Source organism: Xenopus laevis, chromosome 6L, assembly GCF_017654675.1.
Source record: "Xenopus laevis strain J_2021 chromosome 6L, Xenopus_laevis_v10.1, whole genome shotgun sequence".
Classification (NCBI taxonomy): Eukaryota; Metazoa; Chordata; class Amphibia; order Anura; family Pipidae; genus Xenopus; species Xenopus laevis.
In genome coordinates, this window is record NC_054381.1 from 163787976 (window position 1) to 163844043 (window position 56068).

The 56068-nt window shown below is 46.8% G+C and overlaps 2 protein-coding genes across 7 annotated transcripts; one reads left to right on the top strand and one right to left on the bottom strand.

Moving 5' to 3' along the window:
* Positions 1-1005: 1005 nt before the first annotated feature.
* Positions 1006-20255, top strand: adck5.L (aarF domain containing kinase 5 L homeolog). 5 transcript variants are annotated; one of them, XM_018268379.2, is made up of 15 exons: positions 1006-1543; positions 1904-2007; positions 8687-8833; positions 9226-9301; positions 9388-9588; positions 11481-11621; positions 11741-11854; positions 12440-12571; positions 13840-13923; positions 14019-14100; positions 14799-14877; positions 15123-15214; positions 15820-16069; positions 19446-19547; positions 20005-20255. In XM_018268379.2, exons 1-15 carry the CDS (start codon positions 1541-1543, stop codon positions 20108-20110), a joined length of 1713 nt encoding a protein of 570 aa, XP_018123868.1. In that variant the 5' UTR covers positions 1006-1540; the 3' UTR covers positions 20111-20255. The 5 variants fall into 5 exon arrangements, with proteins under 5 accessions (XP_018123868.1, XP_018123869.1, XP_018123870.1 ...); XM_018268378.2 differs by lacking the exon at positions 1006-1543 and adding an exon at positions 1571-1819; XM_018268380.2 differs by lacking the exons at positions 1006-1543; positions 9388-9588 and adding an exon at positions 1569-1819 and having other exon boundaries at positions 9226-9352.
* Positions 20256-24788: 4533 nt separating this feature from the next.
* Positions 24789-54440, bottom strand: cpsf1.L (cleavage and polyadenylation specific factor 1 L homeolog). 2 transcript variants are annotated; one of them, XM_041566766.1, is made up of 36 exons: positions 53752-54440; positions 53586-53613; positions 53226-53359; positions 52642-52722; positions 52001-52152; positions 48435-48581; positions 48103-48242; positions 47101-47211; positions 46814-46907; positions 46406-46493; positions 46104-46226; positions 45895-45946; positions 45680-45774; positions 45177-45251; positions 44607-44687; positions 44089-44178; positions 43893-43988; positions 39803-39944; positions 39315-39493; positions 39071-39207; positions 38454-38628; positions 31978-32184; positions 31710-31790; positions 31176-31313; positions 30937-31089; positions 30743-30859; positions 30530-30620; positions 29620-29704; positions 27808-27949; positions 27455-27607; positions 26943-27119; positions 26463-26529; positions 26336-26383; positions 25925-26207; positions 25029-25167; positions 24789-24938 (listed from the first exon to the last, which is right to left on the bottom strand). In XM_041566766.1, exons 1-36 carry the CDS (start codon positions 53893-53895, stop codon positions 24891-24893), a joined length of 4293 nt encoding a protein of 1430 aa, XP_041422700.1. In that variant the 5' UTR covers positions 53896-54440; the 3' UTR covers positions 24789-24890. The 2 variants fall into 2 exon arrangements, with proteins under 2 accessions (XP_041422700.1, XP_041422699.1); XM_041566765.1 differs by having other exon boundaries at positions 43893-43991.
* Positions 54441-56068: the final 1628 nt, after the last annotated feature.

Here is a 56068-nt window from a genome sequence, read left to right on the forward strand (position 1 = left end):
TTGGACAGCACTGCATTAGATAGTTACAAGGAAGGGTCGGATGCTTTATTCACCAGTAGCTCCTCCCAGCAGACAGGAGGGAGCCAATGAGATTAGAGGAAGGAAAGGGGTGTTACAGGGAGAGCTGGGAAGTGAATCAGGGGTACAGGCTGATACATTACATAGGTACAAGGAAGGGTCGGATGCTTTATTCACCAGTAGCTCCTCCCAGCAGACAGGAGGGAGCCAATGAGATTAGAGGAGGGAAAGGGGTGTTACAGGGAGAGCTGGGAAGTGAATCAGGGGTACAGGCTGATACATTAGATAGGTATAAGGAAGGGTCGGATGCTTTATTCACCACTAGCTCCTCCCAGCAGACAGGAGGGAGCCAATGAGATTAGAGGAGGGAAAGGGGTGTTACAGGGAGAGCTGGGAAGTGAATCAGGGGTACAGGCTGATACATTAGATAGGTACAAGGAAGGGTCGGATGCTTTATTCACCAGTAGCTCCTCCCAGCAGACAGGAGGGAGCCAATGAGATTAGAGGAGGGAAAGGGGTGTTACAGGGAGAGCTGGGAAGTGAATCAGTGGTACAGGCTGATACATTAGATAGGTACAAGGAAGGGTCGGATGCTTTATTCACCAGTAACTCCTCCCAGCAGACAGGAGGGAGCCAATGAGATTAGAGGAGGGAAAGGGGTGTTACAGGGAGAGCTGGGAAGTGAATCAGTGGTACAGGCTGATACATTAGATAGGTATAAGGAAGGGTCGGATGCTTTATTCACCAGTAGCTCCTCCCAGCAGACAGGAGGGAGCCAATGAGATTAGAGGAGGGAAAGGGGTGTTACAGGGAGAGCTGGGAAGTGAATCAGTGGTACAGGCTGATACATTAGATAGGTACAAGGAAGGGTCGGATGCTTGATTCACCAGTAGCTCCTCCCAGCAGACAGGAGGGAGCCAATGAGATTAGAGGAGGGAAAGGGGTGTTACAGGGAGAGCTGGGAAGTGAATCAGGGGTACAGGCTGATACATTAGATAGCTATAAGGAAGGGTCGGATGGTGTTTAGCAAATGAGGGAAGCCAATGAGATTACAGGAGGGAAATACACTATTACTCCTCCCATGTGACGTTACCGGTTCCCAGGAGGGAGGGGCGGGGCAGTAACCAGCGATAGTTCAGGAATCAGTGATATTTTTCCAGTGCCAGTCCCAGGGCAGCAGCAGCAGCAGGAAGACGTACAAATATCGCACAGTCAGAGAGACACCGGCCGTACAAGGACAGTCACGGTTGGGACATAATTACAGGAGACTCTGGCCTGGAGGCTACAACTTCCCACTCTGTCGTAAAGATCCTTAGAGATGCAGAGTGCAGGAATTCCAGGAAGTAAGATGGCGCCGAGTGGAGGATACCCATCAGCCCGCGCGCTCGGCCATGAGGAGGGGCTCTACTGGTTTATGGAGAGTAGCCAATAGGAGAGAAGGGGCGTGTGTTGTGTCAGTCGGAGTGCCGGAGAGCAGTGTGACGCGAGGAGAGTCTGTCAGAGAAACATTGAGCCGAGTGCAATGGTGAGAGAGGCTGTGGGAACTGGGCGGGAGCGGGAAACTCTCTCAGAGGGTCTTTCAGTTTATGGACACGGGGTCGGATAGAGTCAGAGTGGGACAGTGTGAGGGACACTAAGTGACTTGTACAGGCTGAACATAATGTGACACGTGACTATGAGCCTCACTGTGGGACTGAGAGAGTGAGAGGGGCAGCTGGAATGTACCACTGGCGGGGGAGGAGCATAAGGCGGAAGTGTTGTGCTTGGGGGACAGTCTGACATGAGACGCCCTGTGCTACAGGTAGGAAGGAGAATTAGGGGTACGGATGTGTATAAAGGGGTGTCTGTGTAACACTTGTACCTGTGCATTGTATCCCCTGTCCAGGCTCTGCTCTGTCGATATCACATTTTCCAGTTGTTTCAATGTCGTAAAGGAGAGAAGATCCTGATGGGACGTCCCCTGAGGGGCTTTTGCTCTCCTGCACCAGGGTAAGATCCACTGTCACCTGTAAATCACCTGTAATTCACCTGTAAGTCACCTGTAAGTCACCTGTACGTCACCTGTAAATCACCTGTAATTCACCTGTACGTCACCTGTAATTCACCTGTACGTCACCTGTAAGTCACCTGTACGTCACCTGTAAGTCAACGTCACCTGTACGTCATGTAACAACATCTTCCCAATAAAGGGACTTTGTACTTACCGGAATATCCTTTTGTACTAACTGCAGACGTATGACTTATGTCCAGGTTCACCTCTGGAGGCGGGACAGAAGAATTGGTCTCTTGGCCCCTCCCCCTGGATATATAGGCTCCACCTCTGTTCCCCAGTTCTGTTGCAAAGCTCAGTGAGGTGATTAGGAGACAGCAAGTAGAAGACAACAGTATGGAAGATAACATATATAGAGAAATAGAGAGTCTTCTCATCCATACTAAAATCAGCCTGGTGGGACTTACTGCACTGACAGTTTGTGCCTACTAGAAAAGCATTTTCCGTTAAGTACAAAACCCTCTTTTCTCTAGTCGGCCCTCCTGTCAGTGCAGACATATGGGGGTGTTCAAAAGCTGTGCCGTCACAGGATGGGAAGACTGACCCTCCGATCTATCCGTCATTAATTTATTCAACTACAGCTTGTAAAACTTTAGCAAACAAAAGCGTGTTACTGATAAATCTTTTTGAAGGTGTTGGGAGACGCCCATGTGGCTGCTTTACAGATCTGCTCCAGAGTAGCCAGGTTCTGAAGTGCCCAACAGCTACTTTGTGCCCTTGTAGAGTGAGCTGCCACTCGGAAAGGTCCGTGTTTGTTACTGAGAACATATGCCTGATTAATAGTCTCTACTAGCCATCTGGCTATGGTTCTCTTGGCCACAGCTAGACCCTTGTGCGCTGGAGAGTAGGAGACTAAAAGTGAGTCTGATTGTCGGAAGGTAGCTGTCCATTGTTTTTAGATCTTGATAGCTCTTACCACGTCAAGCTTGTGTATTTGTCTTTCTTTATCGTTAGTCAGATTTGGGCAGAATGACGGTAGAATGATCTCTTAGTTGATGTGGAACCCTGATACAACTTTTGGTAGAAACCCGGGTTCTGTTCGGAGGACTACCTTGTCATTGTGGACCACAAGCCATAGTATGTGACAATGCAGCCATCTCAGACACTCTTTTAGCTGAAGTAAGTCCCAATGTTAAGTCCCATGGGGTGTCTGGTTCCTAAAGGGGGGTCTGATTCTCAGAGTCCCTTGTGAAACTGTTGGATGTCTGCCTGTTCAGCCCATCTGACGTGGAATAGTACGGATAAGGCGGACACCTGAGGTTTTAGAGTATTAGGTGTTAATCCTTTTTGAAACACATTGGCCAGGAATTTGGTCATGATTTTTGGGTAGCTGTCCTCCCAGGTCAGCCTAGGAAGGTTCACCAGACTTTGTAGTAGGTTTGGAAAAGCCCCTGGGTCTCAAATGTAAGGCCATTTAACAGAGCATGTCCAGCTTGGGGTGTCGAGCTGGACCCTGTAGAAGGAGTCTGGAGATGGACATGTTTACAAAATCTGGCTACCAGAGTCTGTTGGGTCAATCTGGGGCAATAAGTATTGTCGTTACCCTTTCTTGTTAGATCTTGGCGATGACTCTGGGTAGTATTGCCAGTGTCGGAAAGGCGTAAACCTTCTGGAAGGTCCAAGGAATGACTAAAGTGTGTATGAAGGCAGCCCCTGGGTTTTTGGTGCTGGAACAGTAGCATGGGACCTTGAAGTGGTGCCCGGACACTTAGATATCTATGTCCAGCACCCCCCCCCCCACTTGGTGGTTATTTGAGAGAAAATATTGTGATGTAGACTCCATTCGCCCTGGTCGATTGTTTGCCTGCTGAGAAAGTTGGCTTCCCAGTTAAGTACCCCAGGAATAAACACAGCAGATATGGTTGGTACATAGTGTTTGGCCCATATGAGTATCTTTGTGACCTCATTCATGACCAACTTGCTGCGAGTTCCCCCTTGCACTGCTGTGACATTGTCTGATTGAATCCTGACTGGTTTCCCCACGAAGTAGCTTGGACCAGTCTTGAAGGGTGAAAACTATAGCCCTCCTGTTTAAGGTCCATTCCCTTTTAATGTGTGAGATCGGCATACCGCTTCCCATCCAAATGTACTGGTGTCGGTTGTTACTGCTTCCCATGTGATCGAAGCCCATTTCCTGGCAGAGCTCAGGTATGCCCGAATTATCCACCAGGAGAGATTGTGCCTGGTCTCTGGGAATATCGGAATGGTTTGCTGAAGATCTTGGTGATCTTTGTTCCAGCACTGTAAGAAATTGTGTTGCAGAGGTCGCAAATGAAACCTGGTGTATGGAATGGCCCCCAGTGCTGCCACCATGAACCATAGATGTTGAAGGCAGTCGCCCGCTGTAACTGACATCTTGAGTTGAATAGTAGACCAAAGAAGCGTATTGTCTGTGAAGGTAGTAGTGCACCTTTTTGGTGGTTTATTAACCAACCTTGTTGTGTCAGGACTTGTAGAGCTATTGTTGTGTCCTTGTTTGCCTGACTTTGTGACGTTGCTTTGAGTAGTAGGTCATCCTGATATGGCAGGACGTGGATCCCCATTGTTCTCAAGTGAGCTGTCATTTGTGCTAGTACTTTTGTGAAGACTCGCAGAGCCCAAAGGGGAGAGCCACAAATCGGAAGTGTTGATCTCTGACTGCAAACCGGAGGAAGATTTGGGAACTTGGATGCAGGGGGATAAGGAGGTATGCTTCCTGGAGATCGATTGATGTCATGAAGCATCCAGGTTCCATGAATGCTATTTCTGACCTGATCAACTCCATCTTGAATTTTTGGTAGTGAAAAACCTGGTTAATTGTTTTAGATTTAGAACTGGTCAAAATGTCCCATCTGTTTTTGGTACCAGAAAGAGGTCGGAATGGAACCCTTTGAATTTTTGACGTTCTGGCACCTGAATGATGACTCCTGCCTGCAGCAGGGATTATATTGTTTGGTGGAAGGCAAGTTGTTTTTGCCGTGCACCATTGAGGGAACAACCCGTTTTGGCAGTAGTGTGGTGAAGTGTATTCTGTAGCCATTGCGAATGATTTGGAGAGCCCAGCTGTCTGTAAATGTGTGACTCCCAGTAGGAGAAGAATGTGGACAGTCAGCCCCTACCTTGGACACTGGGATCTGTAGTGTACCATCAGACCGAGGTGGGTTTTGTGGTGGCAGATTTTTGCTGTCTGCCTTGTATTTTGATCTGTACTGGTGTTATAAAAGGTAGGTGAGGGAAAGGAGCGAAAATTGCGGGTTAGATGTGGACCGCATTCTCCTCGTGGTCGATTGTTAGGTTGCTCCATACACCCCTTTTTTCCTGGTGGAGCATTTTCATCCCATAACATCTGTGATAATTTGCTTGAGATCTGGTCTAAACAAGGATTCTCTTGTATATGGTAGTCCCAAGAGTTTCTTTTTTGAGGTTGTATCCTCCAACCAGTGGTGTAGCCAGAGTGCTCACCTGGCTGCTACTGAATTGACTGTAGATTTTGCCGCTAGGCGGACGACTTCCAATGCTGAGTCTACTAGGAAAGAAATAGTAGTGTTAAGTCTATTTATGTCTCCCACTAATTCCTGAGCTGAGGTGGGCGGGTTGTGGACCATTTCCCGTGCCCAGTGTTTTGATCTTCCTCCTAAAATATACATTCTAGAGGATATATATTCTCAAAAGGAAGATTTACAAGATATTCTGAATTGAGAAAGCCAGTTGGATGACTGGTGAAACGTCTTCAAGGAAAAAACAAAACACAGCAAGTCCAGTTGATTTGACTTATTTCTATTCCTATCCATGGGATCTCTGAACTCTGCCTCTTTGGTCAGAGAGGTAGTTTGTTTGGAAAGGTTAGAAATGGTGTAGTCTACTCTAGGAGGTTCATCCCATACCTTGCGCTGTTCCTCTGGAACGGGTAAGTATCATAAAATCTTTTGGATATTGTGAATCACCAATCCGGCTGTAACCATTCTGTGTTAATTGCTTTGGTGATTGTGTAGAATATGGGAAAGGAATGTGTTTTCTTTTGATGGATTTCTAACACTCACTATCAGAAATGTCAGGTGGAGGCTTCTGAGCCTTATGCTTGTTGGACTGTTGTTGAGGTGTGGAAGGCTGGAATATGGTGAGGTGACAGTCTCTGGAGGGGAAGGCCAATTAAAAGAGAGTTACAGTAGTGTAGACGTGATATGATGAGAGAGTGAATAAGAATTTTGGCAGCATCTTGGGTGATAAATGATGGTATTTTGGATATGTTCCTTAGGTGGAAGTGACATGATTTAATAAGTGACTGGATATGAGGAGTGAATGACAGGGCAGAATCTAGGATAACCCCAAGGCACCGGGCCTGGGGAGAGGGGGTGATAGTGGAATTGTTAGCTATGATGGATACTTTGGGGATGTTACTGGTGTTAGTTGGAGGAAAGAGAACCATTTCAGTTTTAGAGAGGTTTAATTTAAGGTAGCGTTGCGACATCCAGGTAGAGATAGTGGACAGGCAGGAGGAGACGCGAGTTAGGAGTTCTGGGTTGAGATCAGGAGATGAGAGATAGATCTGAGTATCGTCAGCATAGAGGTGGTAGTGGAAACCATACAAGTTGATTAATTTGCTGAGGGAGGAAGTATAGAGGGAGAATAGTAATGGTCCCAGGACAGAGCCTTGAGGAACCCCAACAGAAAGAGGTAGGGGAGAAGATGATACTCCATTGTAGGAGACACTGAAGGAAGGATTAGTGAGGTAAGAAGAGAACCAGGACAGGGCTGTGTCACAAAGGCCAAGTGACTGGAGGGACTGGAGGAGGAGAGGGTGATCTACAGTGTCAAATGCAGCTGAGAGATCAAGCAGTATTAGTAGTGAGAAATGATTGTTGGCTTTAATGGTTAAAAGGTCATTAGTTAGTCGAGTCAGGGCAGCTTCAGTGGAGTGTTGTGGCTTAAAACCAGATTGTAGGGGGTTCAGCAGGTTATTGTCAGAGAGGAATGAGGTAAGTCGGTTGTAGACTAGGCGCTCAAGTAGTTTAGAGATGAAAGGTAGCAGAGAGATAGGTCGGAGGTTGTCAAGATTGGAGGGATCAAGAGAGGGTTTTTTAGAATGGGGGTGACAAGAGCATGTTTTAGTCTAAAAGGAAAGATTCCAGTTGAGAATGAGAGATTAAATAGTTAAGGCTTTGATTAGACAGGGATTGGTATTGCGGAGAAGTTTTGAAGGAATAGCGTAGCCCTCCCTTTATTTCTTTGCTGTGCTGTACTCTGTGTATTTAAGTGTATGTATTAGTGGGTATGAAATCTGTATGTATGTGCCTGACCTGTGTGTGTGTATTAGTGTGTATGTGACCTGTGTGTATCTGCAGGTTTGTATACACACACACAGACACACACATAGGCTGATGGGGTCACAATCCTGATGGCACTATAAATTGATAGAGTAGATATAAATATGGGTGCCATTTAATGCATGGGTTGGTAGGGTCACAGAGGTTATGGTATGTGCTGGGGGCAGACATCTTTACTTTAGGAACCAACACCATAGCCCTTGTGCCTCCTCCTTGGTTTTTGTCATGTGGCCCCTCACCCTGATGACATCAGCTGCAGGCCCCTCCCTCTCCAAGTTGTCACCAGTGGGTTAAGGTGGCAGGTAGAGGACAGAGTTTAAAGGGCCGGTACTATGGGCTAGCCCAGCCTGCTTTGGCACATCAGGAGTGGGGCTCAGCTGATTGGGGTCACCCGTATGCTGGAGTGTCACAAGCTGAATGGGCAGAAGTTCCAGCAGTGTGCTTGGCTATAGCCATGTCCTGGGTGAAGGGTTAAGGCCCTGTGTGTCTCTATGCCATATATTTATTTATTGCTGGGAGCAGTTCTCTTGCTAATCTCTGAAGGACAGATAAGGGGAGATTAGCCCACTGGTGTCGGACGTAGGGAAAGGGGAATGTGTGCGTGTGTAACAGATACAACAGCTTTGATGCCCCCCCTCTGCATTATTATTATTACTTCTCTGTGTCCCCTTTGAGCACTGGAGCCCAAAACAGCACAACATATTCTAGATGGGACCTTCCCAGTGTGCTGTGTAAAGGGGAAGTATGACCCTCTCCTTCCATCTATGTCTAATACAGGACACTTCTTTCTTGCCCCTTCCTACTGATGACTGTTAATTGCTTGTCACAGCCAATCAACTCCTGCGTCTCCCAGTGCAGTCTAATTAACAGTGCTGCATTGCCTCATGGGAAATATCCATTTGCTTTACATGAATAGGACTCATACTTATCATTAAAGGAACAGTATCCCCCCTCGTGCATCATCATTATTTATATAGCGCCGACAAGATACGCAGTGCTTTACCTTAATTATAACAAACAGGAAATAAATGGTGGATAACAAACAAGGGTTACACAAATTAGAGTTTACAAAGTAAAGATTAGGGGACAATTGAGACATTAGGATTTTAGAAACAATTTTGTGATTTTTGATACAACAATGATTGATTAATTAAGGTACAGTGAATAAGTTTCTTTAAACAGATGGGTCTTTAAGGAGTTTTTGGAAAGAAGGAGAAAGAGTGAGAGCTGGAGGCAGAGAGCAGTAATGCCCCACAACTGGATCCTGGCCTGACTGTCACTTATGTCTCTGATTTATATAAACCTTTCCTTACAGGCCGCCCCCCCGCAGGGTGCTCCCCAGGATATTTCTGGGCTCAGCCTTAGCTGTACCACCACTTGGGACTCTGGTGTATTATTGGTCAGAACCACAGGAGCGACGGAGAATGAGAATCCTTCTGCAGGGGATTGGTCGATTCTGGAGGTCAGGAACTGCTGCGTGTGAGGTTTCCATAGAAACTGCACCTGTTTGTGTTACAAGGGTTGATTTACTAACATAGGTGCTAAATTGCACAAGTGCAGTTACTATTAGCAACCAATGTTAGAGAATGAATCCTACATTGTGTATGTGCTTGTGTCTGTTTGTCCCTAATACACTGCTGCCGGCCTTTGGCATGTGTTGCCTGCTGTGCCACAGACATATAACATTGTAATGATATCATGAAATTGGTGGGCTGGGGGGCACAGATATGAATTTTCGGGCCACACGTAGCCAGTGGGCCCCCAGTTACGCAGCTCTGCACTTTCAAGACTGGGGCCTGTCCATTCCTGCACGTTCCTGCCTTCAGTAACTGTCAATCTTCCCATATATCCCAGGTCTCTGATGATTGGTTCTCACATCTCACTGGATTACTGGTGGACAAGTCATGTGACCCTACACGGGGAAGACGAGGTGCGTATGGGGGGCTGTTTATTACTGGTTGCCCCGCTGAGAAGCTTCATGGTGAGTCAGTTGTCTGTGTTTTCTCTCTGCGGTAGAACAGTCCTCGGTACGAAGCCGTGATGTCTCGCTGCCACCAACGAGCTGCTGACCAATTAGTAGAGGGGGCAGTACAGAATGGGGGTCTATATGTGAAACTGGGCCAAGGTCTCTGTGCCTTTAACCACCTCCTGCCACCTGAATACACGAAAACTCTGCGTGTTCTAGAGGATCGGGCTCTTCCTCGCCACCCCAATGAGGTGAGCAGAGAGTTTGTACGAGTGGGCGGGCTCTTTATAAAGAGTGGGAGGAGCAGACATTGAGATGGAGGACATTGTGAGAAGGAGGGGTTTATACTGATGAACACACGGGGAGGCCCTCATTGTACTGCATGGCACAGATCTCGGATCAGAACTAGATGTTTTTCTTACAGAGCATGTTGGGGCTATTTCTGCTTACTTGCCCTTGTCCCTGGCTGTAATGTGGGGGCTAAAGGGAAGGGTCATGGGCATGTTATATAATGTAGAAAAGCCATTGTGCAATAATAAGTGAATGTTGGGGTGCAGGACATATGTCTCAGTGAAAGGTACAGTACCAGACACAGAATGGCTCCGTCAGATATGGCTGCCACACTCGCCCCTCCCCATATACAAGAACCCGCTGGGCCAGCTGTCACTCACTGCTCATTCTGCTGCCAGGGGAAATACTACAGGATTTAAAGGAGAAGTAAAGATATAATCACTGGGGCTGCAAGTGATAATAATGACTTCCCTGATACACTGGGCAGCAGGTCCGGACTGAGAATTAAAATAGGCCCTGGCACAGAGGCCCAATCAGCCCCACCAGCCCACTAAATACTGACTTTCTATGGCACCTTATAGCAGCCCCTCTGGCATTTGCCAGAACCCACAGATTGCCAGTCCGGGCCTGCTGGGCAGGTGCAGTTTTCTGCTGACAGGAGCACCTCACTGGGGTATCAGGTAAGCAATTATATTAAATGGGGGGTGCCACTCCACAGTTATTAGTTCTCCTTTAACAAAGAAGTAGGGTAGAAATAATGCACATTATGTTTTGGTTTTCTGTACCAGCTCAAGCCCCCCCCCCAGTAACTCCCCATCTTGTTTTTGGCTCATATTCCCTACACAATCTCTGGGCTATTATTACCTGAGCTATATATAGAATATACACAATGATACCCTCACAATACAAGGCTGACTAGTAATGAATTCAGTCAAATTACATGGCAGTGTAGAAACCAGTGCAGTCTGCATGGGAATAAGCAGCCAGTGAGTATTATTCCTGTTTGATGATTTGTGACTGCCCCTAAGATCAGCCTCTCAGCAGCAGCAGCCCAGAGCCCACTGACTCTAACTAGATCCAAGATGGGGGGAGCTCCAGGGCACAACCTTGTAAGATATACTCCTGCTGAACCTCTAGGCTGGTGCAGTAAGTTCTGTACAGGTATGGGACCTGTTATCCAGAATACTTGGCACATGGGGTTCTCCGGATAACGGATCTTTCTGTAACTTGGATCTTCATACCTTAAGTCTACTAGAAAATCATATAAACATGAAATAAACCCAATAAACTGGGTTTGCTCCCAATAAGAATTAATTATATCTTAGTTGGGATCAAGTACAAGTTACTGTTTTATTATTACACAGAAAAAGGAAATCATTTGGATAAAATGGAGTCTATAGGAGACAGTCTTTCTGTAATTCTGAGCTTTCTGGATAACTGATCCCATACCTGTATATATTATGCAGCATTTCTATCCATATTTGTTTTCAGGCTTTAGGTCTCCTTTAAGGGGCAAGTAAAGCACTGGGTGTTGGTTATTACCCCCATACATTCCCACCCCTGGTGCTGATACTAAGGATTCCATAGGCCCATCCTGCTCAGCACATGTCTCTGCTGGGCCACCGTAGCATGTTAGCTCATGTATGTGCCTCTGTCTGCAGCAGGAGGGCATCAAATGAGCCATAATCAAGGGGCACACCCTACAGAGTCCATCAGTGCAGGAGGGTATGAATTATTGCACAGTCCCTAGTGCCCCCCACAAGCATCTGCGTCTGTGCTATAAATGATCAAGGTGACTTCTCACTAGTTGGGTAGTTAATAAGGTGAGCCTGACATGATTACTGCTTTGCAGGTGAATGAGCTTTTCCTGGAAGATTTCGGCGCTCCGGCAGAACGGCTCTTCCTGAACTTCGACCAAAAACCTATAGCGGCCGCCAGCCTGGCACAAGTGCACCGGGCAACACTGCACAATGGCACCGACGTGGCTGTAAAGGTGAGCCCATGCTTAGTGCCCCCTGCTGGTGAGACTGGGCAAGTACTAGTGGATCCCTCTGTACCTCTCTGTGGATTCTCTGGCTCTTCACTTGCGGTTTGTGCTCTTTCTACCCCCAGGTGCAGTACATTGACCTCCGGGATCGATTTGATGGCGATATAAAAACCCTGGAATTATTACTCCGGCTGATTGAGTTCATGCACCCGACATTCGGATTCAGCTGGGTGCTGAAGGTGGGACCTGTACTGTCTGTTTCTTGCTGAGCTGGATTGCTGAACTTCAGCTCCCAGCAGCCTCTATGGCCTGACCTGGAAAGAGATAAGACATCACATCTTTAGCCCAATGTATCGCTCTGCCCTGTCTCTTGGTGCCATAATTGGGAGTAGGAGGCAGAGGGTACAGCCATTTTGAGAATGACGGGGGGGGTGGAGGGAGCAATTAACGTTGCAGATATAGTGTACAAATCCAGCAAACTACCAGTAACAGCTCCTGCTTTCTGCTCTTCCTGTATAAGTTGCTCTGTGTCTGGTACTGTGTGTGCCAGAGGCAAGAAATGGAGCGGTGGCATCCCAGGGGCAGGGCTGGCAATCTGTGGATTCTGGCAAATGCCAGAGACTGGGCTGCTGTGCCATAGACACTCACTATTTATTGGGCTGCTGAGGGGTCATTTGGGCATCTGTGTACCAGAAATAGCAAGGCCTAATTTGAGTCGCAGTCCAGAACTGCCCTGGGCTAAGGGGGCACACAGATTTCTACCTTCACCTTATGTGCTAAAGGGCTTATGGGCCACTCTTGTCTCCTCTGGTTCTTCTCATCAGGACCTGAAGGGAACCCTCTCTCAGGAGTTGGACTTTGAGAACGAAGGGAGAAACTCTGAGCGCTGTGCCAGGGACCTGCAGTCTCTTCCGTATGTAACCATTCCCCGAGTACACTGGGACAGAACCAGTAAGGTGAGAAATGCAGGGTCACATCTGCTGCTGGTTCCTATACTATGTCTGCCCATGGCAATTAGATACAGAGTGGGCACAGGGGGTCAGGGTCTCTGGTGGGCTCTAGGGGTCCCAGTTGGACACTGGAGAGGTGTGCTTCCTCACCCAGGGAAGTACACCTTCCAAAAACGTTTTCAGTTCAGTTGTTTTCAGATTGTTATAAAGACTTTTTTCAATTACGTTCCTTTTTTTTTTTTTTTTTTTTTTTTTTTTTACTGTTTTTCCATAATCTAAGAGTAAAGTTGGATGTTTGTGTCTCTGGTGTTTGAGTCTGACAGCTCAGTAATTAAGGTGCAGGTTCTGAACTGTTACAATTTTACAACATTTAGTTGTTACAATTAGTTTATACAATCAGTTGTTACATTTAGTTGTTACATTTAGTTGATACAATTAGTTGTTACATTTAGTTGATCCATTTCTCAGCAGCATCTCTGGAGTATCAGTAACTATTGTATCAAGTCTAACAGCTGCCTGTAATGAAATTCAGGGATTCTGTTCAGCATTGACAAAGATAACAAATGTATCAACTAAATGTATCCATTTAGAACAGTTTACAGGGTCAGCGACCCCCCCCCCCTCCCAGAGCTGCTTTAGAAGGTGAAAAATGACACTTTACACTTCAATATTAGAAAAACAGTTCCACATAGAAAATAGAAAGTAATTGAAAAAATGACTTTTATTTCTGGTGAACTATCTGAAACCAACGGAACTACCCCTTTAACATCTTTGTTTTCTCGTTTTATGGAAAGTCCCACCCCTTCTAACCCTTTTACATGAATATGTGGCTCTACTGAAAGTATTGGCACATAGACTCAGTGGGCAGATTAAAACATGGAGCAGATTAAACAGGTCTTCAGTTATATAGCGTGTAAATACCAAACCGAATCCTAATTTGCATAAGCAAGTTAGGGGTGGAGAGGGGGAAAACATTTTTTACTTCCTTGTTTTGTGACAAAAAGTCACATGATTTCCCTCCCAGTCCCTAATTTGCATATGCAATTTCTTGTTCAGCTGAGCAGAAGGATTTGGCCGAATCCAGATCCCGCTGAAAAAGGCACAATCCCGAACTGAATCCTGGATTTGGTGCATCCCTAATTAAAAATCTAAAATATTTACTCAATGTCATATTAAAAAGGTACATCCTGACCCCATATAGCCCCAAGTAGTGACCTATTTAGGCCAGTATAGAGCGAGCGGAAGTGAGTCTGACCCTCCCTGTGTCTTTGTAGCGAGTACTCACTGCCGATTACTGTGAAGGCTGCAAAGTGAGCAGTGTGGAGGGGATCACGAAGCAGGGCCTGGATGTGAGAGATGTGAGTATCAAACCCTGAGAGGGACACCGTTATTATTGCTGCAATGGGGAATCTCCGGGGATCCACTTACACTGAAGTGTCTCCTCTTTCTTCAGGCGGCCGAGAAGCTCATTCAGGTGTTTGCCGAGCAGATATTTTACACCGGATTCATCCACGCTGACCCGCACCCTGGCAACGGTAACTGCCCATTTTAACTCCGCTTTCTATAAGGTGAATTTCAGTGTAACTCCCTGCTCATATCTGTCCTGCACCCACCAAAGGTTAATGGCAGCGGCACTAATGGACTTGTCACTGGCATGGAAGGAGTCTAATGGCAGATGCTTCTAGTTAATAGTACAGTGTAATAGTACAGTGTAATAGTACAGTGTAATAGTACAGTGTAATAGTACAGTATAATGGTACAGTGTAATGGTACAGTGTAATGGTACAGTGTAATGGTACAGTGTAATGGTACAGTGTAATGGTACAGTATATTCGTACAGTGTAATAGTACAGTGTAATAGTACAGTATATTGGTACAGTGTAATGGTACAGTGTAATGGTACAGTATATTGGTACAGTATATTCGTACAGTGTAATAGTACAGTGTAATAGTACAGTACATTGGTACAGTGTAATAGTACAGTATATTGGTACAGTATAATAGTACAGTATAATAGTACAGTATATTGGTACAGTGTAATAGTACAGTATAATAGTACAGTATATTGGTACAGTGTAATAGTACAGTATAATAGTACAGTATATTGGTACAGTGTAATAGTACAGTATAATAGTACACTAATAAGCCTTACTGCCCCCCCCCCCTGCACCTGCAGAGTCTGCTCCCTCTAGTTGCCCCCCCTGGTGTCACATGAGTTTTTGTTTTTTTTCAGTCCTGGTGACCAAAGGGTCGGACGGAAAGGCTCAGCTGGTTTTGTTGGACCATGGGCTGTATGAGTATCTGAGTGAGAGGTAAGGCCAGACATTTCCATTCATCTTAATCTGTATTAATACTCATGCGGGAACCAGGCAAATAAAGGTGCCACACTATCCATCACAATGTCAGCACTGTCACAATAACTAAATACACCGATAAACTCATCTGAAATAACTGAAATCTCATACTTACCTCTGTACTGTGGCCTCGAACTGTGACATAAAGATACACATTGTGTGTGATACTCTCATTGTGTGTCTGACAGTGTGTTTGTCACTAGGGATCGCACCTCTTTGTGCAAATTATGGAGATCCGTTGTACTGAGGAACCTGCAGGATATGGAGACGCACTCGGCTGAGCTTGGGGTAAAAGGTCTGTATCTTGTTCATATGGTGTCCGATTTGCCTTGTGCCCTTATATGGCACCGAACAACCTCTCAGTGACTTCTAATATCCTTATCATTTACAGTAGGGGGTACATTATCCCTTATAATACATGAGTGATACTCAGAGTTCCCTGTATAACTCAGCCTGCAGCCTTGTGCCTTTATATGGTCACAGAACAACCCCTCAGTGACTTCTAATATCCTTATCATTTACAGTAGGGGGTACATTATCCCTTATAATACATGAGTGATACTCAGAGTTCCCTGTATAACTCAGCCTGCAGCCTTGTGCCTTTATATGGTCACAGAACAACCTCTCAGTGACTTCTGATATCCTTATCATTTACAGTAGGGGGTACATTATCCTTTATAATACATGAGTGATACTCAGAGTTCCCTGTATAACTCAGCCTGCAGCCTTGTGTCTTTATATGGTCACAGAACAACCCCTCAGTGACTTCTAATATCCTTATCATTTACAGTAGGGGGTACATTATCTCTTATAATACATGAGTGATACTCAGAGCTTTTATATGATTCCTTCTCTTTTCCTATTACTTCTGCACCACTGAGCTCTCATGTCTTTCCCTAGATTACTTCCTGTTCTGTGAGATCCTCCTCCAACGCCCCCTTCGTGTTCCTGGCGCAATGGGGAATGCTTTAACACGGGAGGAGACTCGCTATATGCAGGATATGGCGCGGGAACACTTTGATGACATCATGCGTGTGCTGCGCTCCCTCCCTAAGCAAATGCTGCTTGTTTTCAGAAACCTCAACACTGTCAGATGTTTACACCTGAGTTTGGGGGCCCCGGCTGACAGGCACATCCTCATGGCACGGAGGTGAGAAGAAACTGCATACTCAAGCGCTACATACTCAAGCGCTACATACTCAAGCGCTACATACTCAAGCGCTACATACTCAAGCGCTACATACTCAAGCGCTACATACTGTGTGTGTGAATGGGGGCGTGTGTGCTACTCAATACAATGACATGTGGAGTAGGGTTACCAGATCACTTGAAAATCCAGGGACATGTCTAGAAAATCTAGCTAGAAGGGCTGCATTGATTGTAATTACATTTAAATGCAATCAGCCTTGCAAGAAGCATTTATTAAATGTGTCCCTGAATTTCTAGTGAGTTGGTAACCCTAATGTGGAGGAGTGAGGAGAGACTGAAGGAAATATACATAAAGCTTTTATTAGAAGGAAAAATTAATTAACTCTTACAATGATAAATAAGTACTCAGACTCTACAGTCACACAAGGTATCAGTTAATTGTAATGAAAAAGAAAAAGAACCTTGTTTTGTAACTGTATCAACTACTACACCTCTGTAGTTCAACCACTTCTCTCCAAATATAGTTTCAATTCGTTGTATAATTTAGAAAGGGAAACCCTTAATTGTTACAGTAGTCTGAATTGAATCTATGTTGGTAATCTATAAAATGAACTGATAACACCAGATTAACAAATTACAATGTTGTTTATTGTTAAAGTCTAGTGAATCTGACTCCTCTACTGGATATGACAAGTCATGTGCAACATTCACCTTCAAACACCTTTTATTAATGATTCTAATAAAGAAAAAAACCTTTACAATTGGTATCATTTGTTATTTTATTCCAGTTTAACCCACACGGTCGATAACCAATTGAACTAAAGATTAGGAGTTAGTTACTCCCTATTCAATCACTTATAATTTAAGGTGCCGTTTATCTTATAAGGATTCCAGTTCGTTCAAAAAAATTCACTCTCAATATTCTTAATCAATTTAACCAATAAAGGGTTTACTATTGTAATTCATTAATATAAAGTGACCTGTGCAATTGATTCAAAGTTGAATAGTTCTAAAGTGCTCTAATTAATAAAGTGCCATGTGCAATCAATTAGTGACAATCTTAGGAGCAACTCCACCCTCTATACAATTTCACTTTTCTCAATCTTTAATCAAGAGGTCGATAACCAGGAGGTTTTTTAATTGTGACCATAGCGATTAACTCCTAGATTTTAATTAATTTATGCACAAGTCACTAAATGGAATGGTGAACTAATTGATTGCACATGGCACTTTATTAATTAGAGCACTTTAGAACTATTCAACTTTGAATCAATTGCACAGGTCACTTTATATTAATGAATTACAATAGTAAACCCTTTATTGGTTAAATTGATTAAGAATATTGAGAGTGAATTTAATGAATTTTTTTGAATGAACTGGAATCCTTATAAGATAAACGGCACCTTAAATTATAAGTGATTGAATAGGGAGTAACTAACTCCTAATCTTTAGTTCAATTGGTTATCGACCGTGTGGGTTAAACTGGAATAAAATAACAAATGATACCAATTGTAAAGGTTTTTTTCTTTATTAGAATCATTAATAAAAGGTGTTTGAAGGTGAATGTTGCACATGACTTGTCATATCCAGTAGAGGAGTCAGATTCACTAGACTTTAACAATAAACAACATTGTAATTTGTTAATCTGGTGTTATCAGTTCATTTTATAGATTACCAACATAGATTCAATTCAGACTACTGTAACAATTAAGGGTTTCCCTTTCTAAATTATACAACGAATTGAAACTATATTTGGAGAGAAGTGGTTGAACTACAGAGGTGTAGTAGTTGATACAGTTACAAAACAAGGTTCTTTTTCATATACATAAAGCTTGTGATGATACAGAGCAGGACTTGTGGGCTAGAAGTTCTGGACTAGTGTCTGCATGGACCTTAGTCAAAGGCTGGTGCCAGAACCATGTGATCCATTAACCACTCCCTTTTTCACCTGGTCTCGACCATCGTGGATCCCGATCAATATCTGCTCTGTTCCTACAGGTTGTATTTACCACAGGGGGGTGGCTTCTCAGGCTCATTTGTGGCACATTGTCTCTGTGTTTCATTTGGAAACGAGTTTAATTCCAATATTCACATGAAGTTCTGTATTTTTGCTCTTCTGACTTGGGGTTGCTGGGATACAGGGGGTGCTGTTGTACCGGGCCTAAAGGGGGGCCCTGCTGTGCTGCACTTTTTGAAAAGACCTCGCACCCCCATTTGCGGATGGCGGGCAGGTCCAGGTTCAGCTATCCCCGTCCACCACCTTATACTGCCGACTTCCTTTTTTATAGACGCGCGCCTGCTCACCCACTTCTTTTGTGACGTCATCGGCAGGGCAGGTCGCGTGGGTCTATAAATTTAAGCCAAAAGTCTATATCTATGAAGAAGGGGATAGAGGCTGGAGAAGGCTAGGGATGGTGGGGTATCTATGAAGGAAGGGATGGTGGGGTATCTATGAAGGAGGGGATAGAGGTTGGAGAAGGCTAGGGATGGTGGGATATATATAAAGAAGGGGATACAGGCTGGTAAAAGCTGGAGATGGCAGGATATCTATGGAGAAGGATAGGGATGGCAGGATATCTATGAATAAGGGGATAGAGGCTGGAGAAGGCTAAGGATGATGGGATATCTATAAAGAAGGGGATAGAGGCTGGAGAAGGCTAGGGATGGCAAGATATCTATGAAGGAGGAGATAGGCTGGAGAAGGCTAGGGATGGCGGGAAATTATAAAGAAGGGGATAGAGGGTGGAGAAGGCTAGGGATGGCGGGATATCTGTGAAGGAGAAGATATCTATAAAGAAGGGGATATTGGCTGGAGAAGGCTAGGGACGGCAGGATATATATAAAGGGGATAGAGGCTGGAGAAGGCATAGGATGGTGGGATATCTATGAAGGAGTGAATACAGGCTGGAGAATACTAGGGATGACAGGATATCTATAAAGGAGGAGATAGGCTGGAGAAGGCATAGGATGGTGGGATATCTATGATGAAGGGGAGAGAGGCTGGAGAAGGCTAGGGAGGGCAGGATATCTATAAAGATAGAGGCTGGAATGATACTATGATATGTTTATGGTTCCAGCACTGGATTTGGTTTTTAAGAGGTGTTTTTCTTCTGCTGGTCCTGTTATTGGGGAGGAGATGCTGTGTTTACCCAAGCCTTCAGTTACAGGTATATGGAGCACACCTTAGCACTGCAGATGATGGAAGTGGTCATGTTGAAAGCAGCCAATCACATAATGGTGCATAGAACTTCCTGCTGAGTCCTGGCCCCATTAAGCCATTGCCCATAATGTCTGTATTGCTATTAAGTCTCTTGTAACATTCCAGTTTTCTCTCTTTCCTGTGTAATGTTCCCCCATCTCTTCCCTCCCCCCAATAGTGCTGTAAAAGGTTGGAGGCGACTTGCAGGGCAGAATTCCTTGGGAGTCACTCGATGGATATCGGTCACATGGGAAAGCTTCAAGTTTGAGTTGGCCTTAAGGTAAAGTCATACAACAACAGCATATCCGCTGACCCCTCCTTATCCTCTCCTGACCCGTTGGCACCTTCTCTGAGTTACTGATGGAAGGCTGAATTATTAGCAATGGCTTCTGACCCTTAGTCTCGGGGCATTAGGGCTGGGGTCCATGAGAAGTTCTCTGGGAGATCATTGGCTTGTAGGCTTTGCCATGAAACCTCTTATTCCTAATCCAGTAAGTCTGATCCAGTAAGTTCAGAACCCACCTACATGTGGAATGAGACATGAGAATAAGGCTGAGGGGCATCACAGGGTGGCACTGGGTTGGGTTAAGGGATCACCGGTGGTTAGAAGGTTTAGTTGGGATCATTGACTGGGGTTTCAATTGGATCAGTGATATCAGGTGGTGCTCATGTGGCACGTGGCTGGTTCCTCTTATGTATATGGGGCAGATCTAAGGGTAAGTCTGTGTTTCCTGCAGGTGGGACAGCCTGATGCTCCGTGTGACCTCCTACCTCATCCAGCTGCTCATTCGCTTGGAATTCATTGAGCACAATGAGCAGATCCAGCAGTTCCTGCAGTCCTAATGATGACTGTCTGCACACGGGGCCCTACATTCCTCTCTCAAATGGACACCAGTATCCGTGGCACAGTCTCCTCGTGATGTTCCTGACTCACAGGGAAGCTGACTAACTTGGAACTCTGGGACTTAATAAAATGTTTTCATATGAATGATTGGCAGAATGATCTCAGAGGGAGACAAGAAGGGGATCTAGAACCATCTAGAACCCTGACATGACAGACTGGAATTGCCATTACACGCTGGGAGAGAAGGAGAAATATGTATATTGTATATAATGCCAGCACTGCACCAGCCTAGAGATCCAGTATAACTGTAACAATCCGGTTCTACACAGGAAATGTGCCCCATCTTGGATCTAGTCAGGAGAGTCGGTGGCACTGCACATGCTCAGTGGGCTCTGGGCTGAGAATCTGCGCTTAGGGCTTGTCACAAATCATCAAACAGAAATAAGATTCACTAAGAAGCTGATGCTACAGGGCTGGTTATTTAATTCTGATGCCGATTTTGGACTCACCGGAAAATCATTTTGTCGTAGGCCCTCCTGTCAGTGCAGACGTCTGGGGTTTGTCTTCATTCACCTCTGGAGGCAGGACAGAAAAATTGCTCATATCCGCTGCCTCCACCTTCCTTCCTCAGTTCTGTAGCAAAGCTTAGTTGGTGGAGACAGTATAGAAAAGCAGAGAGTCCTAGAGATGGAAGGTGGAAGAATGGCAGGAGAAGTGAGTCCCTTTTGCCCGTACTAAATCAGCCTGGGTGGGACTTACTGTATAAAATGCCTTTTTCTCTAGCGGCCCTCCGGTCAGTGCAGACGTATGGGGACGTTCCAAAGAGCCCAGGAGCTACTGTGTGCGCAGGGTGAGTGAGCTGTCATGGAAAATGGCCTTCCCTTTAAATGAAGAATAAGAAACTAGGAGGCCATGCGAGGCTCTATAGGTCGCTGATCTTTTCAGGTATATTCTGAGGGCTCACACAACGTCTAGCATGTGTAATGCTTTCTCCATGTCATTGGAAGGGAAGGTAGTACGATATCTTGGTTGATATGAAAGTCCTTAGGTAAGAACTCCGGTATGGTTCTGAGGACTGCCTTGTCCTGGTGTAGGGTCAGCCACGGTTCCTAACATGAGAAGGATGCCAGTTCTGAGACTAGTTTGCTGAAGTGATTATAATGAGAACAACAATCTTGGGGGAAGTACTGAGTGGTTCAAAAGTAGATCGTTGCAGTGCTGTCAACACTAGTGGTTGGTCCCATGGGGCGTGGGTGCCAGAACCGGAGGACAAGTTCTAGCTACTTATCTGAGGAATTGTTGGACAGTAGTTTCATCCTCCCATTTATTGTGAGTCAGTGCTGACAAAGCTGAAATTTGGGTTTTAAGAGTGCGGAGAGCTAATCCTTTATTGGAAGCTTCTGTGAGGAATTCTATCACTAATACTGCAGTACTGTCCATCCAGTCCCGATTATGTTGCCGACACCAGGAAAGTAAAATGTTCCACACTCAATGGTAACCCTAATTGTGGATTGTTTGTGAGCTTTTAGCAGGATATCTATGGCATCCTGGGAGAGTCCTTGTTGTGTCTATCAGATGGTTTAAAGAGCCACGCCATTAAGCAGAGCATGGTGATATTGGGGTGGTTGATGGGGTCTTTGGTTAGCAGTCGGGCCTGAGAGGTAGACACCACGGGCTTGCAATAGACAGTAGGACTAGGTCTGTGTACCACACCCAATTGGCTAGTCTGGAGCAATCAGGATGGTGGTGCTGTTGCTGTATTTAATCCTCCTGATGATACTGGGTCGAATTGCTAATGGTGGGAAGGCTTTCTTGGAATTGCAGCTGTTTTGTTGCAACGCTGGTCTACTGCGTCTGGTAGTATGTCCCGTCGGGGAGGCCCTGAAGTTGGTACAAAAGGAACGATTTGTTGTGGTCTGTGAGTTCCAGCTTCTCCTTGTTGAGTACCATATGGGCTAGGCCTGCGGAAGCTGCCGCTGGATGCAGAATTGCTGCTGCTTGAGTGTAAGATCTCTTCAATACTGACTCCATGCGGCGATTGAGTGGATCCTTAAACACTTACTCTGTTGGTATCGCTGTTTGTCGGGATAGGTGGGCAACCGCTGAGTCCACCCAGGGGGCTCTGCCCCACTATTTTTGCTGTTCCTCAGGGACTGGGTAGGTTTTTTAAAAACTTTGGTTGAGGGCGATACGTCTCTTGGGTTGTGCCCACTCAACCTCAATTGCTTGTGTAATAGTGTTAAAGATTGGAAAGGTTAACTTAGACTTCTTCTCTACACCTGGTAGCTTGTCAGCCATAGAAAGGGCTACTGGTTCATCCTTTATTTCTAGGGTTCTCAGCATTTCTTCTTAGTAACTTCTTAGATGTCTCAGAGTTTGCTGTAGATGGTTTTTTCTCATCAGATTCTGAGAGGGAATGTGACTGTTCACACAGGTTGTCCTCTGAGTCTGACGCTAAACCTTCTTCAGAGTCTGATAGAGAAGTAACTGGTGCTTTGCGCTTTTTATTTCTGGAGTGGTTCGTCAATCTGAGCAATAGTTTCTCTCGGGTTTTCTTGAATGTCTTTCTAGAATGTCTGCACGTTTTGCATTTGGCCAGCTTGTCTGGCTTTTCAGACTTTTTGGCTGTTTGACTAAGTGAATCAGTTTCTGCCACCATTGAAGGTATTCACTGTGCCACACTGGTATAGGCTGTTGTATTCTGGAGACATTTCAGAGGGAAAGCCAATGCTTGTGAGCCCTGGAGTGGCCCCTGATCAACTGCACCCGTGTAGATGTATCCGATATCGTTGTCCGGGAGTCGGCGCATGTCTGATGACGTCAACGCGACCTCTCTCTTTAGGCAAATCGGCGTGCTGTCTGCGCTCGCACAATCGGATTGCATAGCAACACCTACTGGGCATATTCGTCCGGTAATTGTTACCTCTGGAGGCGGTGTGCTCAGTCTAAAACTCCCCAATCTTGGCCCCTTACTGCCTGTGTGTCATGGCATCCTGGCCCAAGTAATCTGTATAGTGTTCCCTATGAGGGGTCTGTGTAAGCCATTGTAGAGCCAACTTTCCATACATCCTCCTGCCTCTGAAAATGTGGCAGCTCTGAGTGCCTTACTAGTTACCCCCTGTATGAGCAGCTCTGTGCACCCTAGGGGTTTTTCCTGTAGTAGACCACTATGTGAGTAGCTCTGTGTATTCTAGTAGGCCTTTCATAGGCGGATTTTCATTAAGGCTTGGAGAGGCTGAGCCTCCCCAAACCTGTTTGTGCTGGAGATGGGACCAAGAGACAAAGTAGCTGCTGGTCTGTGCAACTTACATCTCAACTCTTGGATAAGTGGTTTTGGAAGGAGTTGTTCCAAGGGGTTACAGGCACAAAACATAATGATCACTGGTAGTTCCATTGAACTCTTCAGGTATCGGCTGAAACTATGAAGGTGATAATAAATGTGTAACCCCATCTCACGTTTTACCAACTTCATGTCCTTTGCCAAGTGAAAGGATACTGGGAATTACCTGTCATGGCAGTGCCTCCACCTAATGGGATCCGGGAATACACCCATGGGTGGCTCCATTAGGAAACATTTAAACAACACACAGTTTGTAGTACAACAAATAAACTTTATACTAGTAGAAAGTGCAGATGAAATATCCATTCACATATTTGCAGTCCTATCCTGACACCTCCCTGCCAGGCAAAGTCCCACACTCCACTCCTGATGGACAAAGAGTCTCCGTCCCTTTACCCCAAGAGCTTTACTTTCCCCAGGTAGCGTTACTTGCCCAAATACTTCTCTGGCTGGACAAAGGTAATTTGCTCCCACGTGGCAGGCACAGTAACAAGCCTGTGTCACAAACACGAGACACGCTGGATCCTTTCTCTACCCTCCCTCAGGCAACTCACCTGGGGGCTCACAAAGAGCTGGAACCACAGCCATGAAATCCTCAGAGGCTCCGAGCTCTCCTAGTCACACACACAACTTGCTGTAGGACATGACTCCCAACACCATTCAGTGTGAACACAACAAAGCCCATACAACTGGCCTCCATCGCCAGGAATCTCTCATCCTAGGCAACATCTCTCACAAATATCAGGGTCCCATTATCCCGGAGCCCACACAGGTCATCGCCAACCATGTGGTGTCTCTCCATAGTCCCTGGGTCTGGGGCACAGCCTCCTGGTAAGGAACCAAGTCACAGCTCCATTCTCTTTGGAAGTGAAAGCAGCAATGGCTGTGTGATCACATGGCTCTGTATATCAAATAGTTGTGCAGCAGCGACACCTTGTGGCACCCTCCTGTATCTGCCAGACACACGGACAAGTCTCCTGCCCTACTAACACTCTACGTTCAACCTGTAGCTGCAGGGGGGAGTTACAAGGAGGAGCGTATGGAGCAGGGGAGGAGTTACAGGGAGGGGCATATGAAGCAAGGGAGGAGTTACAAGGAGGGCATATGAAGCAGGGGAGGGGTTTCAGGGAGGAGTGTACGGAGCAGTAGGTTGTGGTGGAAGTGAAGTCACTTTGGCTCATTTACAAACAGGGGTAATGGGGTAACTGCTTTTACCCACTGGCTCTTTCCCTACAGTCAGTTCCTTGGGACAGTTGTACCCGCCTCTCCCTAAATGAAAGGGAAATTCAACACCCAGTGCCCCCCCCCCCCCGTCTGTTGGACCAAGACACCAGGACTTGTTTGTGAAGTTTCATTTTTATCATAAAAAACACAAACTGTACAAAGATACAATGGGGGAGGGGGAACAGATGTTTGGGGGGAGGAGGAACATGGGGGGCTCAAAAGAGTGACGTCACCCGATCAATCTCCAATAAATCATCCAGGATCTGCGGGAAGAGAAAAGCAACGAGTCAGTAACGAAGCCTCCCCTGTCACTATATGACCCCCCCATTCCATATCACACCCCCATTCCTTACAATGTCTGTGCTGGTCCCAATCTTCTTGGCCAGGTCACTGCGCTCCATGTTGCTCAGGTACAAATAGCGATTGAGCAGCTCTCCATCCAGAACATTCCTCACTGGGTTCTGCAACATGCGCCGGCCCGACTGCAACATCCTGCAACACCAGGGGAACATATTCATGGGGGGACAACTTCCTGTGCTGGGGGGGTTCAAGGGAAGTGACACAGGACCAGAGGTCACAGAGTCCACTGAAATCAGCCTGTACCCCCCCCCCCGATATATTGCGGCACAGGAGTTGTGTGACAGCTCTACAACACTGTGTATAATAATAAGGTGTATAATAATAAGGTGTATAATAATAATAAGGTGTATAACAATTATAATAAGGTATAATAATAATGTGTATAATAATAAGGTGTATAACAATTATAATAAGGTATAATAATAAAGGTGTATAATAAGAATAATAAGATTTATAATAATAAGGTGTACAATAATCAGGTGTATAATAATAAGGTGTAGAACAATAATAATAATAATGTGTATAATAATAAGGTGTAGAACAATAATAATAATAATGTGTATAATAAGGTGTAGAACAATAATAATAATAATGTGTATAATAAGGTGTATAATTATAATAATATTAATAAGGTGTATAATAATAATGTGTATCATAATAATGTGTATAACAATTATAATAAGGTATAATAATGTGTATAATAATAAGGTTTATAATAATAATAAGGTATACAATAATCAGGTGTATAATAATAAGGTGTAAAACAATAATAATAATGTGTATAATAATAATGTGTATAATAAGGTGTATAATTATAATAATATTAATAAGGTGTATAATAAGTTGTTAGTGTGAGAGACGTGTGGGTAGAATGGGGCAGATAAATTACCTGAATGCCCGCGGGTTGAGTCCGGCATGGTGGGGTAACAGCGTTAGCGCGTTCTGTAACATTAGGAGGCGCCGGTAAGTCTTTTCTTGCATTGGCAGCAGAAGCCCCACCCCTCCATCCAGTGTGGCAAACCATGTGATCTGCTTATTGTCCCACGTGACTGTTTTACGGCTCGGCCCCTCACTGGCTCCGTGGCAGGGGCTCCTCCAGAACGTGTTGATGTTGGAGCCGGCGTGAAAGTCTGCTCGACGCAGGAGCCGCTGCCCCCCAAAACTCTCCTTAGCTGGGGGTCAAAGGGAAAAATCATGTCACCCCCACACAAACACCATCAGCAACACACAGGGGGGGGGGGGGCAAAAGTCTGGCAGCCCAGCAGGGACAAACATGGGAACAATATGGCAGGACACTTACCTGCAGGGAGGTACATGTACAAGATAATGTTTCTGTCCCGATCTGAAACTGAAAGACACAACATAAAGATGAGGGGGGGGCCGTTGGTAGGAGAGGCGCATGGGCCGGGGGTGCAGGTTTTACTCACCCAGAAAGCCCAGCTGATTATTATCCACAAGAAACTCCACACTGTAAACTTCCAGCGACTTCACGTCCTGCCGGGGCAATAACCATCATTATGGGGCAATCATCATCATCATTATGGGGGCAATCATCATCATTATGGGGCAATCATCATCATTATGGGGCAATCATCATCATCATCATCATTATGGGGGCAATCATCATCATTATGGGGGCAATCATCATCATCATTATGGGGCAATAACCATCATTAAGGGACAATCAATAGGGAGACGGTAAATAAGAAGGGACCTGCACCATTATTAATGGCACCCAATGCAGGAGTCTAGTCAGATGACACAGAGACAATACACAGGTCCCTACAAGTCAATGGATCAGTAGTGACCTGGTGCAGGATAAGGTTCTGTTGGATCAGCACATGACTCACATACAGGCTCCATGAGTGTAAGGGGGTAGGTTCTGTTTAATGAGAGCCCACACTTACCCTGCTAACGAGGGACAGAGTCTTGCTCTCCTCCTGGTACTGCAGTAACGAGATGCTCTTCATTAGATCCGCTGCCAGGATGAAGTTCTTCACACTGATCATCTGGTGGATGTACAACTGGGTGTCTATGAAGGCCATGCCCGTCAGATCATTGTCCTTCAGACTCCACAGGAAGATCTGCCAACACAAAGCCCTGTCACCCCCTGCCAGTCATGTGACTCTCTACCCTGCCCAACCAGCCACTGCCAGTCATGTGACTCTATACTCTGCCCAACCAGCCTCCCCCCCTGCCAGTCATGTGACTCTCTACCCTGGCCAACCAGCCACTGCCAGTCATGTGACTCTCTACCCTGCCCAACCACCTCACCCCCCCCACCCTGCCAGTCATGTGACTCTATACTCTGCCCAACCAGCCTAACCCCCCCCCCCCTGCCAGTCATGTGACTCTCTATCCTGGCCAAGCCAACCAACATGACTCCCCACATCTCCCACATGTGCCCTTGACAACTTACCTTCTGGCCTATTGCAGTGACCAAGTAGCCATTGCAGTGACACAGGGCTGTGACCGGTCCCTTCTGCTCCTTTTCATACAGAACCTTGAACTTGTTCTTTGTGAGCGGCTGCCCCGGCTCCGGAACCACTTCAATGATGTCCATAATGAGAATCTAGGAGAAGAGGAGGTTCCATTGTGACGGAGGGGGAGACTAAGCAAAACGGGAGGGTAGAGGGAGCTGAATGGAGAAACACAAGAAGGGGCAGGGAAGCTAATGCAGCAGAGGGAAAGCAATCAGGGGGTAATTGGAGGAAAGGCAGGAGGCAGGCAGGACATTCTCTGTATAGACTACCCCTACAGGATGGTACTTACCCTTCCTCTACAGGTCACCTCCTCCCCCTGCATCAGGCACGTCCCCACGGAAATGTACCCCTTTAGGCCAGACACGGTCTCCTCACTTTTCAGGTTCACGGTTTTCATGCAGGTCACATGTTCCCACTCCTCCAGGTCGATCCTGTAATACAGAGCAGAGGGGAAGAGTGTGAGCTCTTCTGTCATGGCAAAATCTCAAGAAAGGGAAGCCAATCAGGATCAGAACTGCAAAAGCCCAAACCCAAGAGAATGGAGGAGCCAAGAATGGGGGATAATAAAGGGATTTTGGACTCAATGGAAAATTCCATGACCCTAGAATGCATAGTCTAAATGCTCCGTCACTGTGCTGCCGCAGCCTGTAAAACTTTTCGACCAGACACGGCCGTTTCTGAAGCAAAAACATTTAATCTTGTAAGAGATCACCTGACCAGAACAACTGCAGCTCTTACTGTAACAGGAAGAGATCACCTGACCAGAAATACTGCAGCTCTTACTGTAACAGGAAGAGATCACCTGACCAGAAATACTGCAGATCTAACTGTAACAGGAAGAGATCAGCTGACCAGAAATACTGCAGCTCTAACTGTAACAGGAAGAGATCACCAGACCAGAAATACTGCAGCTCTAACTGTAACAGGAAGAGATCACCTGACCAGAAATACTGCAGCTCTAACTGTAACAGGAAGAGATCACTGGAGTCCAAAACTGCCCCCATACTCCAGATGAGGCCTCACCAGGGACCTATAAAGAGACACAATTATGTTTCATCCCTTGAGTTAATGCCCTTTTTTATACAAGAACTTTATTTGCTTTAGTAGCCACAGAATGACACTGCCCAGAATTAGACAACTTGTTATCTACAAAGACCCCAAGATCCTTCTCATTTAAGGAAACTCCCAACACACTGCCATTTAGTGTAGAACTTGCATTTATATTATTTTTGCCAAAGTGCATAACCTGCATTTATCAACATTGAACCTCATTTTCCAGTTTGCTGCCCAGTTTTCCAGTTTAGACAAATCACTGTGCAAAGTGGCAGCATCCTGCATGGAACCTATAGTTCTGCACAATTTAGTCTCATCTGCACAAATAGAAACAGTACTTTCAATGGCCACCTCCAGGTCATTAATAAACAAGTTGAAAAGCAAGGGACCTAGTACAGAGCCCTGCGGTACTCCACTAACAACACTGGTCCAATTAGAAAATGTTCCATTTACCACCACTCTTTGTAGTCTATCTTTTAGCCAGTTCTCTATCCAGGTACAAATACTATGTTCCAGGCCAACATTCCTTCATTTAACCAGTAACCTTCTGTGTGGCACTGTATCAAATGCTTTAGCAAAGTCTAAGTAAATCACATCCACTGTCATCCCAGAATCAAGGTCCCTGCTCATCTTCTCATAAAAAGAAATTAAGTTAGTCTGGCAAGATCTATTACACATAAAACCATGCTGGCACAAACTCATAGTATTATACCGCTGGGTTTGCTGTTGCCTTGGCCACTAGTCTGGTCATTTCCATGGCCCCTCTGTGAGAAATGTGAATGTGCTCCTTCACTTCCTGAGGCCGGACAAAAAAAAGAGGAGGTGGAGCCAGTCCATATAGGCAGGAGGAGGAGCCAAGAATCAACAGGAGGAGCCAAGAATCAATAATCCTCTGTCCTGCCTCCAGAGCTGAAGGATGACAAAACCTTAAAACGTCTGGCCGACTAGAGGGATTAGTAAAGGCAGGAGGAACGACACTGCACCCAGTCATGGAGATGGGAAGGGGGAGGAGGGAGTTTTGGTTCTGATCAGTAGGAAGTGACAATACCTGACGTTTGGGATCGTTTCCCATCTCAGTGGGGAAATCAGCTGAATTGAGAAGGATTCCTGCACAGGTGGCATGTAGCGATCGTCTGCAAGAGCACAGAGAACAGGTGAGGGGGCGGGGCACATGAAATGAAGCAGGAGGGGCAGGACAGAGGAGGCGGAGCACATGAAATGAAGCAGGAGGGGCAGGACAGAGGAGGCGGAGCACATGAAATGAAGCAGGACAGAGGAGGCGGAGCACATGAAATGAAGCAGGAGGGGCAGGACAGAGGAGGCGGAGCACATGAAATGAAGCAGGAGGGGCAGGACAGAGGAGGCGGAGCACATGAAATGAAGCAGGAGGGGCAGGACAGAGGAGGCGGAGCACATGAAATGAAGCAGGAGGGGCAGGACCGAGGAGGCGGAGCACATGAAATGAAGCAGGAGGGGCAGGACAGAGGAGGCGGTGCACATGAAATGAAGCAGGAGGGGCAGGACAGAGGAGGCGGAGCACATGAAATGAAGCAGGAGGGGCAGGACCGAGGAGGCGGAGCACATGAAATGAAGCAGGAGGGGCAGGACCGAGGAGGCGGAGCACATGAAATGAAGCAGGAGGGGCAGGACAGAGGAGGCGGAGCACATGAAATGAAGCAGGAGGGGCAGGACAGAGGAGGCGGAGCACATGAAATGAAGCAGGAGGGGCAGGACCGAGGAGGCGGAGCACATGAAATGAAGCAGGAGGGGCAGGACCGAGGAGGCGGAGCACATGAAATGAAGCAGGAGGGGCAGGACAGAGGAGGCGGTGCACATGAAATGAAGCAGGAGGGGCAGGACAGAGGAGAGTGGGAGAAATAACGGGGGGCAGAAGACAGAATAAAAGGGGAGTCCAACAACACAGAGATAAATGGCAGCTGTGTCCCCCCGGGCCAAACCTCTCTCTAATGTTTCAAACTCCTTCTCCTCTCCAGTCATCCGTGGGACCCGCGTACAAACCTCGTGCACACTCGTGGCCACTGCGTACACCTGAAAAACACAATCATTGGGGGGTGTCAGATTGTGGGAACACGGGGGCAATTTAGGCAGATTTAGGGAGGAGTCTATAGGAGGAGGTGTAGGGTGGTGCCCCTCCCCCACGGGGGTCTAACCTTGGACTCCACATGGTACGAGACATAATGAGCGGTGCATCGTAGTGGGATCTTCCTCACTGGCCACGGGGCGTCATAGGAAAGATTAGCCGGCAGCACACAGATCCTCAGCTCCCCCTACAGACACAGACGAGCATTACACCCCAATGTTACACATGCACCTCCCCCCCCAGCACATGGTACAGGGACATCACCTGTCGGTTGAAGTACAAGAAGCCTTTGGGGCAGTTGACATTGTGGAAGGGGGCGAAGGACTCGATGAAACCATCAATAGTCATGGGGTGCAAGCGCAGGGCCCCTCGGGAGGTAACCAGGAGCCAGTGAGGGGAAGGGCCACAAATAAACACCTGGAGCAGAAAAGGAAATAAATATCAGGCTCCACCTTCTTGTGTCAGAATCAGGAGCCAATGAATGAGGGGCCAGTTGCCCTTACCCCCGAGTAGCCGAAAATATCCTGGAAATAACGGAACCTGGCCACCCGGCCCCTGGAGGGAACCTCCTCGCTGGAACCCTCACATTTCTTCTTAGACTGTCGGGGTTTCTTCTCTCGGAAATTGATATTGTGAGGGACCTGCAGTGAGACCAGAGAAGTGTCACATGGGGGTCGGTTGGGGTATGGCCCCCCACACCTGCGTATTCAGTCTCACCTCCACCCCTCATATATATCTATCTATATATATTTATATATACATAATTATACAATGGCCTGTACATTCCACCCGGGAAATTGGTGAATGAAGCAGTGTGGCAGCTCCTGCCTGTACCAACACCTGACGGCTCTGTAAGGTCATCCATGTACCCACCCGTGTCCCCTATACCAGCCTGTCCCAGCAAACGTTTGCACCCTGGAGTATGTGCTTGCACCCAGCAACCCACTTGTGCACCTGGCGCCAGATTGTGCCCCACTTACAGTAAATGCCCCCGGGGGTCAGGAGCGATGGGGGAAATGTGGGCGCACAGATCTCACCTTCTTAAAGCGAACTTTGAGATTCCCTTGGGATTCATGAGAAAACGCCTCGTATACGAGAAGCTCACAATCCACCAGCACCTGCAATGGAGACAAGGAGGGGCAGTCACCAGCATAGTGATGCGCGGGGGTTAATAAATCCATTACAATGGGTTAAGAACATGAGCAGATAAAAGCAAATGTGGGGTTAACTTAGGAAAAAGGGGTCAGGGAGGGTGTGGCAAACATTAGGTCTGAGGGAGGGGCATAAGCAGAGGGCGGGGCTCACCAGCAGGTAGGGGCGACTGTGCCGGTTCCCCAGTCCAACAAGAAGAACTTCTTTCACTAAAGGCAACTCCCCCTGTCGTGTGACCTCCTCCTTGCGCCCCTCCCCCGCGGCACTCGGCTGCCCAAACGAACTGTCCACCAGCACCCGCTGTCCCACCGGGAAATTCTTCACCAGGAAAACCAGCCGCCAGTCAGGGAGTTGGTAAATCTGTGGGTACAAGAAATCCATTCATTCCTCTTCTCTGCACTGCTGCTTCTGACTCCTGATACAACTTCCCAATATCCATTCATTCCTCATTCTCACTGGGTTTATAGTTCTGTGTAACTGTCATTGTGTCTGTCCCTTTCTCTGCACTGCTGCTTCTGACTCCTGATACAACTTCCCAATATCCATTCATTCCTCATTCTCACTGGGTTTATAGTTCTGTGTAACTGTCATTGTGTCTGTCCCTTTCTCTGCACTGCTGCTTCTGACTCCTGATACAACTTCCCAATATCCATTCATTCCTCATTCTCACTGGGTTTATAGTTCTGTGTAACTGTCATTGTGTCTGTCCCTTTCTCTTCTCTGCACTGCTGCTTCTGACTTCTGATACAACTTCCCAATATCCATTCATTCCTCATTCTCACTGGGTTTATAGTTCTGTGTAACTGTCATTGTGTCTGTCCCTTTCTCTTCTCTGCTGCTTCTGACTCCTGATACAACTTCCCAATATCCATTCATTCCTCATTCTCACTGGGTTTATAGTTCTGTGTAACTGTCATTGTGTCTGTCCCTTTCTCTGCACTGCTGCTTCTGACTCCTGATACAACTTCCCAATATCCATTCATTCCTCATTCTCACTGGGTTTATAGTTCTGTGTAACTGTCATTGTGTCTGTCCCTTTCTCTGCACTGCTGCCTCTGACTCCTGATACAACTTCCCAATATCCATTCATTCCTCATTCTCACTGGGTTTATAGTTCTGTGTAACTGTCATTGTGTCTGTCCCTTTCTCTTCTCTGCACTGCTGCTTCTGACTCCTGATACAACTTCCCAATATCCATTCATTCCTCATTCTCACTGGGTTTATAGTTGTGTGTAACTGTCATTGTGTCTGTCCCTTTCTCTTCTCTGCACTGCTGCTTCTGACTCCTGATACAACTTCCCAATATCCATTCATTCCTCATTCTCACTGGGTTTATAGTTCTGTGTAACTGTCATTGTGTCTGTCCCTTTCTCTGCACTGCTGCTTCTGACTCCTGATACAACTTCCCAATATCCATTCATTCCTCATTCTCACTGGGTTTATAGTTCTGTGTAACTGTCATTGTGTCTGTCCCTTTCTCTTCTCTGCACTGCTGCTTCTGACTCCTGATACAACTTCCCAATATCCATTCATTCCTCATTCTCACTGGGTTTATAGTTCTGTGTAACTGTCATTGTGTCTGTCCCTTTCTCTTCTCTGCACTGCTGCTTCTGACTCCTGATACAACTTCCCAATATCCATTCATTCCTCATTCTCACTGGGTTTATAGTTCTATGTAACTGTCATTGTGTCTGTCCCTTTCTCTGCACTGCTGCTTCTGACTCCTGATACAACTTCCCAATATCCATTCATTCCTCATTCTCACTGGGTTTATAGTTCTGTGTAACTGTCATTGTGTCTGTCCCTTTCTCTTCTCTGCACTGCTGCTTCTGACTCCTGATACAACTTCCCAATATCCATTCATTCCTCATTCTCACTGGGTTTATAGTTCTGTGTAACTGTCATTGTGTCTGTCCCTTTCTCTTCTCTGCACTGCTGCTTCTGACTCCTGATACAACTTCCCAATATCCATTCATTCCTCATTCTCACTGGGTTTATAGTTCTGTGTAACTGTCATTGTGTCTGTCCCTTTCTCTGCACTGCTGCTTCTGACTCCTGATACAACTTCCCAATATCCATTCATTCCTCATTCTCACTGGGTTTATAGTTCTGTGTAACTGTCATTGTGTCTGTCCCTTTCTCTGCACTGCTGCTTCTGACTCCTGATACAACTTCCCAATATCCATTCATTCCTCATTCTCACTGGGTTTATAGTTCTGTGTAACTGTCATTGTGTCTGTCCCTTTCTCTTCTCTGCACTGCTGCTTCTGACTCCTGATACAACTTCCCAATATCCATTCATTCCTCATTCTCACTGGGTTTATAGTTCTGTGTAACTGTCATTGTGTCTGTCCCTTTCTCTGCACTGCTGCTTCTGACTCCTGATACAACTTCCCAATATCCATTCATTCCTCATTCTCACTGGGTTTATAGTTGTGTGTAACTGTCATTGTGTCTGTCCCTTTCTCTTCTCTGCACTGCTGCTTCTGACTCCTGATACAACTTCCCAATATCCATTCATTCCTCATTCTCACTGGGTTTATAGTTCTGTGTAACTGTCATTGTGTCTGTCCCTTTCTCTTCTCTGCACTGCTGCTTCTGACTCCTGATACAACTTCCCAATATCCATTCATTCCTCATTCTCACTGGGTTTATAGTTCTGTGTAACTGTCATTGTGTCTGTCCCTTTCTCTTCTCTGCACTGCTGCTTCTGACTCCTGATACAACTTCCCAATATCCATTCATTCCTCATTCTCACTGGGTTTATAGTTCTGTGTAACTGTCATTGTGTCTGTCCCTTTCTCTGCACTGCTGCTTCTGACTCCTGATACAACTTCCCAATATCCATTCATTCCTCATTCTCACTGGGTTTATAGTTGTGTGTAACTGTCATTGTGTCTGTCCCTTTCTCTTCTCTGCACTGCTGCTTCTGACTCCTGATACAACTTCCCAATATCCATTCATTCCTCATTCTCACTGGGTTTATAGTTCTGTGTAACTGTCATTGTGTCTGTCCCTTTCTCTGCACTGCTGCTTCTGACTCCTGATACAACTTCCCAATATCCATTCATTCCTCATTCTCACTGGGTTTATAGTTCTGTGTAACTGTCATTGTGTCTGTCCCTTTCTCTTCTCTGCACTGCTGCTTCTGACTCCTGATACAACTTCCCAATATCCATTCATTCCTCATTCTCACTGGGTTTATAGTTCTGTGTAACTGTCATTGTGTCTGTCCCTTTCTCTTCTCTGCACTGCTGCTTCTGACTCCTGATACAACTTCCCAATATCCATTCATTCCTCATTCTCACTGGGTTTATAGTTCTATGTAACTGTCATTGTGTCTGTCCCTTTCTCTGCACTGCTGCTTCTGACTCCTGATACAACTTCCCAATATCCATTCATTCCTCATTCTCACTGGGTTTATAGTTCTGTGTAACTGTCATTGTGTCTGTCCCTTTCTCTTCTCTGCACTGCTGCTTCTGACTCCTGATACAACTTCCCAATATCCATTCATTCCTCATTCTCACTGGGTTTATAGTTCTGTGTAACTGTCATTGTGTCTGTCCCTTTCTCTTCTCTGCACTGCTGCTTCTGACTCCTGATACAACTTCCCAATATCCATTCATTCCTCATTCTCACTGGGTTTATAGTTCTGTGTAACTGTCATTGTGTCTGTCCCTTTCTCTGCACTGCTGCTTCTGACTCCTGATACAACTTCCCAATATCCATTCATTCCTCATTCTCACTGGGTTTATAGTTCTGTGTAACTGTCATTGTGTCTGTCCCTTTCTCTGCACTGCTGCTTCTGACTCCTGATACAACTTCCCAATATCCATTCATTCCTCATTCTCACTGGGTTTATAGTTCTGTGTAACTGTCATTGTGTCTGTCCCTTTCTCTTCTCTGCACTGCTGCTTCTGACTCCTGATACAACTTCCCAATATCCATTCATTCCTCATTCTCACTGGGTTTATAGTTCTGTGTAACTGTCATTGTGTCTGTCCCTTTCTCTGCACTGCTGCTTCTGACTCCTGATACAACTTCCCAATATCCATTCATTCCTCATTCTCACTGGGTTTATAGTTGTGTGTAACTGTCATTGTGTCTGTCCCTTTCTCTTCTCTGCACTGCTGCTTCTGACTCCTGATACAACTTCCCAATATCCATTCATTCCTCATTCTCACTGGGTTTATAGTTCTGTGTAACTGTCATTGTGTCTGTCCCTTTCTCTTCTCTGCACTGCTGCTTCTGACTCCTGATACAACTTCCCAATATCCATTCATTCCTCATTCTCACTGGGTTTATAGTTCTGTGTAACTGTCATTGTGTCTGTCCCTTTCTCTTCTCTGCACTGCTGCTTCTGACTCCTGATACAACTTCCCAATATCCATTCATTCCTCATTCTCACTGGGTTTATAGTTCTGTGTAACTGTCATTGTGTCTGTCCCTTTCTCTGCACTGCTGCCTCTGACTCCTGATACAACTTCCCAATATCCATTCATTCCTCATTCTCACTGGGTTTATAGTTCTGTGTAACTGTCATTGTGTCTGTCCCTTTCTCTGCACTGCTGCTTCTGACTCCTGATACAACTTCCCAATATCCATTCATTCCTCATTCTCACTGGGTTTATAGTTCTGTGTAACTGTCATTGTGTCTGTCCCTTTCTCTGCACTGCTGCTTCTGACTCCTGATACAACTTCCCAATATCCATTCATTCCTCATTCTCACTGGGTTTATAGTTCTGTGTAACTGTCATTGTGTCTGTCCCTTTCTCTGCACTGCTGCTTCTGACTCCTGATACAACTTCCCAATATCCATTCATTCCTCATTCTCACTGGGTTTATAGTTCTGTGTAACTGTCATTGTGTCTGTCCCTTTCTCTGCACTGCTGCTTCTGACTCCTGATACAACTTCCCAATATCCATTCATTCCTCATTCTCACTGGGTTTATAGTTCTGTGTAACTGTCATTGTGTCTGTCCCTTTCTCTGCACTGCTGCTTCTGACTCCTGATACAACTTCCCAATATCCATTCATTCCTCATTCTCACTGGGTTTATAGTTCTGTGTGTCGTCGTGTCTGTCCCTGGACTCTGGATACAATAGAGCAGAGTGTAGCCAGAAGAAGAGTCTTGACTGAGGAAGAGCTGGGTTTGTTACAGTCAGAACCAGCAGTGGGTACATAGTGATACTGCTTTCAGTAGTAATTACATTTACACATACCGTGATAGATTCCATTCCATTCCACTAGCACAGACCCCATGAGCACAGTGCCATATATGGTAGCAGATTTTAGGGGAGTGGTCGGGCTATACTTTAGGGTAAGGTAGGTGGGTGAGGGGTGGATACAATAGCCCACAATCCCCTTTATGTCTCTGCATGAGGAGCCTACGTGTGATCAGGGCCGCCATCAGGGGGGGACAGGGGGGACAAGCGTACCGGGCCCGGGCATGAAGGGGGGCCCGGCAGCGCTGCATTTTTTTGAAGATCCGGGCCCCCCTTACGAGCGCCCGAGCCGTACGTCTTGCCTCTTCAGTGCCGAATGCGGAAGTGCCGAAAAGCCGAAGCCGATGCGACGAAAAGACCCGAAGTCACGGAAAAAGCCGAAGTCCCGAAGTCACGAAGCGCCGAAAAGACCCGAAGTCACGAAAACAGCCGAAGCCGAAGTCCTGAAGCGGTGAAAAGACCCGAAGTCACGAAAGGAGGCGAAGTTGAAGTACTGAAGCCATGAGTTCAATTCTACTGAACACCAGTTTGTGTTTTTTTTTTTTAATCCCCTGGCCACCAATGTATTATTTTAATATTCTATAGGCCCCTGCCACCAATCTTTTTTTTAAACCTTTTGTTTTTGGGGCCCCAATTTTTTTTTTAACTCGTAAGGGGCCCCTTGCCACCATTGTTTTTTTTTGGTTTTTTTTTTTAAAAAAAAAAATTAATTTTCTTTTTGGTGGCCCCAAATTTTTTTAACTTGTAAGGGGGCCCCTGCCACCAGTTTTTTTTTTTTTTCAAAAAAAATTATTTTTTTTTTAAATTTTTTTTGGGGCCCCAATTTGTTTTTAACTTGTAAGGGGCCCCTGCCACCATTTTTTTTTTTTTCAAAAAAATTTTTTTTTCTCCAAATTTTTTTTTGGGGCCCCAATTTGTTTTTAACTTATAAGGGGGCCCCTGCCGCCAATGTTTTTTTTTTTTCAAAAAAAAATTAATTTTTTTTCAAATTTTTTTTTGGGGCCCCAATTTGTTTTTAACTTAGAAGGGGGCCCCTGCCACCAATGTTTGTTTATTTTTTAGTTTTTTTTACATTTTTTTTTGTTGGGGCCCCAAGTTTTTTTTTAACAGGGGGCCCCTGCCACCAATGTTTTTAAAAAAAAAAAATTTTTTTTTTTTTTTTGGGGCCCCAATTTTTTTTATAAGGGGGCCCTGACCATCAATAGCTTTTTACAACTTGTGTGGGGGGGGGGGGTTACTTTTTTAGCGCTGATGTCTGTGTGGTCTTTTAACTGCGATGTGGGCGGGATATGGGGCGGAGCTTGGTCGTCAGTGTGGGCGGGGCCCAGGGGGCCCCAAAAATTTTGTTGTACGGGGCCCCGTGATTTCTAATGGCGGCCCTGCGTGTGATGAGCGGCCACTCACCTCCATCGTCCCATTCTCTCTCACCAGCACAGTCCAGTGAGAAGGCTCCACCCTGTATTGGGAGGAGTCTTTCTCTGTTGTGGGCGGGTTACTCTTCTGGGACTCCTCCTTCTTGGGGCTGGATAGGAGTCCGGAATCCCCATATAACATTTCATCCTCATCATCCACAGAGTGACTAATAATGAGATAGAGAATCGTGAGTGAGAAGGGATCAACTCTTTAGGCGCCGGTGTAAGTGGTGCTCACTAGTTTGCAATTTCAGCCATTTGGTTGCTAGGATCCAAATTCCCCTAGCAACCATGCACTGATATGAATAAGAGACTGGAATATGAATAGGAGAGGCCTGAGTAGAAAGATGAGGAATAAAAAGTAACAACAATAATAAATGTGTAAGAGCATTTTTTTAGATGGGGTCAGTGACCCCCCCATTTGAAAGCTGGAAAGAGTCAGAAGAAAAAGGCAAATAATTTAAAAACTATACAAAATAAATAATGAAGAGTTACAATTGGCTGTTCTATAACATACTTAAAAGTTTACTTCAAGGTGACCCTCCCCTTTAATAGATGCAGAGGTGCCCCCCCAGTTAACATTAGTGCCACAGAACACAAGGGATTTACCTCATTTCCTGGATAAGTCCCTCCCCCTCCGCCATATTGTGGCCCGTGGGGTCGTCCTTATAGTGGGCGGATCTGGTCTCCGTAGTGAACATCCCACTCACGTCCCGATACACACACAGAGCGATGACTTTGGATTGCTGGGGTAGAACACACACAGTTACACCCCAATCAGAAACACTCACCCAGCTAAGGCTCTAGCTCCTCCCACTGCAGGGCGAGAGTCAGAAGGGAGGAATAAACGTACGTAATGGAGGGTGGGCTTCTGTGGGACGAGACGGTGAGTTTTCCCGTAAGGATCGGCACTCTTCAGCACAAACATGGAGACTTGTCCTTCAGCGCTGAGAATCACCACGTAGGGATCAGCCACGGCGCAGTGCACTATGGGGGAGCCCAGATCCACCGGGATAAAGTGCAGGTTGGTCACTGGGGGGAGAATAGGGACAGTTAGAGAGTAATAGAGGGTATAGCAATGTCTGTCTGGCACTAACAAACAGGAACAGAACCCCCACCCTATGCACTAACCATTACTGTGACACCCCCTGTTCTAATATACCCCCCCACTAACTCTGTTGCTCTTCCAACCGTGCAGGTATAATGAACCCCAATACTGTTCATGAGTCCCCTGTCCCCCGACACTGACCTGCAGATATTCTCAATACACCATGATGGATTCTGGGGAGCAGGACCTGCTGTACCCCCATAGTCTGCCCCCCCAATCACATACACTCCTACCTCCTTCCAGCAGGCGGATTCCCCGGGGGGACACCTGTACGATGTATTTATTGTCTCCAATGTTCCCAGCATACACCGTGGGGTCCTGAGTGGCAAATCCACTGGTGTCCAGTTCCATAATTTCCTGCCCCGTCTGCAGAATCTAAACACAATGACAGAGAGGGAGGAGATTGGACAGAGAGGATGCTGGGAGAGAGACTGATGGGTAATACAGAGGGAGAGGCCCAGGAGACAGAGAGGATGCTGGGAGAGAGACTGATGGGTAATACAGAGTGAGAGACCCAGGAGACAGAGAGGATGCTGGGAGTGAGACTGATGGGTAATACAGAGGGAGAGGCCCAGGAGACAGAGAGGATGCTGGGAGTGAGACTGATGGGTAATATAGAGGGAGAGGCCCAGGAGTCAGAGAGAATGCTGGGAGAGAGACTGATGGGTAATATAGAGGGAGAGGCCCAGGAGACAGAGAGGATGCTGGGAGAGAGACTGATGGGTAATACAGAGGGAGAGACCCAGGAGACAGAGAGGATGCTGGGAGTGAGACTGATGGGTAATACAGAGGGAGAGACCCAGGAGACAGAGAGGATGCTGGGAGAGAGACGTAATACAGAGGGAGAGATCCAGGAGACAGAGAGGATGCTGGGAGTGAGACTGATGGGTAATATAGAGGGAGAGGCCCAGGAGTCAGAGAGAATGCTGGGAGAGAGACTGATGGGTAATACAGAGGGAGAGGCCCAGGAGACAGAGAGGATGCTGGGAGAGAGACTGATGGGTAATACAGAGGGAGAGGCCCAGGAGACAGAGAGGATGCTGGGAGAGAGACTGATGGGTAATATAGAGGGAGAGGCCCAGGACACAGAGAGGATGCTGGGAGAGAGACTGATGGGTAATATAGAGGGAGAGGCCCAGGAGACAGAGAGGATGCTGGGAGTGAGACTGATGGGTAATACAGAGGGAGAGACCCAGGAGTCAGAGAGAATGCTGGGAGTGAGACTGATGGGTAATATAGAGGGAGAGGCCCAGGAGACAGAGAGGATGCTGGGAGTGAGACTGATGGGTAATACAGAGGGAGAGGCCCAGGAGACAGAGAGGATGCTGGGAGTGAGACTGATGGGTAATATAGAGGGAGAGACCCAGGAGACAGAGAGGATGCTGGGAGAGAGACTGATGGGTAATATAGAGGGAGAGGCCCAGGAGTCAGAGAGAATGCTGGGAGAGAGACTGATGGGTAATACAGAGGGAGAGGCCCAGGAGACAGAGAGGATGCTGGGAGTGAGACTGATGGGTAATACAGAGGGAGAGGCCCAGGAGACAGAGAGGATGCTGGGAGAGACTGATGGGTAATACAGAGGGAGAGACCCAGGACACAGAGAGGATGCTGGGAGCGAGACTGATGGGTAATATAGAGGGAGAGGCCCAGGAGACAGAGAGGATGCTGGGAGCGAGACTGATGGGTAATACAGAGGGAGAGGCCCAGGACACAGAGAGGATGCTGGGAGTGAGACTGATGGGTAATATAGAGGGAGAGGCCCAGGAGACAGAGAGGATGCTGGGAGCGAGACTGATGGGTAATACAGAGGGAGAGGCCCAGGAGACAGAGAGGATGCTGGGAGAGAGACTGATGGGTAATACAGAGGGAGAGGCCCAGGACACAGAGAGGATGCTGGGAGTGAGACTGATGGGTAATACAGAGGGAGAGACCCAGGAGACAGAGGATGCTGGGAGTGAGACTGATGGGTAATACAGAGGGAGAGACCCAGGAGACAGAGAGGATGCTGGGAGAGAGACTGATGGGTAATACAGAGGGAGAGACCCAGGAGACAGAGAGGATGCTGGGAGAGAGACTGATGGGTAATACAGAGGAAGAGACCCAGGAGACAGAGAGGATGCTGGGAGAGAGACTGATGGGTAATACAGAGGGAGAGGCCCAGGACACAGAGAGGATGCTGGGAGTGAGACTGATGGGTAATACAGAGGGAGAGACCCAGGAGACAGAGAGGATGCTGGGAGTGAGACTGATGGGTAATACAGAGGGAGAGACCCAGGAGACAGAGAGGATGCTGGGAGTGAGACTGATGGGTAATACAGAGGGAGAGACCCAGGAGACAGAGAGGATGCTGGGAGTGAGACTGATGGGTAATACAGAGGGAGAGACCCAGGAGACAGAGAGGATGCTGGGAGTGAGACTGATGGGTAATACAGAGGGAGAGACCCAGGAGACAGAGAGGATGCTGGGAGTGAGACTGATGGGTAATACAGAGGGAGAGACCCAGGAGACAGAGAGGATTCTGGGAGAGAGACGTAATACAGAGGGAGAGGCCCAGGAGACAGAGAGGATGCTGGGAGAGAGACTGATGGGTAATACAGAGGGAGAGGCCCAGGACACAGAGAGGATGCTGGGAGTGAGACTGATGGGTAATACAGAGGGAGAGGCGCAGGAGACAGAGAGGATGCTGGGAGCGAGACTGATGGGTAATACAGAGGGAGAGGCCCAGGAGACAGAGAGGATGCTGGGAGAGAGACTGATGGGTACTACAGAGGGAGAGGCCCAGGAGACAGAGAGGATGCTGGGAGTGAGACTGATGGGTAATACAGAGGGAGAGACCCAGGAGACAGAGAGGATGCTGGGAGTGAGACTGATGGGTAATATAGAGGGAGAGGCCCAGGAGACAGAGAGGATGCTGGGAGTGAGACTGATGGGTAATACAGAGGGAGAGGCCCAGGAGACAGAGAGGATGCTGGGAGTGAGACTGATGGGTAATACAGAGGGAGAGACCCAGGAGACAGAGAGGATGCTGGGAGTGAGACTGATGGGTAATACAGAGGGAGAGACCCAGGTGACAGAGAGGATGCTGGGAGTGAGACTGATGGGTAATATAGAGGGAGAGGCCCAGGAGACAGAGAGGATGCTGGGAGTGAGACTGATGGGTAATACAGAGGGAGAGACCCAGGAGACAGAGAGGATGCTGGGAGAGAGACGTAATACAGAGGGAGAGATCCAGGAGACAGAGAGGATGCTGGGAGAGAGACTGATGGGTAATACAGAGGGAGAGACCCAGGAGACAGAGAGGATTCTGGGAGAGAGACGTAATACAGAGGGAGAGGCCCAGGAGACAGAGAGGATGCTGGGAGAGAGACTGATGGGTAATACAGAGGGAGAGGCCCAGGACACAGAGAGGATGCTGGGAGTGAGACTGATGGGTAATACAGAGGGAGAGGCGCAGGAGACAGAGAGGATGCTGGGAGCGAGACTGATGGGTAATACAGAGGGAGAGGCCCAGGAGACAGAGAGGATGCTGGGAGAGAGACTGATGGGTACTACAGAGGGAGAGGCCCAGGAGACAGAGAGGATGCTGGGAGTGAGACTGATGGGTAATACAGAGGGAGAGACCCAGGAGACAGAGAGGATGCTGGGAGTGAGACTGATGGGTAATATAGAGGGAGAGGCCCAGGAGACAGAGAGGATGCTGGGAGTGAGACTGATGGGTAATACAGAGGGAGAGGCCCAGGAGACAGAGAGGATGCTGGGAGTGAGACTGATGGGTAATACAGAGGGAGAGACCCAGGAGACAGAGAGGATGCTGGGAGTGAGACTGATGGGTAATACAGAGGGAGAGGCCCAGGTGACAGAGAGGATGCTGGGAGTGAGACTGATGGGTAATATAGAGGGAGAGGCCCAGGAGACAGAGAGGATGCTGGGAGTGAGACTGATGGGTAATACAGAGGGAGAGACCCAGGAGACAGAGAGGATGCTGGGAGAGAGACGTAATACAGAGGGAGAGATCCAGGAGACAGAGAGGATGCTGGGAGAGAGACTGATGGGTAATACAGAGGGAGAGACCCAGGAGACAGAGAGGATGCTGGGAGAGAGACGTAATACAGAGGGAGAGGCCCAGGAGACAGAGAGGATGCTGGGAGTGAGACAGACAGATGGGGCAGATCAAGAGACAAGTGCCCATGAGACAGACTGGGGCAGGTTCAGGAGGGTCAGATAAGTGAGAGGATATTGGGGGCATCACTGAAGACAGCCGGAGACAGTGCATATTAGATGTGAGTATTTGGGGGTACTGGGGGGCAGTTTATGGGGCCTCACCATGGTAGAATCATCTCGGCTCAGGATAAGGAAGCCATGACGGTTGGTGTCCTCTTCTGCCTCCACAGAGGGTGTTTCTCCTTCTTTCTCCCCTTCCTGCTACAAGAAGGAGGCAACAGTGAGAGGCAGTGGGGCAAATAGATATGACCGGGGGCTGCTGGAAGGTAACGTAGCCCTCCTGCCCTACAGTAGTTACCTCTTCTTTCTTCTGACTGGAGATCACTGTCCACATGTCGTGGCATCCAGGGAGTTCAAAGGTCGTCACCACCTGAGGGCGGATACTTTTCTGTGAGAAAGAAGGGAGACCAATCAGAGAGAGGCACGGCCTGGTCCTGTTGTGGTTCCATTGGAGCAAAGCAGGAAAACACCATTGTATTTATATTTCCTTATATAAAAGTGGGACTCCCAGGCCTTCCCACTGTGGGTTGTGGGGATCAAGAGATGGGAGCCATGGGGATCAGTGCAATTCCTGCCTCAGTACCAGTAGCCAAATGCTCTACGTGATTCTGTTGATGTAATACCAGTGGCCAAAGGACTAGCACTGGCCCATTCCACTAGCCAATGAACTGGCTCATGTCTGACTAATGGGTAATGGGCAGCATCACTGTTTTCTGTCTCAGTGATACCAACTAAAGGATCAGTAGGATTTGCAAATAAGGCGCATGATACAGGAACAACATGTGGTGGGTCCTTAAAGACTTTTGGGGCTCTTACCTGCAGAACAGACAGGGCACCGTTCTTCCCATATCCAGAACACAATACTATTTCCAAGTCTGGCTCTGGGCTCTCCTGGAACTGAAACACAACAGGTTACATTCTCCGTATCCCAAGGGCCCCTCTCCCACGATTCTCTGTATTCCAAAGGCCCCCCTCCTACTGAATCTCTGTATCCCAAGGGCCCCCCTCCTACTGAATCTCCGTATCCCAAGGGCCCCTCTCCTACTGAATCTCTGTATCCCAAGGGCCCCTCTCCCACTGAATCTCAAGGGCCCCTCTACGTTTATAGCTCTGTATCCCAAAGATCCTGCCCCCATTAATTCTCTGTATCTCAAGGTCCCATCTATTGCAGTGCTCTCTATTCCAAGGCCCAGATTCAATCATAGCTCATTCCATCCCATGAACCCAATTCATCACAGTCATCCCTATCCCAAGCACCAAGCTCTTATTAAATCACTGTATCCCAAGGGCCCAGCTCCCACTGAATCTCTGTATCCCAAGGGCCAAACTGCTGCAAAATCTCACCTCTTTCTAACAATGTGCCTAGGGCCCTCCTGCTGTACTAACCTCTTCAGACAGGAAGGCTGGCTCACCCATTGAAGCCATAGCACAGGGCCCGATATTCAGGATACTGTCACACACCTGGAAGAGACAGAGAATAATGTGAATGAATAGGATATACAGCTCAGAGAATATCTAAACAATATTAAAATGCATCTAGTAGGTGCCACTGCCCATTCACTACAACAAAAGAAACAGTAACATGTGACACAGAAACACGGGGGGGGCCAATGTGTACAAAGGAGGAGGAGCAGAAATAATGGGGAGGAGCTAAGTGCAAAGAGGAGGAGCACAAAGAGTTGAAGCTACAGGAGATTGCAGGGGCTGCATCCCCAGCATGGCTAAACCACACCCACAAAACAGCCTCTCAGGCCAGCGGTTGTGCAGGTGGTTAGTTGCCTGGCCTGATGGGGGCAGCAGTGATGCACAAGACTGCGGCTGGAATCCTAGGACTGATAGAGGAAGGCAAGAAATAACCTGTCCTCACCCCGTGCCCCCTCTAGACTTACCTCAAAGGAATAAGTGGAGAGTTGTGTCCCAGACTGCATCTCACTGCCGTACACTTCAATCTCATCAACTTCATCCACGGTGTTCCCTTTACTGCCTGTGGGGGAAGTCATTAAATAGAATATTAAATCGTAATGAACAGTCACTGTGGGAATTGTGTGGGACACAGTTGGATAATGAAGTTGTGTCTCAACGACACAGAGAAGAGAGAACTCACCGGGAAGGGCCAGAGAGGAATCAACTCGCTTCTTCTTATTAGGGGGCTCATCCTGCAAAATAATTCAGATTTAGTGCTGCCCCCAGCCCTGTGCCCCCCCCAATAAGCTGCCCCCCCCAGTGTTTTACATTGCTCTGCTCTGACACTGCTGTCCTCCAGCTCCCCCCCGTTCTGATTCACACGGACCTCCCCCCCATTTGTGTCTTTACCGGTTTGTCTGGATCTTTACTGGGCCCGGCAGGTGAATCGTGAGCCTTCTCAGTGTAGCGCAGGAGAAGAGAGTTGCCCAGTCGTGAGCCCAGGAATAAATAGCCGGGCTCCATCGGTGTCATCTGAGTGGGGCGACACACATTCATGTTATACCGAAAGTCTGATTTCTCTCTCTCATAGTGACAGGCACCATCCTTATACTACAGTAGTGCCACCCCCCCCCAGCTCTGCCCACAGTAGGGCTCCAGTAGTGCCAATGTCACAGCAACGGCACCAGAGATTCCACCCCCCAGGCACTTACAGAAGTGGTGAGGACACTGGCGGCCGCCTTGTCAAAGTGAAATGATCGGACACTGCGCATACCGTCTGTGATGAGAGTCACAACATAACTGCGAGAGAGCAGAGAATGATGGGTGTGAATTCCAAGCAAATTTGGAGCAGCCGCACACCTCACAAAACCCGGCAAACTCTTTTTCCTGGTGCCCAATGAGAGAGGAATCGGCTACCTCCCATCATTAGTAAGAAGAAGTTCACTGTTACATGGGAGTTGCAATAGCAGGGCAAGTCCTTGCACCACTGCACGAATAAACCGCAAGGGCTTGCCCTGCTATTGCAACTCCCGTGTAACAGTGAATTTCCTCTTACCAATGATAGGCAACACCAGTCTGTGGCCCCCAGTGAAAGAATGTGCCCCCCCATGTAGTCTTACATCTCTCCTCCCTTCAGGGAAATCACCATCTTGTCATAGGAGATGAATGTGGCCTGGGAGCAATCGAGCGTGATGCGCACCTCCTCCTGCGGCTCTGCACAAACAAACCAAAACTCATCATGGAGCACAAGCAACTGGAGGGGAGGGGAGGGGCCAGAGTCACATAGAGGGCAGGTGAGGAAATGCAGAGGGAGGAGTATAAAATAAGATGGGCGGGGTTGAGTAGTCACATGTATAACGTGGGTTATAGACACACAATGTAGATATAAATAGACATGGGCACTTACTGAGAGGGAAGGAAGTGGTTCCATTGGTCAGGCTGTTCAGCGACACACCGTATGGGGGGACACTCTGATTCAGGTACAGAAGGGAGTTCACAGCAAATATCACCACCCCACCTGATACACAGCAGCAAAAGGGGTCAGACAAATACATTCCTACTCCATCGATACAGAGAATAGGGAGCAGAGAAATGCCATTTGCAAGGGGACTCAACATTTCAATTACCGTATATACTCGAGTATAAGCTGACCCGAGTATAAGCCGAGGTACCTAATTTTACCTACGAAAACCGGGAAAACTTATTGACTCGAGTATAAGCCTAGATACAACTACAGCCCTGTCTCCCAGCAGCGCACATTCCACCAAAGCGACCCCCCCTGCGATCAACCGGACTTCTTTGCAAAGTTGCATTGTCCCACTGTCCCAATACCATGTGCAGAGGGTGCAGTGTGATATTGCCATCACTGTTAATCTTTCATATAACCAACTGAGGGCGCTGTGTGATATTGTAGTCACTGTTATTCTTTCATATAACCAACAGAGGGTGCTGTGTTATATTGCAGTCTCTCCCCAAGCGAACTGTTGGTATAGGAATGATTAAAAGTGACTGCAATCTCAGCTACTGCCCACTGACTTGAGTATAAGCTGAGGTAGACTTTTTCAGCACATTTTGGATGCTGAAAAACTTGGCTTATACTCGAGTATATACTGTACACCACTCCCACAGCCACTGGTGGGTGCTGCAGTGTGACAGAATAACCAGAGCTCCTCCCAATGGTGGGTGCTGCAGGGTGACAGAATAAACTAGAGCTCCTCCCACTGGTGGGTGCTGCAGTGTGACGGAATAACTAGAGCTCCTCCCACTGGTGGGTGCTGCAGGGTGACAGAATAAACTAGAGCTCCTCCCACTGGTGGGTGCTGCAGGGTGACAGAATAAACTAGAGCTCCTCCCACTGGCGGGTGCTGCAGTTACAATACATTGTGATGATGCTGGTGCTGTTACTTACCAACGGGTTTGGGTACAGCCAGTGCCTGGGTGCAGTCATAGGGGAGGCTGTTGAGGGACCAAATGATGGGGTGCACTTTCTGCATGATGTTCAGAGAAATCGCTACAATGCTGCAGGTGTCCTGTCGCACGGCAACTCGGCTGCACATGAATGGGTGAAAGGAAGAAGAATTGGTGATTGGTGCCGAGTATCACAATGAAGGGGTGTGACATGACAATAAGTGTATGGGCACGGCTGCATATTTATGAGCAAAACCTTCTCCGAGTGATTGGGGAAACAAGGGAATTAAGACTGACCCAGGAGTGAGTGTTAGCAGTGGAACAAGGACTTACCCAGGCCAGGTCTGATTGGGCTCAAACAGGATGAGGAGGGTGGGCTCATAGTAGCCATGGAGGAATTGCATATCAATGATATTCAGCAGCTTCTCATCCAGTTCCCTCACGTCGATGATATAACTGGGCAAGAAACTGGACTTCTGCCTATAGAACATGACAGTTAGTCCTGCTCACTGCCACCCACATCATGTTCCCTATCCATAATACATGTATACTTTACCTGGCACATCCCCCCTTTTCTACATACCCCCCCAACTGAGCTCATGTTGTACCTTAAAGTAGCACAACATAATGCAGGGAAAAGCATCAGTGCACAGATCTGCTCTGTAAAATTCTCAGCATATGCAAATACTAAATAAAGAAACAATTCCCCTGTACTATAAAGCAATAATTCCAGCAGTACTCCGATATGTGAATCAAAAATTATTTATTCATGCCATTAGCAGAGCGACGTTTCGGGCTATTCCAGCCCTTTATCAAGCTTGATAAAGGGCTGGAATAGCCCGAAACGTCGCTCTGCTAATGGCATGAATAAATAATTTTTGATTCACATATCGGAGTACTGCTGGAATTATTGCTTTACAGTGGAATTTTCCTCGGGCAGAGAGGAACACAGCTGTGCACCCGACGCTACAAAAGGCGATTTAGTGTAAGTGTGGCACCTTATTGATTTGATTTGATTATATTGAATTCCCCTGTACTAAGCACAATTCAGCAGGAACAGTCCCTAATTTTGCTCATAGTCTGTACAGAGAGATCCCATAAAACTATGGCACATGGGTATTCCCTGTACTAAGCACAATTCAGCAGGAACAGTCCCCTAAGTTTGTTCATAGTCTGTACAGAGAGATCCCATAAAACTATGGCAGCATAGGTATTCCCTGTACTAAGCACAATTCAGCAGGAACAGCCCCTAAGTTTGCTCATAGTCTGTACAGAGAGATCCCATAAAACTATGGCAGCATAGGTATTCCCTGTACTAAGCACAATTCAGCAGGAACAGTCCCTAAATTTGCTCATAGTCTGTACAGAGAGATCCCATAAAACTATGGCAGCATAGGTATTCCCTGTACTAAGCACAATTCAGCAGGAACAGTCCCTAATTTTGCTCATAGTCTGTACAGAGAGATCCCATAAAACTATGGTACATAGGTATTCCCCTGTACTAAGCACAATTCAGCAGGAACAGTCCCTAAGTTTGCTCATAGTCTGTACAGAGAGATCCCATAAAACTATGGCACATAGGTATTCCCTGTACTAAGCACAATTCAGCAGGAACCGTCCCCTAAGTTTGCTCATAGTCTGTACAGAGAGATCCCATAAAACTATGGTACATAGGTATTCCCCTGTACTAAGCACAATTCAGCAGGAACAGTCCCTAATTTTGCTCATAGTCTGTACAGAGAGATCCCATAAAACTATGGTACATAGGTATTCCCTGTACTAAGCACAATTCAGCAGGAACAGTCCCTAATTTTGCTCATAGTCTGTACAGAGAGATCCCATAAAACTATGGCACATGGGTATTCCCTGTACTAAGCACAATTCAGCAGGAACAGTCCCCTAAGTTTGCTCATAGTCTGTACAGAGAGATCCCATAAAACTATGGCAGCATAGGTATTCCCCTGTACTAAGCACAATTCAGCAGGAACAGTCCCTAATTTTGCTCATAGTCTGTACAGAGAGATCCCATAAAACTATGGCACATGGGTATTCCCTGTACTAAAGCACAATTCAGCAGGAACAGTCCCCTAAGTTTGCTCATAGTCTGTACAGAGAGATCCCATAAAACTATGGCAGCATAGGTATTCCCCTGTACTAAGCACAATTCAGCAGGAACAGTCCCTAATTTTGCTCATAGTCTGTACAGAGAGATCCCATAAAACTATGGTACATAGGTATTCCCCTGTACTAAGCACAATTCAGCAGGAACAGTCCCTAATTTTGCTCATAGTCTGTACAGAGAGATCCCATAAAACTATGGCACATGGGTATTCCCTGTACTAAGCACAATTCAGCAGGAACAGTCCCCTAAGTTTGCTCATAGTCTGTACAGAGAGATCCCATAAAACTATGGCAGCATAGGTATTTCCCTGTACTAAGCACAATTCAGCAGGAACAGTCCCTAAGTTTGCTCATAGTCTGTACAGAGAGATCCCATAAAACTATGGCAGCATAGGTATTCCCTGTACTAAGCACAATTCAGCAGGAACAGTCCCTAAGTTTGCTCATAGTCTGTACAGAGAGATCCCATAAAACTATGGCAGCATAGGTATTCCCTGTACTAAGCACAATTCAGCAGGAACAGCTCCTAAGTTTGCTCATAGTCTGTACAGAGAGATCCCATAAAACTATGGCAGCATAGGTATTCCCTGTACTAAGCACAATTCAGCAGGAACAGTCCCTAAGTTTGCTCATAGTCTGTACAGAGAGATCCCATAAAACTATGGTACATAGGTATTCCCCTGTACTAAGCACAATTCAGCAGGAACAGTCCCTAAGTTTGCTCATAGTCTGTACAGAGAGATCCCATAAAACTATGGCAGCATAGGTATTCCCTGTACTAAGCACAATTCAGCAGGAACAGCTCCTAAGTTTGCTCATAGTCTGTACAGAGAGATCCCATAAAACTATGGCAGCATAGGTATTCCCTGTACTAAGCACAATTCAGCAGGAACAGTCCCTAAGTTTGCTCATAGTCTGTACAGAGAGATCCCATAAGACTATGGCACATAGGTATTCCCTGAACTAAGCACAATTCAGCAGGAACAGTCCCTAAGTTTGCTCATAGTCTGTACAGAGAGATCCCATAAAACTATGGCAGCATAGGTATTCCCTGTACTAAGCACAATTCAGCAGGAACAGTCCCTAAGTTTGCTCATAGTCTGTACAGAGAGATCCCATAAAACTATGGCAGCATAGGTATTCCCTGTACTAAGCACAATTCAGCAGGAACAGTCCCTAAGTTTGCTCATAGTCTGTACAGAGAGATCCCATAAAACTATGGCAGCATAGGTATTCCCTGTACTAAGCACAATTCAGCAGGAACAGTCCCTAAGTTTGTTCATAGTCTGTACAGAGAGATCCCATAAAACTATGGCAGCATAGGTATTCCCTGTACTAAGCACAATTCAGCAGGAACAGTCCCTAAGTTTGTTCATAGTCTGTACAGAGAGATCCCATAAAACTATGGCAGCATAGGTATTCCCTGTACTAAGCACAATTCAGCAGGAACAGTCCCCTAAGTTTGCTCATAGTCTGTACAGAGAGATCCCATAAAACTGCAAATTATGAGAAACAAGATAGATGAGGATAAAAAAGAAACACGCAGCATCATGTTCAGCTTTTTTGTCTGACTGCTGAATGGATGGGAGGAAATAGGAAAAAAATCTTCAACTCACTCTCCAATTCCTTCCTGCCCCTTCCAAGAGACAATGGGATCAGTCCTAACATTTTAATAAAAAGGTGGGCGAGTGCAATTCTTGTCTGTAGTACAAACTTGTAGCAGTGCCCGACACATGGGCAATATGTTCCACTCTCTCCCCAAAGGGCCAGATAATTACCCTTCTCCCACCAGTCCCTCGTGCTCCTCTGCCAGGGTATCCCTCCGAAAGGGCAGAACAACCAGCTGGGTGCCATAGATCAACATGACAGCGCAGCGCCCACTGGGGTCCACACGCACTTTAGGGATGTGAACGTTCTGCACAAATCCGTCCTGTTGGGAATAAAATGGAGAGTCAGAGAGGGACAATAAGATCAGGGGGTCAGAGACCCAACATGTAACTGCCCAGTCTGTCTTGTTCTTCCTCCCAGATATTGAAATGCTCCAAGTAAATCAACATTCCCATGTAGCTGTAGGAGTCAGAAGCAGCAGTGCAGAAAAGAACTGGTGCCCATAACCACAAAGCCAGTGAGAATGAGGAAGGGATATTGGGAAGATGCTTATAAAAAGATTATTTCATTAGGCAAAATGTTATATTTGGCTTTATATCGCCTGTGGGTTAAAGTTAACGACCCCCCTCCTTATTAATTGCACTGAATTCTATTTCCATCCAGAGAATAAGCCCCTCCCACTGGAGAGCCCCTCTCACAGATTGGTTCACTGATGTCTCCATTCAGCCTTCAGCAAAGTTTCTCATATACAGAGACGTTTTGGGGTGAGACAATTTGGGGAAATTCTCCCCACAGCCTGGAGGTCACTTACCCGCAGTTCTGGCTCCTCAAAGTAATGTAAGGACAGAGTCTTGAGATCATGGGTCCCGGGGTCGTACTCCACTACTGAGAGCTGCAGCGGGAGAAAAGCCCCACCATTAGTTACAATCATTAGAGAGAGACAAGGTGCCCCAGAATATATTGTAAATAAGTCGCCAAATAGTAGATGTGGTCCGGGTGCAGCAGCCGCAGACCCCCAGCTTTATGGAGCCGCACACCAGAAAATCCCAAGAAAGAACAAGGCACTCGGATCCACAGTAATAAAAATATATTTTTGAACTTGAACTTTTCTGGTCGTGTGGTTTGAGTGCCAGACAGCTCTGGTCTTTCTTGGAATTCTCTGACCCACCATTAGTGACCCACCAAATGGGCGAATAACGGGAGGCGGAGCAACAAGAGAGGAGGAGAGTGGGGGCTGGGAAGCAAGAGGGACAGAGGAAGATAAATCTAAAGAACAGTGTTGTGCACATAGGGACTAACCCTCCCCAATGACTAGAGATGAATGAAGCTCATTGGACTGAGAATAAAGAGGGTCATGAACTCACCGTGTCAGGCACAAGATCTCGGGTCACTTACCTTGGCCTCCTTGAAGCTCAGTAACAGGGCGTCTCTCTTGGCTCCAGCCAACTGGACACTGGCCATAGACATGATGTTACCGAAGAAGGAGAAGGAGGCCATGAGCTCCAGCTTCTCCTTGTGACCCTTCACCTCTGTAACAAGAGAGGAGTCAGATGGGGCAGGAGGAGGAGCACAGCCCCTGGGGGAGGGCTTACAGAGAGGGGCGGGGATAGAAGGTTATACAGGGGCGGGGCAAGGCGTGTGGGTGGAGCAAGTAGAGGCCAAAGGAAGAGAGGCAGGAGGAGAGATCAGCCTGACACATACACAGAATATAATAGAATATGTATAAGAGCAGAGAGAAGACTCCCAGACACTCACCTGACACGGACTCCCCTTTGGACGAGCTCTGAGGAAGGACAAGACAAGTTAGTGACACACAGAGAACACAGAATCACGTGCTGCTCGTCTCCCAATCACAGGCCGCTCTGCTGTAACCACAGCAACAGGCTCCCGTGAGGAGATTCTCTGTGTCTCTCACACTCACCTCAGAGCTCGGGTTGAGCCGATACACGTAGAGCTGCGAGGTTCCCGCCACCACCAGGTTCCGCTCGGAGTTGTTGAAGAAGTTGCAGGACATGGAGAACTCCAGGCCGGTGGGCGGGTGCGCTTGTCGGTACACGGCGTACATGATCGTGCGGAAGCGAAACCTCTTTATACCTCTCTTTTATTTCTCTACTCGCTTCCCTTCAACATCCGGATTCACGTGCCGGCAGCCAGACAAACACACAACAGCCGGATATCCGCTCTTGGTACCATCTCCTCCTCCGATTGGCTACTGAGCAATCCCTTCCGGGAGAGGTGGAATCCGCGGTCTCCATGGAGACCAAGACGCCTCTGAACATTTGTTGACAGCCTACGCTATTGGCTGTTTGCTCCTGTCATTCAAAATGTGGGAGGCGGTTACCACTATGTTGGTTCTCCCGTGAGTCGCAGCTTTCAAGTCTCCCGGAAGTCCCTGCCCTACAGCTGTATGATTGCGTAACGTCTGACGTCACTCACTGGCCTTCTCCATTTACTCGTTGGACTTCATGTGCTGCAGTTGTTTATTCCTCATATTCCTGTCTGATACATTGTACACTTCAGCATTTCTTTCTATTCTTTATTTGCCTCTTCTTCTTCTCCTCACTCTTTCCACCTCTCAAATGGGGGTCACTGACCCCATCTAATAAACACAAATACTCTGTAAGGCTACAAATGTATTCTTATTGTTTCTTTGTATTCCTCATCTATTCAGGCCTCTCCTATTCATATTCCCGTCTCTTATTCACATCAGTGCATGGTTGCTAGGGGAATGTGGACCTTAGCAACCAGGTGTCTGAAATTACAAACTGGAAAGCTGCTGAATAAAAAGCTAAATAAGTCAAAGCAAATAATAAAAAATGAAAAACGATTACAAATTGTCTCAGAATATCCCTCTGTACATCATACTAACAGTTAATTTAAAGGGGAACAAGCCCTACACAACATACATTGTATGGCAGCTCACGCTCACATTAGTTATTGGCGGCACCAGTCAATGGTTTATTTTTACGTCCTACAGGCGGCACATCACAATTGGGTAATAGATTCCATTCCCCTGATAGGACAGAATAATAAACAAGCTTAATTAACCCCAATAAGAGTCACCTCCTCCCCCCAGGCATCAGTGTTTTTTTTCTGTCCTTCCAGGATAGGACGTAGAAGATGGCGGGAAGGCTGAAGATCCAGGCTTGAGAGCTTGAAGGCCGTAGAAGTGATCAGACCAGTGTGGGTCACTTCGGGGAGGCAGGAAAAACTCCTGTAGGTGATGCAGAGCCCTCACTAGTGACCTGATTGTGGGGAGAGAGAGTGAGGAGCTGCAGAGAGAAGAACAATGTGTCTGGATGCAGTTCAGCGCTACACGCCGTTAGTATTACCGGGCGCATGCTGATGACATCACACTACTGTGCGCATCTAAGGGGACAAGGCAGTGTAAAGCAGGAACTTTATGGGAAGCAGCAGGTAATTGTGCAGAATTACTATGGGTCATAGGATGTGAAGAACCCACACCTCCCAACATTTTGGAAGTAAAAAGAGGGACAAAAAATTTTTTCCCGCACGTAGCGCAGCAATTTTTTGACCACACCCCTTTCTGTGGCCACACCCCCTAATTACCATGCTCGGTTTACAATATTTGGCAGGTTATGAAAGTTTGAAAATATTTCTCCTTATCTAAACTGTGTTTTTGTGTCTCAAAATTGTTACAAAGTATCTTATTTGCACCTGTTAGCTGTTCTGGGCTCTCTGCTAAAAGCCAATTAAGTGAGAAACTTTGTTCAGTGCAGAGAAAAGAGGGACTTTCCAGTACAAATGAGGGACTGCGGGTTGAGCTGTCAAAAGAGGGACTGTCCCTCCGAAAAAGGGCCAGTTGGGAGGTATGACTGAACCATTGCCTAATGACTATTCCCACTCATTATGTAAATCATGTACTCAGAGGGGGACTCAGTAAATAACCCTGAACAGTTAATTAGCTGGTTCAAGGAAATGAAGTCAGATCAAGTATTAAGACAAGGGCGGGTCCAAGGAGGACCATGTGTGTCTATCTTTGCAGTCAGTCACAATAATATACATACAACATACATTATACATACATACAATATACATACAATATACATACAATATACATACAACATACATACAATAACTTGGTGTTTACATCCAAACAGTAGTATGGGGCTCTCCTCACTGTGATCTCTGCAGTCTGACAGATACTATTCACATTGTGCAGCCTTATCAACTATAGTATATTGGATCCACATCATTACGGAGAGTTTGGTAACTGG

Coding starts and splice junctions, on each gene's coding strand:
- adck5.L (XM_018268378.2), top strand. CDS start 1,799: ATGAGACGCCCTGTGCTACAG. Junction 9,589..11,480: donor TTCCTCGCCACCCCAATGAG/GTGAGCAGAGAG, acceptor ACTGCTTTGCAG/GTGAATGAGCTTTTCCTGGA. Junction 11,622..11,740: donor GCACCGACGTGGCTGTAAAG/GTGAGCCCATGC, acceptor TTCTACCCCCAG/GTGCAGTACATTGACCTCCG.
- cpsf1.L (XM_041566765.1), bottom strand. CDS start 53,895: ATGTACGCCGTGTACCGACAAGCGCACCCGCCCACCGGCCTGGAGTTC. Junction 53,614..53,751: donor GGCTCAACCCGAGCTCTGAG/GTGAGTGTGAGA, acceptor GTCCTTCCTCAG/AGCTCGTCCAAAGGGGAGTC. Junction 46,908..47,100: donor AACCACTTCCTTCCCTCTCA/GTAAGTGCCCAT, acceptor TTGTTTGTGCAG/AGCCGCAGGAGGAGGTGCGC.